Consider the following 72,089-nt stretch of genomic DNA (forward strand, 5'->3'; position numbering starts at 1 on the left):
TGGTTAACTTACATTTGAAATTTCAGTTTGTTTTATCGGGACAGAGTTTGTTTGTGGTGGATCATCATTGGCTGATATCTCCTCATCCGCAGATACTTTTACAGCTGTGTACACATTTGAACCTCCCACCACATTCTCCTTTGTGACATGAAGGGTGAAATTATAAGTTCTGTTCTCAAACTGGAGCAGTATGGGTGGGAATTTATCACCGTCACCAACCTGGTTTTTAAAATGAGCAGAGTGCTTTATCAAGATTCACCACTATGGTCAATTATATACATATAAAACATAGCGTGAATTGTACCTGTGTTTCATCAGCAAGAATATCGTAAACCGTTTTGCCAATGAAACGTGTCAGCTCGTCATCAGTGAAGAGGATGGGGACGGTACCAGTGTGGTCAGCGCATAAGATACAAAACTCATACCTGCATATCATACATTCAGTATTAAATAAATGTGGTAACATTTAGAGGTATGTCCTGTTGTATTTATGTTCATACCTGCGGTCGGGATAAGGCTTAAATTTACCACACTTCATACATTTGAATCGTTTCTCCACCAGCTGCAGGTCTTGATCACACGGTATACGATAATTACTATACCAACCCATACTCTTGTCAATTTTCTTCACATGTAGTTTGGCAGTGACTCTTTTCTGTTGGCAGAATGGTAAACATATTAGTAGTAATGAAATTGTATTAATCTGGTACACTATTGATCTATAAATTGACCTTTATGTATTCGTCCTTCAGACTAAGGAGCTCTTTGACATTAAATTTCGGAACCTCGTCCTCAGCTTCTTCTATGAAATCAATTTGATAGAAAGTTGATTCCGCAAGACTGCAACATGATCATTCAAATTACACAAAGCCTTATGAATTCATAACAACTGATAATATAAAATTTCTAACCTTGTACGGATTCTTTTCACACAATGGTGATTGTTGTTGAGGTAGAATCGTGTTGCGGGGTAATTAGCTAAACTAACCTCATCTACAAACAGGAATAATATTGTTACTGGTAAAGTAAAAAATGTATAAACACAATGGTGAAAACGTTAGTCTCTAAAGTAATTACCATTCCATTCGCTAATCTTTGCACTTGCTATTATGATTATGACAGGCTCCTCTTTTTTCTGTTCAAATGCTTCGAGAAAAGTATCCCCAAAAGCATTAAAGAAAGTAACATTAAGATAAGACTTTCCATCTGTGACAGTGAACTTGACAATCGACCCATTGATGCCATCTTTTGTGTACTCAATCTTTGTGGGCTTTGCATCAACAACACCTACCACATCTACCAAATAAATAAAAGAAGATTACTTTTTTTTTCCATAATTAATTTAAGTGGATATGTGACACTTTGCATACCAATGTAACTGTCCAAAAACTCACCAATAAGGAAGCGATTGTCCTTTTTCAAAGCGTAAACATCATCCAGACAATACAGATCAAAACTGAGCGGCTGAATTTTCAAACAGGTGTCTACAACTTTAGAGCAAAGAGTATCGGTGTTGAAGTAAATATGTTTCCCACTCCTAACTGCTCTATAGGTTTCATCCCCTTTGTAGAACTTCACAGAGAAATTAGATATTTCATAAAGTGCTCCTTCCTCCAAGTCTTTCTTAAATTTATCAGTTAGGCTAGCAGCGATGAAAGCATGGATCCTATGATTCTACATAACAGTAAAATTTTAACAATTATTTTGGCATTTAAAAAGTACTCACGCAGTTTTTAATGTCTGAAATAGGTTTAAGCTAACTTACTTCATCATCGATAAATACAACATTGAGACCTCTGAATTCTTTGGTTTGCATATTAATTCCTTGCCATATAGCTTGAGCGCGTACAGAAATGGTCCAGTCATATCGTGAATCGTTCAGGGCGGCCAAACTGGAGTGCTCTATGAAAGACATGTCTATCAGTGTGCAGCGTGAATTAAATCCTGAAAAATTGACATCAAAATCGTGTTCAGTTTATGAAAAGGTTATGTAGATCTGTTATATATAAAGCAATAAAGACAGCCGTACCTTGTATGGGAAGCTTGAAGATTTGGTGGTTGAAGCTGAAATGAAGAGTATTAAAGCTCCTGTCAGATCTATGCTATGAAGACCACACAAACTGTTGATAAGGGGACATCTTATCTGCTAGCAACTTTTGGCATTATTTTTTAAAAGAAAGGCTAGTTTCAATGTCTAAACACTACTTTGGAAGCTTATAACACTGCTTTTGACAAAACTGTGCTCTTCTTTTCTTCATTTATATAGTATATAATAACACGGCCACATTAATTGTATTTATTAATTATTGGACTTAAAAATAAGGGCGCCAAAAAAAACACAAATGTTCAAATTTTGGTGTACAAAAGCCTATATTATCTTAGAGTATTTTAAGTTCCTATTTTAGATTTATTACACACCTCTCAAATAGTCATCATGACTTGAATAGAAGTGAATTTTAAGTCCACACGAATCGTGTTCATGCTCATGTCACGGTATTGAATGTCCAGACCCCTTATGGCAAGTAATTTAACCACAAAAAATTACATATGCAGACCATGAACAAAACATCAGTACTGGTAATTTTAGATGACAAAAGGGTACCATTTAAGGTCCATTACTTCATTTACACTCTGAATTCAATATAGGATAATTCAATATAACAGAGTCACAAAAATTAAACAATATAGGATACTTCTTTATAGACTACATTTGCAGTTATATTAGTAGTCAGACCTATTTGAGATTCAACAAAAATCCGAAGGCATTCAGGAGATGTGACGCGGCTGATAGCAACATACAATTGGCCATGGCTGAACACTGGTTTTGGCAGATATAATCCAACTTTCTCTAGGGACTGCCCTTGTGATTTATTGATTGTCATTGCATAGTAGATTTGCAAAGGCATCTGTTTCCTCATGAGCTTGTACGGCAACTTCGAATCTGTTGGAAAAAGTTCCATTCGAGGGATAAAGTGTCTAGTGCCAAGAAAACTCCCGGAGATTACTTCACATTGAACACATTGAGGAAGTAACTTCGTGACCATCATCCGTGTTCCATTGCATAAACCAAGCGTTTGATTAAGATTGCGCATGAGCATAACGACAACACCAACTTTCAGTTTCAGTTCATGGCTAGGCAAACCATGGACATTTAAGGAGTTCAAATATTCGGGAGGAAAACTATTATTAAGCTCAGTCTCTGTACCAGGATAGTCTTCTGCATTATCAACACTATAATATGATTGTGATTCATCGGGAATTCTATCCACAATTAAAGCATTGACATGAGCCACTGTGTTGTTTGTGGGAATTAGAATTGCTCGTTCGCTCAAGTACTTGGGATCATTATAGTGTTCTGCAAAATCAGGAAAGGTGGTATCAATCATATCGGCAATACAGTTCTCATTACCTATATTGCAGAATTCAGATGGGATTTCAATATCATCATCAAACTCTCCATCCGATGCTTTCTGAATCTTCATGTCTCCTATATCAAGAACCCACTGGGCAAACTTTTTCATGCGCTCAACTTCACCTTCGTTGCTTCCTCTATTAATACGCATGTTTTTGACCAAGGTATGGAGACTAGCATTACTCCAAAGTTTTGATCGACTGATTCCGGCAGCAACAACCTCACTGCAGTTAGATCCGGGTATGAACTGTAGAATTTGTCGAAAATCACCACCAAGGACAATGTTAATTCCACCAAAAGGCAAGTGAAAGCGCCTAGGCTCAACAGACTTCATGATATCACGCAGAGAACGATCCGGGTCTCCGAGGTACGGTGCAGCAACTGTGCAATATCTGACTGCTGAGCTATGTTGCATGTAGAACAATCATCCAACATAATAGGAATCTTAAATCTGGTGTGCGCTGTTCTGCCACCTGGCAGCAGAGTTGCAGCAATACCGGACGAAGCAACAGGAAGAACTATCAAGCTCTCGGAGCGCAACTTTGATATCAAGGTCTTCCATAAATAAGTCATCCCACAGCCTCCACTTCCGTAAACAAAAAAAAAACCACCATCAGTCTTCTGTAGTGAATCCATTATTGCGTTGTACACCTGCAATTGTTCTTCATTCATTTCAGAAATTAGAGACTTGTGCTCCTCTGCCATCTGATCAAGATTGTAAGATGTCTCCTCAATGATTAGATTATTCAGATCACAGTCTAAATAATTTCTAGGCGGCTGAGGCATGTCATTGAAATCGTTCAATGACTTCCCAATAGACTTGAGTAGTTTGTGAATTTCTGAAAAGAGAACACAGAGTAATATTACTAAACTAATTGAGGACATTTAAATTTTAAACAACACATATAACGAAAAGATATAATTTGAACATTGGAGCACAAAGATATTACCTGCAAGGGCAAAGTACTCTATTTGTTTCTCATTCAGCACCAAATTGGGATTCCCACTGACTTTTCTTCTAATTAAAACAATATCATCAGTCATGTGCACAGAATGGTCATTCCATAATTTCTTCAAATCAGTGACACGACAATTCACCATGATGTGTACAAAAAGTTCACGGATTTGGGGAGCTAATCCACAACTTGAACATTGCTGCAGGACTTGGTGCCATTCATTATCATCGTCAAGGAGTCCATACTCTTTACAGGCCTCCTGAAATGTTTGACACAGCTTGCCATTTACAGTCCGCAAGTCTTTAAACGAAGTAGGACCTCGGACCTTAGTCAGCAGCAAACGCAGGTACCACAACTCACCGGATGTGTGATTAGTGTAGAATAGTCTCCCAATTTGTACACCTCACTTTCTCACATTCCAAACTGTATCAAGGTCATTCCACACATAATGTCTAGGGATCTCGTCGTATGTTAATTTCCTAGCTTCTGGATCAGTAGCATTCAGTGCAAAAAAAGCTTCCAACTGACTGCTTTTTTTTCTCTCCCTTGCAATCACCTTTGGTAATGGATCACTATCTTTGAATGTGCAAATTCTTTCCCCTGGTAAATGAAATGACAGACGCTGAACAGAGTGTGTACGATAGTGTATGTTAAAACCAAATATGCGATAGGCTGCCTCACATGCACATATATATCTACCATCAAAATATTGGTTAATCTCATCTACAGGAGAGTCTTTACTGGACTCGGCAGTATCCTTTTTTCGGTTCTTTATCTCAACTGTAGCTCGATCATGACCTTTGAGACAGTACTTGAAGATGTATTTGATACTACGTGCATGACAACAGATCTCAACATTTATATCACATTGAAATTTCACCAGTAAGTCGCGGTTATACGGAACAACCCACTTATTGTCCAAATGCTGTTCTTTTCCAGCTGTAGCCTTGGTAAAATCTTTCTTCCGACGTCTATAAATTGGAAATCCAGATTCATCAAATGTTGTGGTGGCGGCATATCTATTTCATCACAATTTTTAAATCATCAATACAATGTGGAACGGAAGAAAATGCACTAATACTTAATATTGATACTCTTCAGTTTCACTAAATACACATATACATTAGTCAAAATGTTGCAGTAACCAAATATGTAACATTGTAGTCCTGTAAAATGATTATGCAGCAAGTAAAGGATTAAATCAATAATATATATGTATGAGCTGCAATCAGGTCTTCATTTAGTTATTGCTATTTCAACAACTATAAAACTGCAACCTCATGATAATATATTAAAAAAACTCTAAACCATATAGTATTATAAACTGGTAACTATAAAGGCATGCAATTAAAGTCTAAATATATTAAACTTGTAACAATAAAACCTATAATTCAAGTATGGAGATAGGAGATTACAAAGGTCCTGAGGCCAATTTATATGTTGTCCCCCCTGACTATAAGTTGTCCTGCTTCTCTTGCAGGTTGCAATTTATCACCAAAATTTTAATCTATCACAATAGTCATGTTCATGTTTTCAATTTGTCTGAATTTCAGACCAAACCCTTACAATATTAATAAGTCTAAAATTAATATCTAGCCATCAAAAGCATCCTACAATATTTTTATGATAATAAATTGGTATTTTAAAATCATGATTACATTGTGAAATGGAAGAAATGCATTAAAATAAAAAACTTTCTTTTTGGAATAGTGTCTTATACACTTGTAGTCTTTCATGCATGGTGATTTTGGATTTTCAGATCTACAGGGACCATGAATCATGAATGACTGGACAGCAGCAAAACCGGCTGGATCTGCAATGGGATCAGGAACCTCTGCACATACAAACTTGTCTACATTTGCTTGAAGGTATTTCTTCGAATCAGAACTTAACCATATTAACATATGGACATGAGGGAGTCCTCGTTTTTGAAACTCAACTACATACATCACTGCATAGATTAAAGAAAATCCCAAAAAATTAAAACAATGACATTGAAAATTAGCACATAACAGAACGGCTGCTTACTTATGTTTAATACGGAAATTACCTCCGATACATTTGCCAAAAAACTCTTTGTTCTTTATCTCATCAACTATTTGGTCGAGTTTTAATTTAAAAACTCGGGCAATAATATCGGGTGAATTCTGAGGAAGACAATGGGGCAGCAACTTCATCATCTCATTTATCTCGTCCCAAAGAGGATTGGTTGTCATTGTCAAGAAAATGTCTGGATGTCCGATGTAGCGACAAACAGCAAGGGCATCCTGAAAATTCTGCTGCATGTACCTTCTCGAACCAACGAAACCAGCTGGAAGTATGATACCTTTCCCAACACGGGATGCATCTGTATTGCCACTACGTAAAGAATCACAGAGCTGTGAATAAAGATCAGACCGCAGAGTGGTCTGATGAGTACGTATATACCATAATCGAGCCTGTTCAATGGTGGATAAGGCATCCACTACATACTGCTGAAATAAACGGCCGCCTAAACGCGGAGTCATGCCTAAGAAAGAGGTGAGGAACTTGCAGTCAAACAATGATATACCTTGGTTCACAAATCAACTAAATGTATACAATGGAAAACTAAAAACTACAAACTGTAAAATGAAGATGTAAAAGGGTAATATACCTTGGTTCATGCGCACCTGAAGCTTGTACGCCTAGTACTCCTTCTGCGTAATTAGAACCCTTTTCCTTTTTTTCTTATTTTCTCCTGTACCATATGCCAAATGTATGTGAAAACCATCATCACCGTGGGGAAATAAAAGGGGATATTGAAGCGCCATAATCTTTGGATGAATGTCACTTATCCTTTCCAGACCATCTTTTTTGCAATGAATAACAATGTCCCGATACTGAGAATTATCATCTTGGTCACCGGCCATGATTCCAGCAACATCATCTGCAGGCATTACATGGTTCTCCCTCCCACTTTCAGCTCTAGATATTTTCAGCTTGATTTCAAGATCGGAAACTTTATCCTGCTCAAATCTATCACGATGTGATCTAAATTCCTTTACCAACTCATTGGTTTCATCAAGCATTTTCATTAATCCATCAACAATGGCAGCATTAACTTCACGACCATCCCTCACATTAATCCATTTCATTCTATTGGAGACTTCATTGCTGGTGTCGTAAATATATAACTGGCAAAACTTGGGGTCATCACCATCATTAGGAATAAGGGAACCAAAGAGATGATGGTTCTGTCCGTTCAATCTGTATATGTAGGGAGCTCCACCACAATTTATCGAGTGGTCCACCCTACGACCAGTCGAAGTGAAAGAGAACAATGCGTTATATATTCGTATACCATCTTTAAATTTTGGACCAATCTTTTTGTCATTATACAACTGCCACATGTATGAAGGAGTAGGCTTTTCCTTTGGAAGCCGTATTTCACCATTAGCACAACATAATGAAAACAGTGGAATTCCCTTTGTCACATTTTTGTTCGTACGTTCCTCCTTCCACATTATTGCATCACATTTAGTACACTTGACATTAGGTGGACCCAGGCTCGCATAATCAGAGGGAACTACAAAAAAGATATTGAATACACGTACAGAAACATAAAATTACAGAGCAAGCCAAACTGATTATGCAGATTAAGCAGAAAGAAAACTACACACCTTTAGCTTTATTTGCCATTCTTTCTTTGCACCAGGGATCTTCATCATTAAGAAACTCTGCATTCAGGTTGTCATATGGTTCCTTCTGTCATCAATATTTTAAAATAAAGGAACAGAACTGCACAAATGTTTAGGCAAGAACGGGTCTAACCATAATGTTCATACAAATCTGAAGAATGATCCACGTTGACATTCACTCGCGAGAACTCTGTAATTATTTACAACAACGTATCCATTTAATAAAGAAAACATACAATGGAGAACTTATAAAGTTTGTCCATGTACATACCAACATCCTCCAGAAAATGATCATTATGTGTAGTATCCTTTCCCATGTCAAAATTCAACGCTTGAGGAATGCTTTCAAAAGACTTCTTCTTCGTACAATCCTTCTCGACAATGGTTGATGATCCAGGAGGTGAAGAAACTTAAAAGGGAAAATAATACATAATTATATAGAATTCAGAGTTATGGTGATGGACACAAATATGTGGGAAGACATTAACTTACAAACAGAACACAAAGTAGATTTTGGTGTTTTCTCAGCAAAGCTTTCAGAAATTAAGGTCTTCAGTCTAGTATTTCCAACACCTGAAAGTAGAAAGATAAGGAAGCTGGCAAGTACAGGAAACTTTACAGGAGAACATGCATCATAAAATATAATATACTGACAAATATGACAACCTATATTATTAGACGCCGAAGGTGCGATAAACTTCCGCTTGCAACCATCCAAGGTACGTGATTCTTTTAACTGTGGACTATAATAAGTCTCCTTCACCTCAGCCGGTTTACCTTTGTTTGCAGTATACAAAGCTTGCCGCTGTATCGATTTATTTTTTCCCAATGTCTCATTTAATGGATTTAATGGATGACCTATTGCAAATATTATGTTTGTCAAGTCTAAATATATTTAACTTTATTTCAGATAAACAATAAAACAGAGATATATATTATAATACCATTCAAAACTGACAAAGGTTTACGCTTAAGAAAAGCTTTAGGTCCCTTTTCGAAAATGGCGCGTCAAAAACATCTTCCTTCCGAGACATCGCTTGATTTTGATGCTGAGGAGGACTAATATTCTCTTTCTCCGACAAAACAGCTTCATGACAAACATATAAAACTCAACAGCGGAAGTAAAAAAAAATTATAAATGCCATGTATGATTGTAAAAAAAACAAATACATACATGTGGAGCTGAGAGAAGGTCGATTTGCGACTTCTGAACATCCATAAGGCTTCATCATCGAAGTTCCGTAATTAACTGTCAAAAAAAACTATTGTAGCATTTATCCAAAGTGTGAATGTGAATGTGAATGCAGAAGACGGAGAAAAGAGTAAAATGACTCACAAACATCAAATAAAACAGGAGTTTTGTTTATTGAAGAAATGAGCTCCGCAGGAGCTTTCCTTTTCTTCAAATGCAGGTCTGTTACTTCATCTAAAAGGCAGAAAATTAATAAGAAAAACTACAGACATTGATAAATCCATACAAATAGACATTAACACTCACAAACATTATGACATTGGGGTACTATTACCTCCAGCGGGAGAGGGAGAAATGTTATGGGAGTTTTGTCGTATCTTCATCATCGATAAATCATAATTAACTAAATTTACACATAAAAAAACAGTGAAACAAAGTAAGAGTGTGGACAACATATACAAAATAAAGGTAAATAAAAACTCAATACATTAAAAGCAGACAGAATAAATAACTCCACCTACCAACATGAACAACAATAAAACGAATTAAAATACTTTAAAATAAATGAAACAAATCTATTACAGGAATATTAATTATAAACACAAAAACTTACAGACATTGAAGAGTGTAGACCCGGGGTTCTTAAATTTGTCTAAAAAACGGTTGTCGAAACCCATACGTGGTCCTTCCAGATAAGCATCTCTCACCTAAATGAATGAAAATGAATGTATGTCAATAAATATGTCCACACGTGTATGAATGAATGAATGGCAGTTAATATGTCCACCCCTGAATTTATTATGAACTGTTGCTGAATCAGTTAAAGCAAAAGAAGGCAAGCAATTAACCTGGTTATTCTCCATCAAAATCGCGAAAACGGGAAGAACAGAGTTGCTCAGTGGAAAGCCGATGCGTGACGGATTAGAAAATCACGGAGCAAAGCTGCGCTTCACCGATATGGAGGAGTTAATTTTAATTAACCTAATCCCAATGTCGAGCAGGAGTTTTGAAGAGATGACTTTGGTCTGAACTGGTTTGAATTAGGAGATTTTGGGGGATTAGGAGGAAGTAAGTAAGTGGTGAGGAAGAAGCCACGTGGCCAGTGGCCGTATAAACGTAATAACAGAAAATGTAGAGGGACAAAGTAGACTTTTCGTAGGGAAAAAGGCAGTAGGATTTATAAAGTAGAGAGAAAAAAAGGCAACAGGATTTATAAAGTAGAGAGATATAAATACTGAGAAATTAAACATTTCCATCAACGTTTTCATAACTCAAACAAAATTTATTTTACTAAATATATATCACCAATATGGAAATATTAATTAGTACTTTTCTTTTCCCCTCGCAGGGATGCTCCCGGAAGGACTTTGAGTCTGGTCTTCAACAACAATACCTAGAACGCAATACATATAGTCATATACTATAGGACCATGGGCTTATCTTATAAAAAGCGTTTACGGCTTAAAATAAAAAAGTGGATTAGAAGTAAGAGAATCTCCGACAGTGTTATATATAATCGTTGGCTAAATGGGACATGTAAGGCATTATGTAAAATTTGTTGAACCTGTAAGACATTTTGCTTCAGTAGTATTGACTATATTGGTTGGCTATAATTTAAAAATAGTATGTTATTAATATTTTAGATTGTAAAATAGAATATATCAGTTCAATATGGTAATAAATGATGTGCAATCTTCCTACAGATTTCTTACAGACCTGTAGAGGTTCGACAAATTTAGCCAACCATAAGTTGTTGGCTAAAATTATAAACAACAGCTTCGTATGGTTGGAGTATGAGTTTTTCGAGTTGTTGGCTAAATTTTTTTATTTATAGCAGGCCAACTCACCTTTTAGTTAAGGGCTTTCAATGGTTGGAGATGCTCTAAGAATTAGAAGCAGCTTCTTTAAAAAAGAAGTGTTTTTTTTATTTCCCAAACACCACCTACGTGAAATTACCTCACTAAAGTTGTCATCCTATTTTGTTATTTTCTGGTAGGTAGCCATCGCCTTTAAAAAATTTATTTAAAATCATGTGAATTTTTATATAGGGTGCTACTCCCGTACAAACCTCTCTTAGAATAAAAATTAGAAATCAGAACAAAAAATTTGAAAATCACATCGATATATATATCAAATATGGTATTTCAGAAAAAGTTAACGGATTGACGGGAAAAATCGAATTAAAAATAGAGGAATTATGTGGATCATGTGTAGGAGGGTACATGTTTATTGTGTGTGGTGAATTCTGGGGGGCCATTAGATTGGATTGATCTAATGGCTTGAATTTGTTTGTAGTTTGTATTTTACTTTTGATTTGTATTTGATCACTAGCTGTTGGTCCTCGGATGAATTGCGGGGGGGGGGGGGTGAGTGAATGCAATATTGATAATTTTAAATCTCAATTCAACAACTAATACAAGATTTAAGTTTATCAATAGATGATTGATGCAAGCAATGAACAACACTGTTAGGTCCTCGAACGATTGTAGAGGGAGGTGAATACAATCGTCACTAAAAAATAATCGCGGCGGAATAATCTGATTGGATATAAACTTGATAATCAGATTTTAATTAATTAATTAATATAACAATGTGTAAGTCGTTATATAATTAATATGGTTCGTTTTAATATCCACTAGTTCGTAGAATAAATTTGACATGAAGTATTCTAACTTAGCGGAATAAAACAACCGAATGATCAAAGCACAGTAAACTGTGGATTTAACGAATAGCAAGTTTAGCACAACTTGAAAGCTTTACAACACTTTGAACAAGAACAAATGAATGATGGAGAGCCATATTTATAGGCAAAACCCTTGAACTAGTAAAACAATGGTGGCAAAGACCATCCCTAGCTTGCTAAGACAATCTGGCACTTTGTCTTGCTGTTTTAGGCCTTGTAAGACAATAAAATAGATTGTCTACAACTAATAAGACAATCAAATTGTAAGTCTAAATGTAAAGACAACCCTATCTGTTAAATAGGGATGATAACTCAACAATAGAACAGGACAAGTAAATAACACTACGCCTGCACCCGAATCAGAAGATACGAAGACAAAGGTTGAAGAAGCCATCTACAGTCTTGAAGGAATAAGTTCACTGGAAGAAGTTCATTAATATGTTCATGCCTCAATGAAGAATAAATATTGGAGTATTCAAGATTGTGGAAGCAAGGAAGATGTTGTCTAAGTACTCGGAAGATTTCAGTGCAACCCCTCAAGCAAGATATTTCTATATATCTCGGTTGGTTATTTACAATCAACAATTGAAGCATAAACTAACCCGCAATCGACTGATCAACATTTGCTGACAAAGACGGTACAATGTGTGACTTCAGTGTTAGTCGCTTGCGAACCAGACCAGTGCACTAAGCGTCAGCACGTACGGAGTTTGCAAAGTATTTATCAATCGAAAGAATTGGAGTTTGCAAAGTATTTATCAATCGAAAGAATTGATCCAGTCATAATGCTAAAGCTTACTACTCAACTGCCATATGTCAAGCTTCCACAGAAAGCCATATCTGGAAGTGACCTATTTTATATGTGTGCACTTATATATTTCTATATGTACAGATATAATTATATATGTATATATGTATATTTAATTAAATATAATATATATAATATATATGTATATATGTTTTTAAACATATGTATGTGTATATTTATATGTATATATATTTAAATAAATATATATGTATATAGTATATGTATTTATATTTTACATTAACATTTATATATTTAAGTGTGTATATATATTATATTATGTGCATAAATATATCTATATTTAGAGAGAGTTATATATATATATATATATATATATATATATATATATATATATCTTTATATATATATATATATATATATATATATATATATATATTTATTTATATTTACACATAGTTATATGTATATTATATATATTTAAATATATGAGAATATATTTAAATATATGTGTATATATATATTACTCTATGTTTATATAAATATTATATATATGTATATATATTTATATATACTTTTCTTTATATATTTATATGTTTATATTTATATTTATATAAATAACTATATATATATATATATATCTCTATATATATTTATATATATTTGTATTTACATATAATTATATATTATATATATTTGAATATATGAGAATATATTTAAATATATATACATATATATTATTATATGTTCATATAAATAATATATATATGTGTATATATTTATATATACTTTTATTTATTGTATAAACACAACATAATATATTATATTATATATTATATGCATGCATATTGGGATAATGTCATGTGTCTACTACAACCTAGGGTTTGCATGTGCATGTGATGTCATGTGTCCTAGGATTTCACTTTGAGCACAAGGAATACACTGTGAGGCGCAAGTTCCTCCTTCCATTGAAAGTTTCTAAGTCATATTCTCCCATGGAAAAAGAAGAAGGCGCAAGTTCGTGTTTGCTTAAACAAAAACTAAGTCTGGTGCCTGCTACTTCTACGTGGGGCAAGTTTGGAGAGAGAACAGGGAAAGTTGGTACACTCTAGGCGCAACTTCATCTCATATGGGCGCAAGCTTTATCACTTGGATTATTTTCTAAGTGTAAATCTTCTCCCTCCCTGTGGCGCGAACTTAGCAAGCGCAAGTTGGTTAACATGTTAACCAGGAGAGAGAAGAGTGAGTACAGGAGGCTTCTTTCTAGCGCCAACTCATATCAGGCGGAGCTCATGATACACTTAGGTATATATATACATATATAACTAAGTGGCGCCATTTCCTTTAACTGAGGCGCCACTTGGATATACTTGTATATATTTTCTAAGTCAAATTCACTCTCCTTGGCATGCATGAAGCTGCAGGCGCAAATTCGCATACTGGCGCAAACTCATGTCATGGGCGCCACTTCAAAGTGGAACAAACTCAGTGGCGCCAATTCATGAATTTAACTAGGGTTAGTTAATGAGAAGTCTATAAATACTTGAGATGTGGGTTCATAATTTTAAAAAAAACACTCTCCACCACCTTTATGGTGGAATGGCTTTGTGCCTTGCACCCTACTACACACACAAATAAATCATAGCTTAGTCTTGTAATATATATATATATATATATATATATATATATATATATATATATTTATTTATTTATTTATTTATTTATTTATTTAGAAGCTAGGGTTTGTTAGTGTACGTAGTAGCCATTGTAGCCAACCTTCGGGTTTGGATTTATAGCACCCTTCGAGGTATTTATCAATATACAGATATGCCTTGGAAACTATTGTGTGTTGGTTTAATATTTTCATATCCTCAGAAACCGACCCTATAAATATCCGGAACACGAAACCCATTACAGGATTGCAATTTATTTATCCGCAAGATTCGAAAGAATTTTAAATTGTAGTGAGTATCGTATTCAACCCCCCATTCGACGATACTTTGGACCTAACACAAATCCGTGGACAAGACAATCCGAGGGAAGGTAAGACAATTGAGAAATGCGGTAAGACAATCTAAGAGATTGTCTTGCTGTGTTTCAATCGGCAAGACAATTAGAAAGATTGTCTTGCAAGCTACCAAGGCAAGACAATTGCCACAAGCGGTAAGACAATCTAAGAGATTGTCTTGCCGTGTGGTAGAAGGGGGAAAGTGCGGTAAGACAATCCTTTGGATTGTCTTACCTTGCTTAAATCAACAAGACAATCCTTTGGATTGTCTTACCTTGTTGATTTTAACAAGACAAACCCTTGGATTGTCTTTCCTTGTGGTTCTTCAACTAGACAATTCTTGAGATTGTCTTTCCTTGTTGATCTTCAACTAGACAATCCTTTAGATTGTCTTTCCTTGTTGTTTTTCAAGTAGACAATCCAATTTCCCTTTAATTAATTAACCAATTAATATTCACTTAATTATTTTAAATGCATAAATTCATAAATTAAATTAATTCGAGATAGAATTAATTTAATAAATAAATTACACATCCAATTAATTATTTTGAGAAGTGAAATAATTAATTAGATAATCAATTATCCTTTTTCTTCTTCAGCAGAGTCTTCAGTCTTCTTTAAACAAATACGATCTTCGACTTGATTGAACGACCACTTTCTTTTGACTTAGAATATTTAATCTGATGAGCTGATACACAAATGTATTGTCTGGTTCATCTGTAACTAGCTGAATCAAATATTTCTTGTCAATTAAACAATTAGGATGTGGCTTGTTCGTCGATTCTTCATCTTCTGAGTTCTTCTTCATTTGTAGACACAATAATGGAATCTTCTAAATAAATAAAGTATTGAAACTTTATACCTTCTGATCTTCTGGACGTCCCACAAAAGATTATTTGTACACTGAGGCTTGATCATATTAATAAACTTCTTCCAGTGGTTTGCAGCAGCATCCTGAAATTCTTCTAACATAAAATCTTCAATAAATCATTTGACGTTCTTCGTATGGATTCCGGTTAACAGTACTTGCTATTTATTTGCTTTCTTATCAGAGTTGAGTTGATACTTCTTAAATACAAATAGGCTAAACATGTGCCTTTCAAACACAGTAGTTTTAACTTTCCAAATAAATGGTTTATTTATTTCGTTGTTTTGCGACAACCTCAAGAAAAAGTTTCTCGAGCTTTAGTTATTCTCAAGAGATACAGATGACTATTCATGCTCTTGTTCACCTTCTCTCTACAGATGGTGATATTTTTTATATATCTATCAGAGTGAACATATCATAGTCATCACGGGTTACTCAAGTCTACAAGTAGGTTTATTTTTGCGGCTACATGTAGATTGCAGCCCATGCGACTTTCCTAAAATGCTAATCAAACAGATATTACATTGTATGAAAGACAACCTCGGAACATTCTATTTTGAGCTTTGCAAATCGCAGTGGACAGTGACTTGACCTCTTTCAGGCGGCTATCCACGAATTTTGTGTATACTTGAGCTTCTGTTGTAGACTTTAAAAGTGTGCTACAAAAATAGCTTTCTACAGCATCCCTGAACCTTGAACATCTTTATCTGCCACGGAGTTGACTTGATGAAGGATCAAATCCAATCCCATATCTCTGATGACAGTGACATAGAGACACTAGAACTTGGTGTCAAACAATGATTGGGATGATAGTGGCTTCGTGAGTACGCTTCTGAGTGGAACGCCAAGTCCTGCTGTCATGCGAGCGGAAAAGTATAATTGAACTTCTTCCAAGCACACTTGTATTGCATTGACAGTTATGAAAAAGACACTACAAAGACATAATCTGACTGTGACAGTATGTTCAACTTAAAAAAAGTATAAGTACATAAAAATATTAAGTTGACCGCAGTTTATCATCCATAAAACCTAACAATGGTTGGCTGACATTGAAGACATTCAATTGTGACATACAATGTAATATGATTCTTCAAGTAAACATACACAAACCATATGTGCTTTTCATTAACTTTGACACAGAAATCTGCAACTTGTTCTCCGATGTTGTCAAACAGGTCATCAATCAGTTGCCTATTTTACCCTTAGCATCTAGAATGAGCTTCTCAAACAAATTATATTGATGATGCATAACACTCTCATTTTAGCGTACCATGATAAGAGTAGCTTGCTCCAAATGAAATTCTTCACCATCTATATAGGCATGAAATACAGCTGCCTGTTCAATAAGCTTTCCTTTTCCTTTGTCTTTAGCAATTTCTTCTTCTCTTTGCCTGAATCTCCTTTCCAAAGTAGAGCTTCCAAATGCAGGCTCCCTAATAGTGAGTGGAGGTAGAACAGTTCTGCTTAATGGTTCACCCCTTCTCAATTTTTCCGCAAGAGATGCCGAAACCCTCACCTACTCTCCATCTAAAATTATCTCAACTATACCAGGCTCCCCCTAACTACTAGAACCATCCTTCCTTAGCTCCTCCTCAGTTGCTTCACCTTGCTCCCCCTAAGCAGATGCTCCTTGTTCCCCCTTACTAGTTGCACTAGCACTAGCTCCCCCTAACTCCTTCTCACTTGCTCCACCTTGTGGTTCCCTTATAGTTGGATATTCATTACCCTTATCTGATCTATCATTTTCTGATCTATCATTTTTCTCCCCCTTAGGTAAGTTGGCAGCATGAAGAACTGTGGAGAGGATTCAAGTGCAACATGAATCTTGGAGAAACTATTAGCAACAGACTGAGAAAGCCTATCCAATTTGTTACTCATGACAACCCACTTTCTCTTCCAAAGAGGATAATCTGGAGGATGATTGAATATAAGGACACTAGTTCTCAACCTTTTAGGAATGGGAGGAAGAGATTGGGGCCGAGATGCAGTTGGGGTTCTCACACTCTCAATGTGTTTTAAAGTGATCTCATCACTTCTCACAGTTAAGCTCTCAAGGCCTAATTCCTGTAAAATGTTGGCTCCCTTATGTTCACTCTGGACATGATCAAGTCCCTCTCCTTTTGCTAGCACATTTGGATGCCCCTCATTTTGATCCCTGAATCTCTGTTCTTTTATCTCTATATTCTTTTTCACTCCCTCACTCACCCTAGCTGCATGACTATGAGCAGTACTGAAATGCAAAAAAGATGAAGGTCAAGATTTAGCTTTAATCAAAGTAGATGTTGGAACATTTTCATCATCAGAATCATACTCAAGAACTACTTCGGGATGGGGACGTTGCAATGGGGTGATAGTAGGCTTGGTTGATACTATGGTGTCAGTCTAAGTGAAGACAACAGCGTGAACTGTGACAACAGGAGGGCTGGTGACATCAAGTGAAGGCATGACAGCAGGTATTGATCCGATAGCAATGGAGGCCGGGGTACCTGCAGAGTCATTAACACCTATAGAGGCTGTGACAATAACTTTCATAGGAAAAGTTGCAGATAGGAGATTGACCGAGGTAGTGGCTCTTTCAATTTCTAACTGGAATGTACCTTGATCAAACTCAGTGTTTGGAGTGGTGGTGTCCATTACACTTTGAGTAATGGGTTCTTGTGGACCACTTGATGGGGGCTCTTCCATATTAAGAAATGGAAGTTCAACATCTGAGAGGATTGAATTGTCAATCTAGATGTAATTGAAAAAACAAGTGATGTGGGACAAGTATCAGATACAATCTTAGAAATGATTGAGGGCTGAGTCACAGAGGTAACTTGTGGATCATCAAAGGGAATGGGAGATGATACCTCACTGTTCCTAGGGGTGTGTTTTCTTCCCTTGTAACGTCTGCAGCCTTTTGGTTGGATGCGGCATGGCTAATAGTAACTTTGGTCCTCCTAGCTCTCTTCGCCTTAAGCTCAGATGCAGTTACTATAGGTTCTTTGACAGCACATCCTTATTTGTTGCATCTAGTACAGTTACTCCCTCCACATTCTCACTAACCTCTTCATCGTCTTCCATGGGTCTTTTCTTGGAATCTGTTTAGGCCTCTTAAAGGGATTTAGGTCGTCTAGAGGTCCTAAGTGGAATGTATTGGGACGAATGTGGGTTAGCTTGAGTTGGGTCTACTCTAGCTTCATCCTCTATAGAAAATATGTACGGGTCATCCGTTAATGAAGAACCTGTTAGGGTTTATACTGAAATATTCGTTTGAAGTATATAACAATTATTTGAGAATCTTGAATGCATGTTTTCACATTGTCTGTATATTATCTATTGTAGACAATCTAGTATCAAATGGGATAGCAGAAGATTATATTGTCAAACTTCTTATATAATATAATAAAGGTTCACAATCTAAATGGTGTTAGACAAACCATTGGAATGACTGAAGTATTATTTTAAAATAGTTTATCTTGACTATTGAATAATACTTATATACTTTATGTGTATTGAACGGGATCAAAATAGTAGAATAATTGTTTCTTTTATTCTGACAATAAAGAACTAAGATTCTACGATGTTATTATTGCTTAGGTTCTTAATCCGGATATAGTGATTGACACTTGTATTTAATGCACATGCCTTGATTCATATGTTAAGTAATTTATTTTAAATTACGAATTTATGTATTGGGCAATGTTATATGCAGAGTGGGATATTAACTATAAAAGGAAATCGTGTCCCAAAAATATATTTGGGTGATGATGTCCTCTTGAAAGCTTATAAAGATAATTATGCTTTAGTCCTGCAGGCAGATTTGTTCTTGAATAATTATAAGGTTGAGTGGATGATCAAGGATAAAAGATATTGATTAAATTAATTTTTATAAATTAATTTAGTTAATGGACATGCGATATCTTAAACATGGGGAATTTATAAGCAATTAATATGGGAGCCGAATTGAATAATTAATTTATGGAATTAGGAAAGGTAGTGCAAATATTAATTCTTTAGTGGATTGAATTAATATTTAATGACATTGGGCCTGGCCCGGAATGTCATTGGAAGGCGTGACCTAATGGTCCATGATCCCTACTGTAGCCTATATATATTCTCGTTCTCCTAAAGCTGAAAAGACACATAAAAACGAATTCACATCCTAGGTTTGAGAGAGGCAGCCTTTTCTCAAGGAGCCAGCTAGGGTTTTGGGTTTTTGGAGCTTTAAAGAGAGGCACACCTTGGGAGATCGAAGGCCACACTTCGTCCAAAGAGAATCAGGGAATACAGTAGAAGACGTGGATTTGAATCACTTGCGCCGTAGTGATTAAGGTTAATATTCTGTTCGAACTTTTTAATTAGTATCATAAAATGCAGGGTCAAAGTCTGATTGTTCCTACAATAGCATCAGAGCCAGGTTGCGGTTCTGCGTTTTATGATATGTAGTCCATGTCATGATTATATATGCATGTATATAGTGGTTCTGTGATGCAGGTTGTTATCCACTATTATGGCCATGTTTTAATTATGTGTTTTGGATCCCACGTGATTAATCGTGGTTATGCTGTTATGATTGGATTCCACGAGGTTTTATCGTGGCTATGTTGTAAATCACGAGGGTTGATCGTGATAGTTTTGATCTTATAAATAAATTTGTAATTGTTTTAGATTATGATCTGATGTAATAGAATAGGCTGGTTCATCTGTAGAATTTTGTATGTAATTGTTTGATCAACGGGCGCAAGAAACAGAGACTTACCGCTGCTGCGATCTGTTTCCACTGCTATTTAGGGTAACTTTTGCATATGATGTCCGATTTGAGCGCATAATACCTTTTCGGGGACGGCAGAACGAGACGGACAAGCTCCAACTGGTCCATTTGGCGCATTTTTTCAGGGCGTTCTGAGGCTGTTTAGGCCTCCAAACGAGCTCTCGAAGTTTTCCAAGAAGTTTTCGAAGGATGATTTCGAAGCTGTTTTTCCGAGGCCATAATAGTGGATGTGTTTCATTATATTTTACATAATTTCTACCTTTTCTTGATTATTGCTACTATGTGTTTCTTGTCTGTGTTGTTATGCCATGTGATACTAATCCTTCGCATGCTAGAATGACATGGACATAAGGATGTTTTTATTAATGCTTTAATCATGATAGTATGCTACTATGTTATATGTTCTTTGTGTTGCTATAATCATGATAGTATGCATGTGGACTTCAAAGAAATAACATAAGGCGATGCATCTAGATTAAAATCTTCAAAGTAAATTCTAAGTAGGAGAGGGAATTAATATGAGATTAAATCCCATGGTCTCCATCATTGTTTGTATGTAATTAAACATAAAGACGAATATAAATTATATATACGTCACCCACTGTGGCATGTAATTTATGGTGTCTAGAATGTTATAAATATTACTAGAACAAACTTCTTAAATTAATACGAATAAATATGAATTTTCTTTATTTCTGATATGGGGCGATTTGTAAGGCTTATGCGTATTAAGTGAGAACGATGTGACTCCTCCACTGCCTAAAAATCAAGCCATTGATGAATAATGAATTGAAGTATTCTATTCAAAGAATATTGGAAGGTATACATGCCACCCATCGTGGCGTACCAAGTTCCATAGATTTCGGCTAATTTAAGGTTTGATGATGGTATACACTTAGCTATGAAAAATATTATAGACCACCCCAACGTGGTTTATTGTTTAGTATTAGGACCGAAGTAACGTTTAAACAAATTTAGGTGGTATACATGTTACCCATCGTGACGTACCAGAAACTTATCGTGTTTAAACGTTAGTGCATTTAATTTTAATAATTGTTAGAGGTACCAATAGGTCTTAATATTTAATGCACCCTTATTTATGTGTAATGTGATGTTTTATTTTTCATGCATGATTCTCAGGATATAATGGGCTTTAATCCACTGTTCACCATACTTAAGGATAACAAACTTACCGGACCTAACTATATTGAATGGAAACGTAATTTTGACATTGTGTTGACTGCTAAGGAGTACGAGTTTTGCACTTATGAACCCAAGCCTGAGCAGCCTACTGCTGATGCTCCTGATGGGGAGAAGGAGTATTATAAGCGGTGGATAAAGGCTGATGAGATGTCGCGATGTTACATTCTGGCAACAATGTCGGGTGTTTTGCAGCATCAGCATCAGGCTATGGCCACTGCTTCGGATATGCTCTCTAATCTCAAGGAACTTTTTGGAGATCAGAATAGGGCTGCTAGGCAAGTAGCCATGAAGGCTTTAATGAACACTCAGATGGCTGAAGGTACACCTGTAAGGGATCATGTTCTCAAGATGATGTCACATCTGAATGAGATAGAGATCCTTGGTGCTGAGCTTGACAGGGAAACCCAGATTGACATTATCCTTATGAGCTTGCCTAAGAGTTTTGGGCAGTTCCTCTTGAATTACAACATGAACAAGAGGCCGTATAGTTTTGCAGAACTGCTGACAGAACTTCAAGCAGCTGAAGGATTATTTCGGCAGAGTGTTCAAGTGAATGTGGCTGAGAAAGGTTCTTCCTCTAAGCCGAAAGGTAATAAGAAGAAGAAAATGGCTCAGACATAGAAAGCTGTGAAGGTAGTGGGAGTTCATGGTGGTGTGAAAAAGCCTAAGGGAAAGTGCTACCGGTGCAAGCAGTCAGGTCACTGGAAACAGGATTGTCCTCTTCCTAAGAAGACAAACAATACCGGTATGTCTCTTTCTCTAGTTACAGAAACATTTATAGCGGCTATATCTACGAGCACTTGGTGTGAAGATACATGAGCCACTAATCATGTTTGTAACTCTATGCAGGGGTTCCAGCTATCCCGAATGCTTAGAGATGGTGAGATATACGTGTTCATGGGAGATGCTACAAAAGTAGCTGTGACATCCCCAAAATCCGGGAGTCTGGATTTGGTGCCACTAAAACAAAATCATTTAAAAACCTGTATTTGCGGAAGAAGGTAAAACATATATTTGAAAATCTGGAAATTTTAAAAGAGATTTAAATCAAAATCACTTTGACCCCCTAAAAACAGGATCGGTAATAAGCTACAGCACTGAAATCAGAAATCAAAACTTACAATCTTATTACAACTTAAACAACATTATCAGTTAAACCTCGATAAGAAGAGTAATTGATAACCAAATAAATAAATCTATTATAGAACTGAACTGAAATAAATCAATTCTAACCAGAACTCACTATACCATAGATTGCATTTCGCAACCACTCAAAAGAAAATTTCCACAAAATCGTTGCAATTGAAAAATTAAAAACAGTCTATTGCAATGCGGGAAAAAACGTTACAATAGAATCAAATTTTCGTTAAAAAGTTTGAAAGAGCTATAAAAAGAAAGGTCTTTTGCAACATTAGTACCGACTGTTGCAATAGATTAGATTTTTGGGGCCAAAAATACTGGCGGGCCAAGGAAATTAGTAGTGGCGGGATATGAAAATTAGAATTGCCCGGGTTAAAAAAAACACACACAAAAAAGAGAAAGTACACTACACTAGTTACAGAAAAACACACACTAACACTACAAAGGCGATCGAAGAGAGAGGAGCGCAAGAGAAGAAGATCGAGAGGAAGAAAGAGAAGAACAGAGGCGTGTGGGCGTGTGAGAGAGAGAAGTCGAAGGCAAGGCTCTGTCTAATTAGTTACACAACCCCGTGTCCCTGTTTGTCTCTCATAAATTAGGTATATATGTGTTTAATCGGGTGTGTATATATGTTTAATTGATTGTGTATATGTGCGTAATGGTGTATATGCTTGTTGTTAATTAGGGGTTTAAATGGGTTTAGGTCTATGTTCTTGCATGTCCTTATTTTCTTAATTTAGAGGGTTCATATTGTGTTGATATTGTTCTCTGATCTTGTGAATTGTGATGTTCTTGTGCTACGTTTTTGTGATAAAATTGATTTAGGGTTCATATTAATTTACGGTTTAAATGGGTCTACTGTGCTCTTAACAGTGAGGTTATTTTAGAGGGGCTTAGTAATGTTTATAATAGTTTATTAAATTGATGCTTGTTTCTCTTCAAACTTGTGTAGAAATTCAGTGATGAACTAGGCATTACTTCCAAAGTATAGTGAAGAAGGCGTAATTAAAAGATGGAAGAAAGTAAGCGAGAGAGAGAGGTATTATCATCCTTTCCTAATAACTCGAAGTATGTAATGATTTAGATGTGTGTTTACTTGAGTTTGTAGGCATGTTTAATTGAGTTTGTACATGTGTATAATCTATTATTTGTTGTTATTTGAGTTAAATTTTTGATAAATTAAGGTTTATGTTCTTAATTAGGTCGTGGGTTTGTGTAATAAGAGTTGGTAATTTAGGGGTTTTATTTGTTTGTTTATTAATTTAGGGGTTTTGTTTGTTTTTAAATGTAGGCCCTGTTTTACATGTGTGTGCTCTGTTTTACACGTGGGAGCAGATGGACCTATACATTCTGGAGCATTTGACATGAGGTACATGGCCTATTTGCCTAATATGGTTGTAATCTATATATAATCAGGTTCTCAGAGCCATCTTGTTTGCTTTGGATGTTGAAACCTATTACTCTATCCACTCGGGACAACCTCTGTATGTTGTGCTGTTTGTAATGTAGTCAGAGCTGTGCCACCTCTATGTATGTATACAATTTGACACATCTATTAGTCTTCAAATAATTTTAAATCTCTCTTGAATTTCTTTATACTGGGAAATACATGAATGGCAATACATGTAAAAAGAAGGCTATGTAGTAACGATGTTTTCAAACAACAATAATTTATCATTTTCTTCCATTAGTTATCAAGTGCTGTACTCATCAGACCAACATAGTATATGCCACTGGGAAGTAGGTGTCTTAGGATTAAATATTGTAATGTCCAGTTGAGATAGTTATCCCACGAATCCATATGAAGCATGATGAAAGAATTAGAAGAAGTTCTGCAGCTCGTAATGCAGTTTCAATTTCTTGATTAAATATATTTGTTTATTTTTAAGGCAAAGATTTATAGTTTTGCATTTCTTTTGTTCAAAAAAGTTAAGGTTAATAGGAGGCAGTTTAATTAATGAAGTGAAATTTTATTATATATTATTATGAACAAGAGAAATAAGCGTGTATCTCTTAACAATCATGTTTTGTGGGAAAATTATATTATTTGAAGTTTGATCTGTTAGAAATCATGTTTCAACAGCCAACCCTTTTTCGTGTTTTCGGAATAATCAACCCATTTGTTGTCATTTTACGTACATAGATTCTAGTTGTCCAAGAAACTAATGGCAGATTCAAAGGCTCAGGCTTGTGGAAGCTACGTACTTGTACTGTTGATGTGGTAAGCACACAACATCGTTTCACTTTAATGTTACATTAATTCACATAATAGAATAATCTAAAGGCAAATAAAAAATCACACTTGAGATTCCGTGTTTTTTTTATTTTGAGCGTTGAACACTTAAGTTGACCACCTGAGAATATATAGCATTACTCAACACCTGAAGTAGCTGAGTGAAGATAGAATGGAGTTTGTAAGGTTTTTAGTGCTGATGATCACAAGTCTTGTCCTGCTTTTGCACAACTCATGTGCTCTTGTTGTTCATCACCAAGGTAACAACTAGCTTCTACTAACTGCACATTATTCCTTTCTGCCTCGTTGTCTCCTCGATACCCAGAAGACTGACCATCAGAATATTATATCTTTAATCTGTTATTTCAGGAAGGAAACTGAAGGGGAACTCTCCGATGGCTAGCCAAGAAAATTTAGCACCTGCTAAAATGGTATGCCTAATGCATCTATATCCTGATATAGTTATTTGTGATTGCTGCATTCCTTCTCGGTATAATGTATGTCACCATAAATGTCTGCAGGGACTTATTCATCGTGATTCTTAATCTGATGCTGTCGGGGGAAACCAGCAGCAATGGAACTACTAGGTATTAAAACACCTATGCCCTTAGATACATACAAAATATTCTGACGATGAGTTCTGGTACTGTATAATAATTACTATTATTCGGGGTCATAGATTCATAGTATCAGCAGAAAAGTCCTATACACAGCACACACCACATATGACAGAGAAATATATTCTTCTCTTTACATATTTTTTAACAATATTCACTGTCAAAATATAGTATAATGTTGTAATTTTTTGTTTATTGTGCTAGACCTCATTGATCTGGTCAATTTGTTAAGGCTTTTTGGTAGTTTTTGTTTCTAGACATGTTGTATCTCAGATAATTTTCTCTTTTGTGAAGTTAGCTGACAGGGAGAGGATATATGTGAAGCTGCTTTCGACAATCTAATTGAGGATGCTTTGCTAATTTCCACATATGCCCCAAAAGATGGTGCTCTTGGAATAATCGACGACAATGGGCCTGATATCAAAAGTCTTTTGTTATGGATTTTTTGTTGATAAAAAATTTGGTGTAATAATATATTGATGTATTTTATTTAACATTCAAGATTTAGGATTTTTTTTTACTAATGTCAGTAACAATGGTACGCTCTTGACGGTGGTGGTTTAGGTATCGTTAGATTTGTGGTGGGTAACATTCTTAGTTGTTTTTTGGGATTTTCTTGTATTGAACCTTTAATGGTGGAATAATATTTCTATGAAATGGTCATGTCCATTTTTTTTTATTAATACTGTTGCAATATGTCATTATAATGTTGCCATAGAGGTTGCTTTTTCTATTATAAATCACTTAAATAACATTACATTAGGACCAGAATTTGTTGCCATAGATGCTATATGGCAATGTTTAAATCATAATAAAGTGTTGCAAATTTTGTTGCAATAAAAGAACAAACTACAGCAATGATTTAAATAGCATTGCTATAGAGAAAAAATTGTTGCAATATGCGGCTCTGGCAATGAATTGAACTTGTTGCAATACATATGTTAATTCATTGCAAAAAGGGCCATATGGCAACGGGGGCAAACTTAACGGTCGATTTTTTGAAAATTGTTGCAATAGACGCTATTGCAATGATTTTTTATAATATAGCAACTATTTTTAGGGGTTGCTAAATGCAATCTATGGTATAGTGACTACTCTTGTAAACATCTCCCTGGCAATCTCGCCTAGCATCAATCTTACGCGCAGCTTATACAGGTGACATCTCAATCCCTAGCTGAAAGGGTTAGAAATAATAGCAAGAGTGAGCGAAAATGCTCAGCGAGATAATAAGAAAGGAAAGAGCCACAAGATATAATTTCTTTGGAATGAAATCAGAGTATTTGAAATAAAGCAAACTTTTGAAGTAAATCATAACAGTTGTAACTCAAAGATTAGCACAGCAACGACAAAGCAAGAATGAGCAACTAGAAGGCTCAGCAATATATATATATATAAAATGCTTAAATGTAAAGCATTAGTAAGTGCTATCCTTCTGGAAGTAAAGAGATAAGAAACAATAGTATCCAATGGAAAACAAAAGCAATATAAGCTTAAGTAATCAAATCATAAATTTTGATTGGAATCTCCACTGACGGGTGTACTATCACAGCTGATCAGTTCGTGTGATAGCACGGGATCACACTTCGTAGAAGCATGTCCTAATTCACAGGTACCAATATAAGGCAACACATTGGCCTTTGGCAGCAGAGTATTATCATATTTCAATAATACCCAAATAGCCCTTCACTGGACCGCCGTCCCGGCCTCTTACACAAAAATGTTTTTTTTAGGGAGTTGAATCAATCAACTCTCTCATTCAACAAACTCGCCATTTCACATGGTCCGGAGTAATCCCAACAATTGATGGCAACATAACTAGAATAATTAGTTATATGCTTATTATGAACTCGAATTTATACTGTATGGAGTATATCTGGATAGAATAGCTTCTCACTATCTATCTTGAAAGTAATTCGAGGATTTTAGTAGAATGATTACTAGAATGCAGTGAATTCAATCATTGGAATGTAGTGAATTCAATCATTATTTGAGTATCTCTATGGTGTATCTTATAATGGAATACCAAACAATAATTATATTCCAAGCATATGATATTCTATGAATTGAAATACAGAATATAATAGTTGCATTGGCAATAATTAAAAGTTGTGGAATAGAAGCACTTGCTCTTAATAAATAAGAGAAGAATAGAACTACTTGCCTTTGATAGAAACAGGTGACACACAGTCACCTACTCGAGATTCCTAGATTGGCCTCAATCGCTAATTCTGAAATGACTATAATCTATTGGACTATCTTACGGCACAATATTGCCTTATCAAAATATTTCTGACTTGCCTTCCATGCTATTTGCTTGCTTCTGAAAATCGTTGATGCACGCGTCTCGAGAGACTATATATAACAGCAGTATAATATTTCAGTCGAGAGCAATCCATAAGGTTGTCAATTCGCAGAATCGAAATTATATTACTACCTTTCGTCATATAAATATATATTATATACAAATAATATATACACATAACATCAGATAGTTAGAGAAGTAATCACGTCAACACGTAGCATATAATTCACATGCTTTAATATTTATATTAATATTAATATATAATCCAATGATATCTATATATAATCTCATGTCTGATTATATACAAACAACTACCACATCAAGAATATTCCCTGGAAATAATCCAAATCCGAATTACAAGTCCAACTATAATTCAATCATATCTCAAATCAACTCGGAATCTCATCAAACTAATTTAATAATATAATATAATTTTGGACATCATGTATTTTAAAATTGAGCAATTCCCAAATCAATAACACAACAATTATTGTCCAAATAATATGATCATAAATAGATTCCATCCGGAATTAAAATCAATTTTTTGATTTAAATAAATGTCTCCGGAGTTTAAATAGAATCTATAACAATCATCAAAGTTATGACAATAAACACGTATTATCTTAATAATAATAATAATAATACAATTTGCAATTCCAATTATAATCCAACTATTCGAATATAATTCTAGATGCACTCTAAAATATCGCACCTACTCGATATCATCACGTAGCATTATTCATAGCAACATCAAATTCCACTATAATTCACATAATTTGAAACTTATCAACGACCTTCAATCGTAAGGGTCAAAATATAAAATTGGAATTTACATTAATCAATTATTGATTATTAATAATATGAAAATTATTAAACATCATTATTATCATCAAAAGAATTGATAATAATAATAATATTAATAATCATAATAATAATTAATAATTAACAGTTAATCGATATTTTATTCCATTTCTAATTTCCGAAAAGTTTCAAAAGTCCCATCCGAACCTCGGGATGCCGCCATCAACACAACTCTTTTTCTCCCATCTTTCTCTACTCACTCCAATCTCTGCATCTCAGACTACATCCTAGCACTGTATAATAACTTCGGTTAAAGCTCAACTACTGGACCTTGGTGACTGGCCAATTAAACTCCTATATCCTTTCTGTTCTTCTCCTAAAATCAACTAACCAACTCCTCCCACCCTTCTTTGTCCTCAACTTTCTCTAATGTCTCCTGTCTCGTTCTTTCTTCGCCCTCCCTTACAAACCTCTGTGCGAATCTCTATTTTCTACCAACACATCACAACACTCACATCCCACAAGTAGTGTCGAGACTCCAGCCACCAACTGAAGCCCTGCTTCCATTCAAGTCCTAGTCACGACCTTACCAATTCTATCTCCTACAGCCTGCACAACGCGGCCCTGCCTCCGTTCAGTTCTTTCCCCCAAACTGAGCAACTAAACAACAATACATGTATATATGCACACCCCACAAAAACAACAAAACATCAAACCCCACCAGTCTCTCACAATTCCCGACTCCCTCGCATAACTCACCAGCCGAACATCCCTGCAACAATTTCCCAATCACTGCTGCAACCTTCAACAATCACCATACCTTTTCAACATCTCGACACGACGCCTATTATCCTTCTTCAACCCCGGCACCACTACTGAACACAACCACAGTCCTTCTGTTTTCCTTTCCCCTGGCTGCACACTCACGCCGACCCGATAGAGCTACCACTGCAGCACCACCTTCTGGTTCAAATTCGCACCAAAAGTACCCTGAAACAGCCCCTCTCCCTTGCTGTTTCCTTTCAGCCGCCACAAATCAAACCCACCAACTTATACATATACACATATACAAACCCAGCACCATCTCAATCACCCTTGTCAACTCCACCACTCCGGCGATACATTGACTCCGGCCAACCCAATCAATACCCAAAACAAACAGCCCAACCTCCCTCTTGCTATCTGCGAATCCCGACCATCACACCTCCAATCACCTCCAGCTGCCGGCCTCTGTTCCCCTTTCCTTGTCGCCGTCGCGCCGCCTTGTAAACCAACCGATCCCATCGCCACCATAACTCGAACCACAATATACAATAAGTACAAATCACATATACATGAAATTAATCTCTTCCCAGTATGATTAGAAGAGAGAAGAAAAAGATAAAAAGATTTGGAAACCCTAATCCCCAATTTCTGAAAACCCTAGATTGCTTTTCCCCCGATCTGTTTGCACCGCCTCTATTTTGAATAAGCAGGTTGTGTTTTTATCTATTCCTTTTGTACTCTGTTTTTATACCGAGTCCTCTGCTTTCTTTTGTTATAAGTATAAAAACTAAATAATACGCAGGGTCCGTGTAGACATCACGTGTACTAAATCATACTCACACATTTTAATAAAAGCTTTTTAACAATTTGAGATTTTAATATATTCCCAAATTTAATAATAAAATATATATATATATATATATATATATATATATATAATCTTGAATACACAATATTTGTAAAAATAATATTTTAAAATTTTTTCTCTATTTTCACAAATAATACTCAAAATCATCTTTAAACTACAAACAATTAAAATAATCATTGGCAAAATTTAAAATATTTTTGAATCCGACAGAAAATATAAAAATACCAAAATTTGAATATTTTGGTAATTTAAATCGGTTAAAATATTTTGGGCTCAAATAAAACCAAGTTTAGATTTTTAAAAATGAAAGACAATTTTGATTTATAAAAATAATAAATAAATCAAAATTCTATACAACCTACTCGTATAAGAAAGTAAACAATTAAAATTGCTCATTTAACATGTACCACGATTAAATCAAATAATCACATAATTGCAGCAACTCAAAAAATTGTTTTTGAAAGTCCAACAAATTGGAATAAAATATAAGATTCTATTCCTGCTCTTTTATAAAATTAATAGCAACTAATAAATAATATCAAAAATATCCGAGTCGTCACAGACTTCCCCCTTATAAGGATTCCGTCCTCGGAATCCGCGAAGAGAGAACGAGAGCATACATTTTCTTGCAATTCGCATCGTGATTTGCTTTTGTATACGAAATCTTGAAGTGTACTGGCAGTATTAGGTCGTTCAAACTTGACTGGAATGCCCTCAGAATTGATTGACACATAAGAATTATCGAATCTTAAAATATATCAGATATAAGTTATTAAAGCAATTTTCATAGGTATGAGTTTCGAAAGGAAACTGATATGAAATAGAGAAATGCTGAGAGATCAATATGATCTAGAGAACTATGTTGCGTATCCATTGAAGATACTACTATAGGTAATTAGCCTTCTTGTAATGCACAACACACAAGTGATGGTGTCCCATCAGACTTCTATCACACAGACAAATAGTCCTTGTGTCCCTTATGACTAGGGTTGTTCATCTCAGTTAGAGGAGATAAACATGAAAGGAATTTCGGAATCAAATAAATGATCATTGTCCTCTGATGAATTAAAATATGATGCACATCTTGGATCAAAATTGAATAATATCCAAAGGTGTTATTCCAGAGAAAAAGCATAACCAGAAAGGATATTTATACACAACGAGTAAATGGTGATATATTGAAATAGACTCATTCACCATTTTGAGAAGAAATAAGAGAGTAGAAATAAATTTTCACAAACTCGACAGGCTTCCATAACCTAAAAATAGGTATCATATTAGCCTCTGTCACAATTTAAACCCAAAATACGGGCAAACACAAGTATAGCGATTTTACTCAAAAAGAGAGTATACGCTATTTAATAAACATCTTTATAAAAGAGATGTTAAAACAAATTATTGATTGAGAAAATAATCAATATAATCAACGATATGAGGAAGGTATTGCCAAGATCATCACAGATGTCTTCTCAATTGATTCTTCTGATGGATCGTTTCGATTCTAGCGATTCTTCTCGATTTTCTAATATTCTGGCTGATTCATATTCGACTTTAAAGATTTCATCACCATTATCCGCTTCAGTGAAAAAGTCCTATCCACCTTGGCATGGTCATAAGCCATCTTCAACTTTATACAATCAGCATTGTATAGCGTTGACGTTCGAGCCTATTCATAATACTATATCGAGCAGTCTAATGCAAAATCTATCTAAGCTGTCAAATCGAGAACTATACCCCTAGATTCTCACTCTGACCAACAATCTCATACTCATTCTATATCTATCTCTAGAAAATCAATAAATGACCCTCTACCAATACTCAGGAAGTGGTAGAGATGAAAAGAAACATTCTAAACTAGACAGGTTTACCCACGAGTCTAGCTGACATTGGTTACTCAAAAAGTCAACCTCAAGTTCAAAAAGATTGGAAACTAAAGATTCTGTCATGTTTTCCTGAAATCCAAACTCACTAGTTCCAGAACTAGAAACTAGGATATCCCAAATGATTACTTAAAATCAATGTTCCAATATCAATCTAATCGAAAAAGACGATACCCAATAGTCTCGACTTACCTCTATATGAGGTTCCACTAAACACAATCCTATCACAATCTACATTCTGATTTCAATAACTTATAACCTATAGCTCTGATACCAACTGTGACATCCCCAAAATCCGGGAGTCTGGATTTGGTGCCACTAAAACAAAATCATTTAAAAACCTGTATTTACGGAAGAAGGTAAAACAGATATTTGAAAATCTGGAAATTTTAAAAGAGATTTAAATCAAAATCATTTTGACCCCCTAAAAACAGGATCGCTAATAGGCTACAGCACTGAAATCAGAAATCAAAACTTACAATCTTATTACAACTTAAACAACATTATCAGTTAAACCTCGATAAGAAGAGTAATTGATAACCAAATAAATAAATCTATTATACAACTGAACTGAAATAAATCAATTCTAACCAGAACTACTCTTGTAAACATCTCCCTGGCAATCTCGCCTAGCATCAATCTTACGCGCAGCTTATACAGGTGACATCTAAATCCCTAGCTGAAAGGGTTAGAAATAATAGCAAGAGTGAGCGAAAATGCTCAGCGAGATAATAAGAAAGGAAAGAGCCACAAGATATAATTTCTTTGGAATGAAATCTGAGTATTTGAAATAAAGCAAACTTTTGAAGTAAATCATAACAGTTGTAACTCAAAGATTAGCACAGCAACGACAAAGCAAGAATGAGCAACTAGAAGCCTCAGCAATATATATATATATAAAATGCTTAAATGTAAAGCATTAATAAGTGCTATCTTTCTGGAAGTAAAGAGATAAGAAACAATAGTATCCAATGGAAAACAAAAGCAATATCAGCTTAAGTAATCAAATCATAAATTTTGATTGGAATCTCCACTGACGGGTGTATTATCACAGCTGATCAGTTCGTGTGATAGCATGGGATCACACTTCGTAGAAGCATGTCCTAATTCACAGGTACCAATATAAGGCAACACATTGGCCTTTGGCAGGAAAGTATTATCATATTTCAGTAATACCCAAATAGCCCTTCACTGGACCACCGTCCCGGCCTCTTACGCAAAAATGTTTTTTTGGGGAGTTGAATCAATCAACTCTCTCATTCAACAAACTCGCCATTTCACATGGTCCGGAGTAATCCCAACAATTGATGGCAACATAACTAGAATAATTAGTTATATGCTTATTATGAACTCGAATTTATACTGTATGGACTATATCTGGATAGAATAGCTTCTCACTATCTATCTTGAAATTAATTCGAGGATTTTAGTAGAATGATTACTAGAATGTAGTGAATTCAATCATTGGAATGTAGTGAATTCAATCATTATTTGAGTATCTCTATGGTGTATCTTATAATGGAATACCAAACAATAATTATATTCCAAGCATATGATATTCTATGAATTGAAATACAGAATATAATAGTTGCATTGACAATAATTAAAAGTTGTGGAATAGAAGCATTTTCTTTAAATAAATAAGAGAAGAATAGAATTACTTGCCTTTGATAGAAACAGGTGACACACAGTCACCTACTCGAGATTCCTAGATTGGAAATGACTATAATCTATTGGACTATCTTACGGCACAATATTGCCTTATCAAAATATTTCTGACTTGCCTTGCCATGCTATTTGCTTGCTTCTGAAAATCGTTGATGCACGCGTCTCGAGAGACTATATATAACAGCAGTATAATATTTCAGTCGAGAGCAATCCATAAGGTTGTCAATTCGCAGAATCGAAATTATATTACTACCTTTCGTCATATAAATATATATTATATACAAATAATATACACATAACATCAGATAGTTAAAGAAGTAATCACGTCAACACGTAGCATATAATTCACATGCTTTAATATTTATATTAATATTAATATATAATCCAATGATATTTATATATAATCTCATGTCTGATTATATACAAACAACTACCACATCAAGAATATTCCCTGGAAATAATCCAAATCCGAATTACAAGTCCAACTATAATTCAATCATATCTCAAATCAACTCGGAATCTCATCAAACTAATTTAATAATATAATATAATTTTGGACATCATGTATTTTAAAATTGAGCAATTCCCAAATCAATAACACAGCAATTATTGTCCAAATAATATGCTCATAAATAGATTCCATCCGGACTTAAAATCAATTTTTGGATTTAAATAAATGTCTCCGGAGTTTAAATAGAATCTATAACAATCATCAAAGTTATGACAATAAACACGTATTATCTTAATAATAATAATACAATTTGCAATTCCAATTATAATCCAACTATTCGAATATAATTCTAGATGCACTCTAAAATATGGCACCTACTCGATATCATCACGTAGCATTATTCATAGCAACATCAAATTCCACTATAATTCACATAATTTGAAACTTATCAACGACCTTCAATCGTAAGGGTCAAAATATAAAATTGTAATTTACATTAATCAATTATTGATTATTAATAATATGAAAATTATTAAACATCATTATTATCATCAAAAAAATTGATAATAATAATAATATTAATAATCATTATAATAATTAATAATTAACAGTTAATCGATATTTTATTCCATTTCTAATTTCCGAAAAGTTTCAAAAGTGCCATCCGAACCACGGGATGCCGCCATCAACACAACTCTTTTTCTCCCATCTTTCTCTACTCACTCCAATCTCTGCATCTCAGACTCCATCCTAGCACTGTATAATAACTTCGGTTAAAGCTCAACTACTGGACCTTGGTGACTGGCCAATTAAACTCCTGTATCCTTTCTGTTCTTCTCCTAAAATCAACTAACCAACTCCTCCCACCCTTCTTTGTCCTCAACTTTCTCTAATGTCTCCTGTCTCGTTCCTTCTTCGCCCTCCCTTACAAACCTCTGTGCGACTCTCCATTTTCTACCAACACATCACAACACTCACATCCCACAACTAGTGTCGAGACTCCAGCCACCAACTGAAGCCCTGCTTCCATTCAAGTCCTAGTCACGGCCTTACCAATTCTATCTCCTACAGCATGCACAACGCGGCTCTGCCTCCGTTCAATTCTTTCCCCCAAACTGAGCAACTAAACAACAATACATGTATATATGCACACCCCACAAAAACAACAAAACAGCAAACCCCACCAGTCTCTCACAATTCCCGACTCCCTCGCATAACTCACCGGCCGAACATCCCTGCAACAATTTCCCAATCACTGCTGCAACCTTCAACAATCACCATACCTTTTCAACATCTCGACACGACGCCTATTATCCTTCTTCAACCCCGGCACCACTACAGAACACAACCACAGTCCTTCTGTTTTCCTTTCCCCTGGCTGCACACTCACGCCGACCCGATAGAGCTACCACTGCAGCACCACCTTCTGGTTCAAATTCGCACCAAAAGTACCCTGAAACAGCCCCTCTCCCTTGCTGTTTCCTTTCACCCGCCACAAATCAAACCCACCAACTTATACATATACACATATACAAACCCAGCACCATCTCAATCACCCTTGTCAACTCCACCACTCCGGCGATACATTGACTCTGGCCAACCCAATCAATACCCAAAACAAACAGCCCAACCTCCCTCTTGCTATCTGCGAATCCCGACCATCACACCTCCAATCACCTCCAGCTGCCGGCCTCTGTTCCCTTCTCCTTGGCGCCGTCGCGCCGCCTTGTAAACCAACCGATCCCATCGCCACCATAACTCGAACCACAATATACAACAAGTACAAATCACATATACACGAAATTAATCTCTTCCCAGTATGATTAGAAGAGAGAAGAAAAAGATAAAAAGATTTGGAAACCCTAATCCCCAATTTCTGAAAACCCTAGATAGCTTTTCCCCCGATCTGTTTGCACCGCCTCTGTTTTGGATAAGCAGGTTGTGTTTTTATCTATTCCTTTTGTACTCTGTTTTTATACCAACTGAGTCCTCTGCTTTCTTTTGTTATAAGGGGCCCTTATAACAAAAGGGAATGAAACTGGTTGTTTCCCTTTCCCTTTGTTAACTACCCCCAACCAAACGGCCCCTAAGTATAAAAACTAAATCATACGCAGGGTCCGTGTAGACATCACGTGTACTAAATCATACTCACACATTTTAATAAAAGCTTTTTAACAATTTGAGATTTTAATATATTCCCAAATTTAATAATAAAATATATATATATATATATATATATATATATATATATATATATATTTATATATATATATATATAGAATCTTGAATACACAATATTTGTAAAAATAGTATTTTAAAAACTTTTCTCTATTTTCACAAATAATACTCAAAATCATCTTTAAACTACAAACAATTAAAATAATCATTGGCAAAATTTAAAATATTTTTGAATCCGAAAGAAAATATAAAAATACCAAAATTTGAATATTTTGGTAATTTAAATCGGTTAAAATATTTTGGGCTCAAATAAAACCAAGTTTAGATTTTTAAAAATTAAAGACAATTTTGATTTATAAAAATAATAAATAAATCAAAATTCTATACAACCTACTCGGATAAGAAAGTAAACAATTAAAATTGCTCATTTAACATGTACTACGATTAAATCAAATAATCACATATTTGCAGCAACTCAAAAAATTGTTTTTGAAAGTCCAACAAATTGGAATAAAATATAAGATTCTATTCCTGCTCTTTTATAAAATTAATAGCAACTAATAAATAATATCAAAAATATCCGAGTCGTCATAGTAACAGTAGTTGCAGTAGGAGTTATTCATTTATCTTTTGGCTCTGATAGGATTTTGGTTTCGAACAATTGTCTTTATGTACCTTCTTTCAGAAGGAATTTAATTTTGGTTTCTAAACTTGCTTTGGATGGTTATAATGTTTGTTTGGATCGTAATGTTTCTATTATGATGAATAAACGGATTATATGTTTTGGTACATTGCAAGACAATTTGTATATAATTAATCCTAGTCAACCTGCACTGCAACTACAACATAGGGTATTGAACAACACATCTTCTACCTCTACTAAAAGAAAGGAACCTTCTAGTTTGAACCAAACATATCTTTGGCACTTGAGATTAGGTCATATTAACTTGAGGAGGATTCAAAGACTGGTAGTAGACGGGCCTTTAAGCTCATTGGTAGTGGAGCCATTTCCAGTTTGTGAATCCTGCTTGGAAGGTAAAATGACTAATAGGCCTTTCAAGGCAAAGGGAATAGAGCCAAAGAAGTGTTAGAACTGGTTCACTCTGATTTATGTGGACCTATGAATATCCAAGTAAGAGGTGGTTATGAGTATTTCGTCACTTTCATTGACGATTATTCTAGATGAGAGTACGTTTATTTGTTGCGCCGTAAGTCTGAGTGCTTTGATAAGTTCAAAGAGTACAAAGCTAAAACGGAGAAGCGACATAATAAAAGTATCAGGTCACTACGATCTGATCGTGGTGGCGAATACTTGCTTGGGGATTTAGGGAATATTTATCAGAAAATGGGATAGAATCCCAGTTAACTGCACCAGGCACACCCTAGCAGAACGGTGTAGCAGAGAGAAGGAACCGGACTCTTTTAGAGAGTATTAGATCGATGATGAGTTATTCGGATTTACCCAAGTCGTTTTGGGGACATGCCTTAGAGACAACAGCTTATCTTCTGAACTTAGTACCTTCTAAGTCGGTTTCCAAAACCCCCTTAGAATTGTGGACTAGGGACAAACCGAGTCTAAGACACATTCGGATATGGGGTTTTCCAGCACATGTGCTGAACAAGAACGCGACTAAGCTAGAATCTCGTATAGAAGTAAAGCTGTTTGTACGCTACCCCATGGGAACAAAAGGTTATTTATTTTATAGTCCTAAGAATCAGGATGTCACTGTTAGCACCAATGCAAGATTCTTAGAGGAAGACTATATAATGAATCACAAACACATAAGTAATATCGTTTTAGAGGAACTAGTGGGGGGGACGAATAATGAACCTGTAGTACAAGTAGAACAACCACAGCAGACTGTACAACCTTTCACTAATACCGCACCAGTTCCTCGTCGTAGTGGGAGGGTTGTTCGACAGCCTGATAGATTCATGTTTTTGGGAGAGTCTTCGGACTTGGTCTCTGGTGAACATGATGATGATCCCCGGACATACGAAGAGGCAATACAAGACAAAGATGCAAATCTTTGGCAAAAGGCAATGGATTTTGAGATGGAATCAATGTATACTAATCAGGTCTGGTAGCTCGTGGAACCACCCAAAGGTATAAAACCTATTGGATGTAAGTGGGTCTACAAGAAAAAGAGGGGATCAGATAAAAAGGTGAAAGCCTGAAAAGCAAGACTTGTTGCGAAAGGGTATACTCAGAAAGAAGGTATCGATTATGAGGAAACCTTTTCGCCGGTAGTCATGCTTAAGTCAATCCGTATTCTTTTATCTATAGCAGCTCATCTCGATTATGAGATTTGGCAAATGGATGTCAAGACAGCTTTCCTTAATGGAAGTACGTCTTGAAGAAACCATCTATATGCAGCAACCAGAGGGATTCATTAAAGAAGGCCAAGAGCATCTTGTATGTAAGCTTAAGAGGTCTATTTATGGACTTAAACAAGCTTCTAGGTATTGGAACATTCGCTTTGATCAGGCAGTCCAGTCGTATGGATTTGATCAAAGTCCAAGTGAAGCATGCGTGTATAAGAGATGTGAGAGAAATGCAGTGGTTTTTCTAGTGCTATATGTTGATGACATTTTACTCATTGGAAACAATGTTAAGATGTTGTCTTCTATAAGGGCATGGTTGTTCAAACAATTTGAAATGAAGGACTTGGGTGAAGTAACATACATCCTTGGGATCAAACTTATAAGGGATCGCAAGAAAAGGATGTTGGCTTTATCTCAGGAACCCTACATAGATGACGTATTAGCTCATTTTAACATGCAGGACTCCAAGAAAGGTAATTTACCCTTCAAAAATGGAGTTACTCTATCAAAGAGTCAGTGTCCTTCGACACCTAAGGAAGGCAGTTCCTTATGCTTCGGCATGTGGAAGCCTAATGTATGCTATGTTATGCACGAGGCCTAATATCTGCTTTGCCTTGGGCATGATTAGCAGATACCAATCAAACCCAGGACGGGAACATTGGAGTGTCGTAAAAGCAATACTCAAGTACCTGCGAAGGACTAAGGAGTATATGTTAGTTTACAAGTCCTTTTATTTACTGCCTCTGGGATATACCGATTCATATTTCCAGACAGATAAGGATAAGAGAAAGTCCACCTCGGGATATGTTTTTACTTTGGGAGGTGGAGCCGTAATATGGAGCAGTGTGAAGCAGAAATGCATCGCAGACTCAACCATGGAAGCCGAATATGTGGCAGCCTCTGAGGCAGCCAAAGAGGCTATATGGTTCCGAAACTTCCTGCTGGATTTGGATGTGGTTCCTAATTTGCCACAGCAAATCACGATTTATTGTGATAATACTGGTGTTGTGGCAAATACCAAGGAACCACGGGCCCATAAGGCAGTGAAACACATAGAGCGTAAGTATCACCTTATACGACAATTCGTTAAGCGAGGAGATATCATTGTGGCTGATATAGCATCAAAGGATAACCGGGCAGATCCTTTCATGAAGAGCTTACCAGCTAAGGCTTTTCAGGAGCACGTGGAAGCGATAGGAGTCCGATACTTTGTCACATAGTTATATGGTTGGTAGTGGATTGCTTGTATTAAACACTGATATACTCAAAGAATATCTTAAGTATATGTGGGAGATTGTTAGGGTTTATACTGAAATATTCGTTTGAAGTATATAACAATTATTTGAGAATCTTAAATGCATGTTTTCACGTTGCCTGTATATTATATATTGTAGACAATCTAGTATCAAATGGGATAGCAGAAGATTAGATTGTCAAACTCCTTATATAATATAATAAAGGTTCACAGTCTAAATGGTGTTAGACAAACCATTGGAACGACTGAAGTATTATTTGGAAATAGTTTATCTTGACTATTGGATAATACTTATATACTTTGTGTATATTGAACGGGATCAAAATAGTAGAATAATTGTTTCTTTTATTCTGACAATAAAGAACTAAGATTCTATGATGTTATTATTTCTTAGGTTCTTAATCAGGATATAGTGATCGACACTTGTATTTAATGCTGTTAGGTCCTGAATAAGGCGTTGAATTAAGCTAGAAGGGGGGTTGAATAGCTTAATGTCCAATTTAAAAATTATTATTCCCTTTTAAAAATATTTTCCAAGTTTTAAATATTTTTACTGTGTTGTTAAGCAATTATATGTGCGGAAGTAGAATGCAAATATGACGCGGTTGATTTTATCCTGGTTCGCGATAGAGAAACCTGTAATAGATTCTCTCACCCCTAGTCCAGTCCCCGAGCTCCTCTCCGGACTCGAGATTTTTCACTATAAGAAAGATGTACTCCTTATAGCCGGCGGAGAAGCCTTTACAATCTAATACTTACAAATATTTATCTTGGTTCGTAACTACCCGTTACAACCTCACAATAAATGTAAAAACCTCTACGTGACTTATCTTAGAACGTAACTACCCGTTACTTCTTCAAAGTCGGTGTAGAACCTTGATGTAGTCTTTGTACTCCTACGCTTTTGCCGGTCTTGGATCTTAGATCTTAGGTCTTGGATCTTTTCTTTACTTCACGGTGCGAAGACGACTAACTCCCCGTTAGTATGTCTAAGACTTGGGTCTTAGAACAAGAATCACCTCACTTCACTTCACCTTACTGCAAAAGTTAGAATACAATATCTACGAGAAACAAACAGTTTATAAGATATGAGTTTTGAACTAGTATGTTACTGTACTAGTTCAAGATTGACAATAATATTCAAGTTATGAATATTAAAGTCAAGTAAAGTATACTTTCTTTTGATCTATTCTTTTTGATCAAGTATACGATTGATTACTCCAATAAAAATTTAATTTGGGGAGTAATCAAAGAAGTCTTTTCTTTGCAAGCTTAAAAGCTTAGGACTTCACTTGTATTCTTTCCAATCAGTTCTATGATCAAAGAATACTTATTTTATAAAAACTCCTTTCTGAGATATACTTGAAAATCTCGGAGATTGTAAAATATCCTCTCTTTTAACTTCGTACACAATATTTTCGAAGTTGAGGATGTAAGAAAGCTTTCACGAACAAAGTTCGGAATATTCGATATATTTCCCGAGATAAAGTTAAGTTAGTTTGGGATCGAATATGCTTTCTTTAGCTTCTTTAAAGTTTAGCCAAGTTGATAACAACAAGGATAATGTTGCTAAACTTTTTCTTTCGAAGCTTTTGTGAATAAAAGATCTTTTTGGTCGTATATTTTTCTCCCACACAACACTATGGTGATAGATGGGAGGACGATGATTCTTTTATCACAAATTTGACTCTTTTTCAAATAAATCTCTTTAAGAGATAAGTACTGTTGAACCTTTCGTTCAAATCAAACGCCTCTTTTCAAGAGGTCGAGTACAATCACGGATATTTGTTCGTTAATTTCCACTCTATCAAAGAGGTAGATATATCTCTTGTATATCTTGAACAAATCTGGAACTTTTGGTCTCTTTGAGAGAACCTTGTAGAAGAACTTGTAAGATGAAGAGAATTTAAGAACAAAGTTCTAAAACAAAATGGTCGGTTAAGACACAAATAAGAAGCTAAGTAGAAACCACTTACGGGAGATGAACGGAAAAGTTCGTCGGAAAAATTCATGAAAGGCATATGTTAAGCCTATTTGTATTTAAGAGGAATCAACTCAACTCTGATAAGAAAGCAATTAAATAGCAAGTACTGTTATCCGAAATCCGTACGAAGAACGTCAAATGATTTATTGAAGATTTTATGTCAGAAGAATTTCAGGATGCTGCTGCAAACCACTGGAAGAAGTTCATTAATATGATCAAGCCTCAGTGTACAAATAACCTTTTGTAGCACGTCCAGAAGATCAGAAGGTATAAAGTTTCAATATTTTATTTATTCAGAAGATTCCATCATTGTGTCTACAAATGAAGAAGAACTAAGAAGACGAAGAATCGACGAACAAGTAATAAATTGTCTACAGAAGACTGAAGACTCTGAAGAAGAAGAAAAGGGATAATTGATTATCTAATTATTTAATCCACTTCTCAAAATAATTATATATGATGTGTAATTTATTTATTAAATTAATTCTATCTCGAATTAATTTAATTTATGAATTTATGCATTTAATATAATTAAGTGGATGTTAATTGGTTAATTAATTAAAGGAATATAAGCATTTGTCTTGTTGGATCAAAAGGAAAGACAATTAGTATGATTGTCTTAAGAAATAACAAGGTAAGACAATCAAACAGATTGTCTTACCTTTCCATTTCCTTCTTCCAACACACGGTAAGACAATCCCACAGATTGTCTTACCGTGCCATGCATTTGTCTTACCGTGTGGTTGGCAAGACAATCATTCTGATTGTCTTACCGTGTGGCTACCATGACAATCAGGATGATTGTCTTACCGTTTGGAGTGTAAGACAATCCTACAGATTGTCTTACCGTGCCCTGATTGTCTTACCGTGTCCCTGAGATTGTCTTACCGCTTCTGATTGTCTTACTAAGCTATAGACAATGCTTATGATTGTCTTACCTTATGTTTTTCAGCAAGACAAAGTGCCAAATTGTCATAGCAACCACTAGATTGTCTTTGCCACCTTTGTCTTGCCTAGTTCTTGAGATTTGCCTATAAATATGGTTCATTCTCATTCATTTGTAAGTGTTCAAAGTGCTTATAAGCTTTCAAGTTGTGCTAAACTTGCTATTCGTTAAAACCACAGTTTACTGTGCTTTGATCATTCGGTTGTTTTGTTCCACTGAGTTAGAATACTTTCTGTCAAATTTATTCTACGAACTAGTGGACATTAAAACGAACCATATTAATTATATAACGACTTAAAACATTGTTATATTAATTAATCTTAATCTGATTAACAAGTTACATTCCAATCAGATTTTATTCGAATATTTTTTATTCGAATTAATTTTATTCCAAAAATTAATTTTGATTAAAAATATTTTTCTTTCAAAAATCCAAATCTCATCCAAACACTATTCACTTTAAATCCTTAAAAATGAGTACCCAAAAGATCAGTAGTATTAAAATCCCACCGTTCAGCCAAGAACACTTTGGCCTATGGAAAAGGCACATGTTCCTATTCCTCCGAACAGCAAACAGAAAATACATCGGGATTTTGGACAAAGGTGTTACTACTCCGATGAATGTCATATTAGCACACGAAGAGGATGGTGTGTTAATACCTCATCAGGTCATTCCGAAAGAACTTTCTGAGTACACAGATGAAGAGAGTGAACAGATGAACTTAGATGACGCTCAGAGGAAGTTAGGGAAAACAAGAAAGAGATACTGATGGCTCAGTATGAACAATTTGGTTCCAATCCCGGAGAAGGGATTTCAGAAGTGTTTATCAGGCTTAATAATTTGATAAATAATTTAAATCTGAATGGGAAATTCTATGACAAGAAAGAGGTCAACATGAAGTTTCTTTTAACACTTCCCGAACATCTGGAACACAGAATCACTGCCATCAGGGAAAGCAGAGATCTGAATGAGATTTCTCTGGAAAGACTCTACGGAGTTTTGAAAACTTATGAACTGGAGCAAGTTCAGAGTAAACAGAGATATGGCTGGGGTAAAACACAGAACCATTCGAGAGCTCTAGTTGTTGAGTCACCTGTACCGGAAGAAAAGAAGGATGTTGTTGTTCCTTCTAAGACCACTCAGGAATTTGTTGTACCTGAGATGGGTCAGACTGCTTCTTCCAGTGGTGACGAAGAGTTCTATACAATGGAAGAGCTTGAACAGTTAGAAGATCAATCTCTATCACTGTTTGCCAAGAAGTTTGGAAACATGAGATTCAGGAAGAACCCCTCCTACAAGTACAAACCTACTGTCAATAGGTTTCAAAAAGGAGGTTACTCATCTTCTACAAGCAAAGGAGGATACAAGACTGGGATGGTGGATAGAATCAAATTCAAATGCTTCAACTGTGGTGAACCTGGACACTTTGCAACTGAATGCAAATAGCCCAAGGTTCAAGGAAAGAGAAAAGATTCGTACGATGAGCTGAAGCAGAAGTATGATGCATTGGTTAGAAAGCATCAGGGTACTTCTGGAGGTCAAAGCTTCAAGAGCAAATCATATCTAGCAGAAGGGAAAAGCTGGGATGATACAGATAGTGATGAAGAAGAGCAAATTGGGAATGTTGCTCTCATGGCTAATGCTGGATCATCTTCACCTCCTCCTGCTGGAAGCTTTCAGGTAGATCCTACATGCCCTAAACTTTTTATGCAATTAGGACTTGAAAGAGATGATGCTATTAAAAAGATGAAAGCTGCCAATCTTATAATTGATACATTAGTCTTAGAAATTCATGCTTATAAGATGAATGAGATGAAAGTATTAAAACCTAAAATAGAACAATTGACTATGGATTTAGGATTACAATGTGCTAAAGTCAAAGTTCTAGAGAAAGGTGAGATTGCTTTAAGACTTCAGCTAGACGAAGAGAAAGTGAAATGTAAAGCCTTTAAGGATGCCTCCATGATAGTCAAAGAACTTAATGATAAACAAGAGATCAAGAGAACTGTTGGAATAGGTTTTGACTATAACAAATCTGTAGGTAAGGCTAGTAACATTACTCCTTTTAAGAAGAGTGCTGAGGAGAGAGGGATTCCTTTTGTTTTGAAAGATTCCTCTAAACCTTTGTTTAAAACCTCAGAAGTTGAACCTCTTTTAGAGACTCTTGTTGTCATTAAATATGAACTCAAACAGGAAGACCTTAAATTGAAAGAGAGTAATGAGAAGAGAGATGAGATCCTGACATCACTGAAACCAATCAAAGTGAAAGGCAATGTTAGGTTGCCTAAAGCTGGTTTAGGTGTCAACTCTGAGAGAACTAAGTTCAACAAGCCTAATAATTTTGTGAACAGTAAGAACAGAAACAATAGATGCCATTCTACTGAAAACTTTAAATCTGATAACAAGGTTAGAGTGGAATCTATTGATGTTCCTACTACTATGACTGATACTCCTGTTGTTCCTGCTTTTGATGCATGTCATAAATCTTGTAGTGTTGATAATTGTATGACTTGTGCTTTCAATTTGATGTCTGCTTATTTTAAAAATTTGCATGCTAAAAATGAAAACAAATCACCTAGACAACACACAAACTACAAGCATGCTAGATCAAAGACTGCTAGTCATACTCGTGTTAGGAAGGAGACTTATGTTCCAAAGCCTAAAGCTAAGGTTTATAAGGCTGTTGTTAAGGAAGTAAGTTCAGTCAAGTCTGAACCAAGTATCAGTCCAAGAGGCTCTGTTGTATTACCTGATAGAAATCAATTCTTTAAGTCTGCTGGACCCAATCAAGTGTGGGTCCCAAAGAATGTTTAATCAAGTTGTCTTGTGCAGGGTGCCAGTGGAGTTGTTCGAGTTACTTGGGTGCTTGACAGTGGAGCGTCAATGCACATGACTGGCAATAGATCCCTGCTGGAAGACATAAGAGAAGGAGCTGGCCCAACAGTAAGTTTTGCTGATAATAGAAAAGGTCGTACTGTGGGATATGGCAAGTACAAAATTGGAAAGATCATCATAGAAGAAATTGCTATAGTGGAAGGACTTCAACATAATCTCCTGAGTGTTAGTCAGTTTTGTGACAAGGGATATTATGTTCATTTTGAAAAGGAGATATATATCATTAAACATATCAAGAATAAGCGTCCTTCACTATGTGGCATAAGGAAAGGCAATATATTCGTAGCTGATTTATCTTCAGGACCAGGAAACGAAGTTCACTGTTTCTACGCCAAAGCGTCTGCTGAAGATAGTTGGTTATGGCATAAGAAGCTCTCACACCTCAACTTCAAAACCATGAACTCTCTAGTCAAGAGAGATCTAGTGAGAGGTTTGCCTTCCCTGGAATTCTCAACTGATGATCTCTGTGAAGCTTGTCAGAAAGGAAAAGCGAAGAGAGCATCTCACAAAGGCAAGACCATCAATACCATTACAGATCCACTTCATTTACTGCATATGGATTTGTTTGGCCCCGTAAATGTTGCATCAATTGATGGAGGAAGATATGCCTTGGTTATTGTGGATGACTTCTCGAAATTTACTTGGGTTTACTTCCTTACTTCTAAGGATGAAACTCCGTTGACAGTGATTGATCATATAAAGTTAGTTGAATTGGATAAAGGTGTGCCAGTGAAAGCAGTAAGGTCAGATAATGGCACGGAATTCAAGAATCAAACTCTAATCAACTTTTACTCTGAAAAGGGAATTAGAAGGCAGTATTCAGCACCAAGGACTCCTCAGCAGAATGGAGTAGTCGAAAGAAAGAATCGTACATTGATTGAGGCTACAAGGACAATGATTGCTGAAGCAAAGCTTCCTCTGTACTTTTGGGCTGAAGCCGTGTCTGCTGCCTGCTATACCCAGAATAGAACTTTGATCAATAAGGATCATATGAAAACTCCATTTCAGCTGTATAACAACAAGAAACCATATGTCAAACATCTTCATGTCTTTGGAGCCAAATGTTATGTTCTCAAAGATGGAGAAGAGAACTTGAACAAGTTTGAACCAAAGGCATCTGAAGCAATTTTTGTTGGTTATACTAATAATGCTTATAGAGTTTTTGTAATTGATACTCTGTCAGTGAAAGTTAGTGTCAATGTTACATTTGATGACACTAAACTTCCAAGTATACAATCTGCTGATCCATCTGAATCTCTGAAGTTTGACAACTATCCAGATTCTGATTCAGATGATGATGTGCCACCTGAGGTTGCAACAGGTGATGACAACAATGATGATAATGATCCAGGCAATGGTGGAGGAAATGGCAATAATGCTGGAGATTCCACTGATGCTAGTGGTGGATCATCAAGTCAACCTGGCAACAACTCAGGGGGAGCTGGTGGATCAACTAGTCATACACTTCAGCTTACTGACAATACAGCTGAATCATCTAGGACACAACTTCCAAGGGAAAGGATTTGGAGCAGAGATCATCCCTTTGATCTTATAATTGGTGATCCTGATGTTGGTGTAAGGACTAGAAGTGATACGACAAATGAATGTCTATTCTCTGGTTTTCTATCACAATTAGAACCAAAGAAAATAGATGAAGCACTTGCTGATCCTGATTGGGTTCTTGCCATGCAAGAAGAACTCAATCAATTTGAGAGACAAGAAGTCTGGGCCCTGGTTCCAAGGCCAAAAGGAAAGTCTACAATTGGAGCTAGATGGGTCTTCCGTAACAAGTTAGATGGTGATGGCATTGTTGTGAGAAACAAAGCCAGACTGGTCGCAAAAGGTTATTCACAAGAAGAAGGAATTGATTACGATGAAACCTATGCTCCAGTTGCTCGTCTTGAAGCCATCAGAATATTCCTTGCATTTGCCGCACATTCCAACTTCAAAGTTTATCAGATGGATGTGAAGAGTGCATTTCTGAATGGAAAGCTAGAAGAAGAAGTATATCTGGAACAGCCCCCTGGCTTTGAAAATCCAGAATTTGCTGATTTTGTTTACTTCTTATTCAAAGCTGTCTATGGGCTCAAGCAGTCACCAAGGACATGGTATGGCACTCTCTCTGAGTTTTTAATTGAAAACAATTTCACTAGAGGTGTCATAGACAAAACTCTCTTTTACAAATTGCATGATAATAATATAATATTTGTTCAAATATATGTTGATGATATTATATTTGGTTCTACTAATGATAACTTGTGCAAGAGGTTTGCTAAGTTAATGCAGAGCAATTATGAAATGAGTATGATGGGTGAGCTGTCCTACTTTCTTGGTCTTCAAGTAAGCCAAAAGGAAGATGGCATCTTCATTTGCCAACCAAAGTATGTCAGAGATCTTCTGCGAAAGTACAATCTAGAAGACTCTTCTCCGGCAAAGACACCCATGGCCACTGCCACAAAGCTTGACCAGGATAAATCTGGTAAGAAAGTTGATATCTCAAGCTATCGAGGTATGATTGGCTCTTTACTCTATCTCACTGCTAGTAGACCAGATATTATGTTTGCAACATGTTTGTGTGCTAGGTTCCAAGCTGATCCTAAAGAATCACATCTTATAGCCGTCAAAAGAATCTTTAGATATCTTAAGGGTACACCTGGTTTAGGTATTTGGTACCCTAAGAATACTGGTTTTGACTTAACCGGCTATACAGATTCTGATTATGCAGGATGCAGGATTGATAGGAAAAGTACGTCTGGAAGCTGTCAATTTCTTGGACGTCGGTTGGTTTCCTGGTACAGCAAGAAGCAGCATTCAGTGTCTACTTCTACTGCTGAAGCTGAGTATATAGCTGCTGGAAGCTGCAGTGCTCAGATACTGTGGATCAGAAACCAATTGAATGATTATGGTATTTCTATCGACAAAATTCCAATATTTTGTGACAATACAAGTGCCATAGCCATTTCCAACAATCCGGTTCAACATTCCAGAACCAAGCACATAAATATCAGGTATCATTTTATTCGAGAACATGTCATGAATGGTACAGTGGTGTTACATTTTGTGCCCACGGCTGATCAAATCGCTGACATCTTCACTAAACCACTTGATGAATCCACTTTCTCTAAGTTGGTTTGTGAGCTAGGGATGTTAAATATGACATGATTCTCTTTATAAATATTTTTTTTTATGCTTTATATATTTTTTTTATAATTTTATGAGTTTTATGTGTATTTATAGGTATTTTATTAGATTTTATATGATTGTCTGTATATTATTTGATAATTATGTGTGTAGCATGTTCATATGTTTGCCTGTAATTTTCTAAATGCCTGATTACTCCCCTGTATTATTCTCTAAGCATTTAGATAATTATTTGTATTTATTTTGTATTTTTCAAAATTAATTAAGCATAAATATTTGAATTTAAGTTAATTCATTTTCATGAATTAAAGTTAAGTTCATAAGTATTTATATTTAATTAAAGTTGAATTTTACAAAATATTTGTGTATTATATAATATTGTTTTTAAATTAGATTTTTGATTTAATGTGTAAAACATTTTATCTTTTAAAATAAATCAAAAACCATAATTTTATACTATTTTATGTGTTTTTCTGTTGAAAAACTCGGCAAGACAATCTAAATAATTGTCTTACCGAGCTCTTGTCAAGTTTTTTTTTTCTTTTTTTTCTTTATTTTTCATGCGGCAAGACAATTTCTATCATTGTCTTACCGCTTTTCTTATTTTCTGTATTAATACACGGCAAGACAATTTCGACAATTGTCTTACCGTGTTAGCTTCTTGCATACGCCTCTTTCTACACGGCAAGACAATCCGCTCGATTGTCTTACCGTGTCCTTCAGCCTCTGTTTAAACTTCTCGGCAAGACAATCACTTAGATTGTCTTACCGAGATTTAAACCCTATAAGACAATCCAGCCGTTTGTCTTATCTCTTTTTCACTTCATCTTCTTCAAACAGCCGATACATACACACCCATATACACGCATTGCATCTCTGTTTTTCAAGTTTTCGACTTAAACTTGCTGGTTCTTTTGCGTTTTTCAAGTTTTGTAGTTAAAAAACTTGCTGATTTGGATTTTAAGCCTTACACTACCGAAACGCTGCCGGATTTTTGCCGGATTTAACCTCGATTTCGCCGGATTTTCGACTGTATTCTGGACCTAATCGAACTGTGTTGTGTACTTTGTGGGTTTGGATTGAGTTGTTAAGCAAGTATTCACAGAGTTCGTGTCTATTTCGAAGTGAAACTCTCGATTTTGATTTTTGGGTATTTTCGAAAATTAGGGTTCTTGAGTTTGCATTTGGGATTTTCGAATTTTGTGAAGCTTTTGGAGATTTTTTGGACTGTTTGGAACCCTTACTTGGATTAAGTTTGAATTTTACAACCGTTAAAAATTAATTAAATTTTAATTCGAAATTATTTACTATTTCGAATTATTAATTAATTAATTAATTAATCGTTAAATTAATTATTACGTGAAATTTGCGAGATATTTGAGAATTATCATTTTATTTGAAAACTTCTCGCTTAATTCACCTTTTAATTAACAAAATGGTTGGTAAATTCAAATTTATGGAGACTAACTACAACGGATTTCAAGACCCTGAAGCAGTTGCTGCCCGGTTCAGACCCTGGGTCAAATTTCTGAATGAACAATGTCTGGCGAGTACTGCAATCACTGCCTCAGCAGAATTACAAATCCAACCGTTGTATGACTTCTACTCCACGGCTCTAAATACTACTCTTCTGGACAATCATAGAGTTACGGGATATATAAGGGTAGGTGACGTGAATGGACGCCGGACGATCACCATCTCTGCTGATGATGTGAATCGTGTTTTGGGTTTCCCCCGTGCTAATTTTGTTAATCCTCCTGAAGAACCTGAGTTGATGCAGTTCTTTGAGACTATTCAATATCAAGGGGAAATTCACTTGTCAAAGATGACGAAGGGAAAACTGAAGCCAGAATGGGAGATCTTCTTCGACACGCTTGCTAAGGTGTTCTCTCCCACTGACAGGAGAAATTTTCACAACATATCCAACATACTGCAAGTATTTGGAGTATGTATTGCTTTTAATCGTCAGATTGATTTTGGTACAACTATTCTGAAGGAGATTCTGAGGAAGATGGGACCACTTGGAAGTCGGAACGTGGAAACAAATGATAAAGTTGAATGCTTTTATCCACGATTCCTGATGTTGTTGTTAAATTATAAGATGACTGAAGCTGACAAGAACTTCTACTTCAATGCTGAGAGACTCAATGTCAAACAGACCAATCTCAAGTTGATCAACAAACTGGCCAAAGGCAATAAGTACAACGGGGTTCCACTTATTGTTACCCCTTTCATGTCGGAAAGCTTTAATGCTCAACGTGTTCCCTACCAAGTGCAAGTTGCTCAACCACAACAACATCAACAACAACAACAGCAAGATCAGTAACAACAATCACCAGATCAATCCCCTGACCAATCACCAGTTCAATCACCTATCCCCCAACGACAGTTTCCATCATATGAAGATGAGCCTCTACCATTTGACTTCTTCGAAGCTCAACCATCTTCATCTGCACCCACTCAACCTACCACTCAACCACAATACTCTCCACAAACACAATCAACCTCACAACCACTGCCATCAGATTCAGCTATCAATCCTGATCTTCAGGAATTTAGAGATAACTTACAAGTAGCTCAGGTACTTACTGACTTCTCATCTAGCTTTAATGTTGATATATCTGATTATGGTTGTAACTTTGACTTGTTTTGCCAGCCTGCCAGCAATGAACCTGACAACACACAGGTTCATAACCCTGCTGATGATTCAATTCTACAAACTGTCTCTTCTCCAAACACTTCAACCAACACTACTTCTAAACCTGTTAAGAAGGTTGCCAGAAAGAGGAGTTTGAGTAGTTTAATGGATCAACCCGCAGCTCTGTCTTCTCAAAAGAAACAAAGAGTAGAAGCCTCGGAGACAACTGCAGCCACATCCTCGCCTTCCCAAAAGGGCTTGGACACTGATATGGCAATACAGTCTCTGGATTCATTCTCTCAACAGAATGAAGCCATTGAAGTTGACCGTCCAGCCACGGTATCCTGTACAGAGTCTAGCACTGCTCTAGCACTCACGCTAGTGCAAAATCAAGCCAATACACAGGTTACTACACTTTCTGAGAGCACAGTTTTTCAAAATCAAGTTACTATGCATGAAAACTTTGCTGATCACCCTTTCTTTCATGATCAGGAACTGCTTGGCAATGTGCAAGTAGATTTGCCGTCACTGGCTTCCGGAGGACAATTTGTTCCTCCACTACCTTTGAACCCATTTCAGGGAACATTGGTAGTATACACAGGTACAGCTGGAAGTGTGAATGAAACGAGTGACGTGAGGCAAACACCGAGCGATACACATGCACGTGAGGCTAGTGAAACAGCTTTGAGTGTACGTGAGGTGAGTGCACACACTAACCCAGCTCTGTTCGAGGAACAAATTGCTAAGTTACAAGCTGAACTTGCCCGGATGATTGCGCATAATGAGAAATTGAAAGGTGCACAACTGGTCACCTTAGAAAAGAAATTAGAGGATGAGCCATCCAGTTCTTACAGGGATGAGCTCAAATCTGATATCCATTGTTTGACTGTCAAGATGAGATCCAATCATGAGCTCTACATGTCTAAATTTGATGAAATCGACAGCAAACTGGATCAACTTCTCAAGAACTCCAAGTCTGATGCTCCAACCTCCGGAGAGGATCCCTCAACTAAGGGGGAGAATAGAGACAAGGGAGGAGAAGACAAAGGAAACAGCTCCAACCAGAGTAACAAAGGGAACACAAACACCAACACTTCTGATTCTGCACCTGGCAGAGAATCTGAAAAGTCTAAAGGCAAGCAACCCATGCATCAACAGGAAGACAATTATGATGCCTTTCCTAAGGAAATGGATGATGATGATGTGTTTGATGCCACTTACTGCCAGAATCAAGAAGATGGTGTATTTGATGAAGCTTATCTGTTCCAGACAGAAGAGGAAGCTGTAGATCTTGAACATGAAGAGTTGGTGAAAAAGTTCAAGATGGAAAATGAAGCTAGGAAGCGAAAGCTCAGGGACTTTCAGAAGCTCCTAGAAGACAAGCTGATTACTGAAAAAGAAATCAAGAAGGAAAAGCAGAAAATCTATGATGCTGCCTGTGTGCAAAAGAATCTTGATATTAAGCATAAAGTTGGTAAGAGTTGGGACATTGCACGGAGAATCATCAATGGACCTCAAAGGGAACCCTTCGACGACAAGAAATTCATGTCTTTGATCTATGATCTAAGGGAGGTAAACCCTGATAAGGATTTATTTATGCATGCCCTATCTCTTGAACTGTGGTACATTACAGTTGCTGTTAGGAACTTGCTAGATGAACGGGAGCTTATCATTTACACCAGGAGGAACGGAACATTCAGACTCTGAGTTGAATTCCTAAAGTCATTTACTGTGTCTGAGCTCTGGGTGCTTCGTAACAAAGTCAAAAGAAGCTCTAATTTGAATGAACTCCTTCGAGACAAGCTGATGGAACATGCTGAATTCAATAGTCCTCAGATTGTCAAGAAACCTTATTGTCTGAAGTTCATCAATGACGACATCATATGCACTGTGTATCTAAATGATGAAGCCTTCCCCAAATATCCTGTGAACCAACTGATTCGTGCATCTACTCTCCTACGAACCAAGGGATTTGCTTCTAAAGAAAAGGCTGATGCTGATAGTGTTATCTCTGACTACTGTCTTCGGAATGGTATTTCTAAATACACAAGGAAGATGAAGCAAGTCACGAAGACTCAGCCTGCTGACTTTAAGGAGGACCCAGTGGATCTGGAAGTAATGCACCTACTGGCTCTGGCTAATGAAAGTAAGAAACCTGGTGAAGCCACTACTGCTGCTCAGCCATCCATGGAAGAACCTTCAACTCCTATTCTTCACAGTTCTGATACTGAAGAAGGAGAAGTTGATCTGTAGATTAATGTAGGGTATTGTAATATATGTTCTAAATGAACACCCCTTTTGTAATCTACTTATTATGTTTGAATCTGGTAAATGTTTAATGAATACCAGAAACTTTTGCTATTTATCTTTCAATGTTTAATCCTTTGTCTTATCAGTTAGTTGAGTTATCCTCTCGATAATTTGCATGTTATGTTAACAAACAAATAGGGGGAGATTGAAAGGCATATGTTAAGCCTATTTGTATTTAAGAGGAATCAACTCAATTCTGATAAGAAAGCAATTAAATAGCAAGTACTGTTATCCGGAATCCGTACGAAGAACGTCAAATGATTTATTGAAGATTTTATGTCAGAAGAATTTCAGGATGCTGCTGCAAACCACTGGAAGAAGTTCATTAATATGATGAAGCCTCAGTGTACAAATAATCTTTTGTAGCACGTCCAGAAGATCAGAAGGTATAAAGTTTCAACACTTTATTTATTCAGAAGAAGAACTAAGAAGACGAAGAATCGACGAACAAGTCACAGCTTAATTGTTTAAATGACAAGGAATATTTAATTGAGCTAGTTACAGATGAACCAGACAGTACATTTGTGTATCAGCTCCTCAGATTAAATATTCTACGTCAAAAGAAAGTGGCCTCACTCAAGTCGAAGATCTTAATTGTCTACAGAAGACTGAAGACTCTGAAGAAGAAGAAAAGGGATAATTGATTATCTAATTATTTAATCGACTTCTCAAAATAATTATATATGATGTGTAATTTATTTATTAAATTAATTCTATCTCGAATTAATTTAATTTATGAATTTATGCATTTAATATAATTAAGTGGATGTTAATTGGTTAATTAATTAAAGGAATATAAGCATTTGTCTTGTTGGATCAAAAGGAAAGACAATTACTATGATTGTCTTAAGAAATAACAAGGTAAGACAATCAAACAGATTGTCTTACCGTGCCATTTCCTTCTTCCAACACACGGTAAGACAATCCCACAGATTGTCTTACCGTGCCATGCATTTGTCTTACCGTGTGGTTGGCAAGACAATCATTCTGATTGTCTTACCGTGTGGCTACCATGACAATTCAGGATGATTGTCTTACCGTTTAGAGTGTAAGACAATCCTACAGATTGTCTTACCGTGCCCTGATTGTCTTACCGTGTCCCTGATATTGTCTTACCGCTTCTGATTGTCTTACTAAGCTATAGACAATGCTTATGATTGTCTTACCTTATGTTTTTCAGCAAGACAAAGTGCCAAATTGTCATAGCAACCACTAGATTGTCTTTGCCACCTTTGTCTTGCCTAGTTCTTGAGATTTGCCTATAAATCTCATTCATTTGTAAGTGTTCAAAGTGCTTATAAGCTTTCAAGTTGTGCTAAACTTGCTATTCGTTAAAACCACAGTTTACTGTGCTTTGATCATTCGGTTGTTTTGTTCCACTGAGTTAGAATACTTTCTGTCAAATTTATTCTACGAACTAGTGGACATTAAAACGAACCATATTAATTATATAACGACTTAAAACATTGTTATATTAATTAATCTTAATCTGATTAACAAGTTACATTCCAATCAGATTTATTCCGCCACGATTATTTTTAAGTGACGATTGTATTCAACCCCCCCCCCCCTTCTACAATCGTTCCAGGACCTAACAATCCACCGAAGGTTCGGCCGGATTTTAGCACTATGAACTTACTTGGGCAGCCCTTCAAAAGGCTTGGAAGTGGTTGTGGTTGAGCTCGGTTAGTGTAAGAAAGCTTGTAGATCAAAACCTTGAATATATGAATATATATTTGAGAGAAGGTTTTGGTGGAGAAGTATTTTAGAGAGAGAGTATAAACTTGAATTTCTTGATAACTTCTCAAAATCTCAGCACTTTCTTGGCTCTTAGCTTAGGAGTATTTGGTGTGTAGGAGGTGTGTATTTATAGAGAGAAATGGGTGGAGTGAATGATTGAGATGAAAGGAAAATGAAGAGTGGAGAATGAAAAGGTGTGGATTGTGGTTTTGTTGTGTTAGTTGTCCACTTGTAGAATAAGACAAACAACTTTATGGGAGAATTCTCAGCTGAGTTGTGTCACTAAAAGACAAACACGCTTCCCGAGAATTTGATTAATAACGTAACTTTGTATCGTTATTAAATGCGACGATTTTTCGAAACCTCCAATAAATTACACCAAAAATATGATAAATCATAGAATAATGGAAAATGGTGATCTGGAAATTTTGGTCAATTTTAGTCAAGGTTGACTTGGTCAAACGTCCAGTCAAAGATCCCAGTCAGCCCCTAAAAATGTCGTCCGGACCAAACTTCTCAGAAAATTACAAAACTTTTACTATGCACCAAAAACATTATTCAAATGATCCATCTCAAATTTCAAGTCATTCTAGCAAGTAGAAGTATTTTATTTGGATTTAAAACGATAAAAACCAGTCTCCAAGTTTGAATAAAATACGATTAGCCATTTGCGAGTTTGAACGGAACTTTGGCTAATATTTTGACTTGAGTAAACACTTTGAAATATATTTCCTTGAATATAAAATATTTTTCATTTTGAAGGAAATTTTTTGAGAGTTTAAAATAATTTATTCCATAGATTGATAAATTGAATAATTGGGAATAAATTACTTTAAAATAAAAGACTTGCATAATAAATTTTTGTCTTTTCAAATAAATGTCAGAAGAGTGTTCTAAAGAATATAATGGATGTATATTCCTTCTTCAAGCTTCTTTTGCATTTTGCTTTAGCAATTGTAAAACAAGAAAATATCATACCTCGATATTTCGCGTCCGATGAATTGCGGTGTAAAAACTTTGAGTATTATAAATAAGGAGTATCATTTATATTTATGTAATATAAATATAATTTAGGAAATTCTTTTTGAGCTAGTTTGACCATTTGACTTTTGACGGAATCAATTAAATAATGATGTCCTATTGGAGAGGATTCTAAGTGTATTTAAATTTTATGTGAGTTATATATACAAATACCAAAATAATCATTTATCGAAGATGTCCTTTCAATCTTCCCCTTTTTTGTATTTGCCAAACAAACATAAATTTTAAATTTTCTAAGTGTGTGCTTCCCCTACGTGTATGCATGATTTGTCAAAAATTATTTTTGCATATTATGTAAAAGGTTAGAAACAGTTATGAAATAAAATCCTCTTAAAATTGCTTCCTGCAAAAATAAATTAATTAGTCAGTATTTGCTCAAAGAAGAATCAACTATGCTCTAAAGTTTAAAATTTGAAAATTTTTGAAAAATTGGTCCAATATTCCAATTTTCTTCTTCCCCTTTTGTTTGGTAGAGTACCAAAAAGCATTAATAAAACGATTTTGTTTGAGGAGCAAAAGATAGATTAAGCATGATAAGGTATGAGAATCTGGAACTCACGTTTTTCAAATATGAGGAAGATAAAGGCATATTTCAAATTTTTGTGTATAAAATATTTGATCTTTTTGCAAATGAAATTGATCTAGTCGAACCAGCGGCATCACATATGAGTTTATAGGCAGTATACACATAGCAGATTAATATGAAGATACATAAAAGCATTTATTCGAATTCAGCATTTTAACTCAAAAGCAATTAGTGTAACATAAACTTCCGAGTAAATTTTCATACAGGAAAACGTCATATGTAATTTTGTAAAGAAACATTTGCCTTAAAAATTTGATGAATTTGCTGTAAAGATTTTGATAGGAGAGCAAGACATATATATCAGCTAAGTCATTTATAATAGCAATGAGTAAACACAATGTGATAGTCCCCTGCCACAACTATCTTTACAAACTTATCACCCAAAGCTGAGTATGCAAACTAGTTTGCTCTAGTACATGGCATAAGTCTAATACATAATAGTTTTGCATAAGATGAGTATTCGAATTTTGCTAAAAACATAATAGTTTTTATCAACTATACATCATATTCTAGCACCTGTAAAAAAAACTCATAACAGGACACTAATAACTTGGAAACTGAAACTCCTGGATTGGATAGAATAACAAATTATTGAGATTCTAAACAGGATAAGATAACTACCTGAAGATTTTTAATATAAGAAATTCTACCTTGCTTGACCAATGTTTATCCAATAGGCTTCTCATTGGCAAGTCTTATCTCCTTTAGTTTCATGTTAAGCAATCACTGGCTAGCAAAGCATGACTGTGTGTGTGTGTCTGAGACAATAGAAAGCTAAACCACAAAAGTTAGATAAACAAATGTAGGATATATATTACAAAGGCAAAAGAGTTCAACACAATCAGTTTGGTTAACTGATTGACATGAACTAGGTTCCTACACCTGTTTTAAATACAAGCCAGGAAGTGCAAGCACTTCAAAATTCAGCAGCAAAGCAAGATATAAAGTCATTACAGTCATCCAACAAGTAGCTAATCAAGTTAATAGAACATACACTTCCAGGAATTTAAATAATTCAAGGAACAAAAGAGAAATCACCAAGAACCATCCAGAACAGCAGCAACAGATTACTGCAAAGCTTCCTCCATAGCACCCATGAAACTACAAGTACCCAAATCAATAAAGCCTTCTGAATTCTGACCCCCAATAACAACCCCAACAGCCTCAATCTCATGAAACATATCAATATCATCAATTAAATTGCCTTCACCAGTCATCTGAACTTGATACATGTTGCCTATGTCAATATCCATCAGCCTAGCCCCTCCCAAGGTTGCAGCTATTCCCTCTAAATATATAACCCTATTTATGATAGCCATGTTTTCATCCTTAATCCTTTTCATCTCAAGTTTTTGTTCCTCAAACATTTTCATAAAAGATCCATTATCTGCTAAAAACACATCTTCTTCATGTATACTAGCAGTGAACTTAGAGTGAGTAGCTACTTGAGTTTCACACTTATCTAAAGGAATCTGAGTCCTAACATGTGTGACAGAAATGTAAGAGTTGTTCTTAGTCTCAAGTGAAGTAGGCAGTGGTAAGTGAAATAAACCAAACACAGAAGTAAGCATCTGACCATAAGGCATATAGTCAACTAAGTGAGCATTTATCATGTTAAGGAGAATAACATAAGAAATGCTAAAGTCAATCCTATTTGTCACAAATAGAAACATGAACTTCAAGTCAAAGAAGTCAAAGTGCTTATCCTGATTAGGCTTAGTTAACACATTTGATCTAAGAATCAAAGCAATCAGTTGGTACACAGGAGTGAAATGCTTGTAATGAATACCACAGTTAGAGTCACATATCCCAAAGGGCACATCAGAATCAGTAAAGAACCCCACATACAGCTGAAACTCTTCTTTGCAGAACACAAAATGAGAATATATGTCAACACAAGGTAGAGAAATGAATCTATGAGGCAAATGCAGTGCTTTGTTGAGTGTTTTGTGATCTACCAAGATTGGTTTCCCTCCCACAATAGTTGTCAAATGCATGATACCATCTAGACCCTAATAGGTTTCATGTTACAGTAGTATTCACCCATTAAATGAAGAAAATACCTATCTTCTACCCCATAAATCATGTTCCTCCACTCAGCATCAATCACTAGCTTTTCCACCTCTCCTTTCACTTCAACAATTGTTCCAGGTTGAAGGTTTTTGTTCATTTCAAGGAGCTTTTTGGAATGAGTAAGGTTGGCTAGTCTAGGTGGTGGTGCAGTGATCTTGATGGTGTTTGAGGGTTTTTGAAGGTTGGCTCTTCTTTGGTAAGTGATGATAGAGGGTTTTGTGTTTGGGATTTTTCTGTATCTTGGGCCTTGGTAAAAGGGTATGGCATTGTGTGCATTTCCTAAGGTAGGCTTTTTGTGAAATTTTTGTTTGAATGAGTGAGATTTGGCTGAGTATTGGTGAAAGTGTGAGTTGGTGGAGTGTTTGAATTGGTTTCTTTCCATGGTTTCAAGAAGGTAAGGATGGTCACTGGTGTTTTTGGAGTAGTTGGCTGGTAATGGAACAAATTCCATGAAAGGAGAGAAGGCAGTGTGCAAGTGCAAGAGCAAAGTGAGGTGTGTGTGCAAACTGATGAACACAGGTGCATGTATATATATACACATAAGGCATATAAACACAGAAGTGCAGTGTCATGCATTGGGAACATACAGCAAAAAGAATATATTTAACATACTCTATAAGATTTAAAAAATATAGGTAAGACAGAAGTGTGCACTGCAGTACAGTAAACAGCCACCTAAAACTCCACATTTCAAGAATGAATAGTGACATAAGTACAACAAGTACATATGCAGTCCTAGAATGTAGCCTCTACAGAATTTAATGCTCTAGTGTACACAGGACACATATCTTTTCCAGCATTAATGGAGTGCAGTCAAGAATGGAATAAAAGAATGTATTCAATTTTCTTTAAAGTTAACTTTTAGTCCAAATGATTGATTTGACAGAAATCAGTCAGACAACAACTCACAATCATCCAGCTAAAATGCATCCAAAATCACCATACCATACTTTCTTTTATACTGACTAAGGCACACAATCTAACAAACTTTACATAAAAAATATATCACTACAGTCATGCATCATACTTGATTTTCAGTTGAATTAATCAAATTAGTAAAGTTCAGGATTATGACTTAATTACTTAAATGAGCCTAAATACATTTCTAAGTGGCCATTAATCTTGGCAGTGATCCAGATACTGGGTTGCTCAGGGCATCCCTGCCAGGTCTTTCCAAGAGGGCTGTGTGTGTAGTGATTTTAAATTACATGTCATAAGATGCAGCAAAACTTGAGGATCAATTAAAATTAATTAAATCACTACATAAGTACACAACTGTATGATCATGAATTAATCATAATAGAAAGTCAGCACAGAGCAATCAGTCATGAACCATTGTCACACATACCAAGTAACCAGACAATTTTGTTTTCAAGAGACATATATTGACAGAGTATAGGAGTTGTAAGTTGATTATATGTAAATCCAGCTTATATAAGGGCAATCATAGTCACAGTCACTATATCATATTATTACAGAGTATTAATTTATCAATGATAAGTTTAATACAGGGCACTTCAAATTAACATATAAGGTTCACAATTTAGGAAAACAGAGTCCAGTATCATGTAAACAGGACCATATATCAAGCAATGAACTCATCAGATTACAAGGAGTTTATGTACCAATGAGAACCAATTATCAACTGTGTTAAGGTGTTATAATAAGTGAAGACATACACTCAGATATGTTAACATATGGCAAGTCACTCATTTCAAGACACCTACAATAACAAAGTAGATTATCTATAGGACTACACTATTATCAAGAAATCAAGCCAAAGATATATAGTCAGTTAAGCACAGAACCAAGCACTCAAGAATATATTTTATTACCAGATATCTCAGAAAATGGCATCACATCTTAATTGGTCAAGTAATGCTCACATACATCTTATTTTCCATGACTTTTCTTGTAAGAGATGTACATGTAGTCATAAAAATATTATCAATGTTCCAAGACTAATTTAGTGAATATGGGGGCATATCTAAGCAAATTTCAAAAACCAGGGGATTAACCAACAATATCATGGAAAATCCATGTAGTACAGAACTATCAATTATGCATCAAATACCATGAAATCTCATTTTATTATTACTGAAATTAAGCAGAGCAGATTATAGGCACCAACGCAATTCATGACATTAAAAAATATATATAGTTAGCTAGGACTGAATTTAAGAGTTACAACACTCAATATGTCAATTAATTTCAGCACAATCAATATCATAAAAGATCAAGATTATTGATGATGGCATATACACAGTTGAAATCATCAAATAGTCTCACTCAGCAATTCATCATACACATATAATACAGAGATAGTCACAACAGTTAAGAGTTTGAGTTAATTTTACTTACCTCAGCTCATGGAGTATATACACACGAGCTCTGAGCATGATGACACCGCGAATGACCCCTAGTCTTAACAATATCAGCATCCAGGTAGCGAGTGCCTTTATGTGCCTCATCGAGTTCGTGCTTGAATTGAGGTTGAGATCTTCGTGAGAGGGCATTAGAGAGTTTTGTGCTTATTTATGATTCCAGAGCCCTTGCCAACATCAATTGGACACATCGCATCCTTCTCCTGCATAAATTCTTAAATTCGAAAGTTAGGGTTTTAGCTAACTTAATCAATTGCTCATATATAAGCATAGATATAGACAATACAGGGCTAAAGCACACAAAATATGTCGGTTTTGAACCTAAACCCAGGAACTATACATAGATTAGGGTTTCATCGAATCAAAACCCTTTAAATGTAACCAATCCAGCTTTGAACTATTGCAATTTTAGCAAGAGAAAAGCAATCAATAAGCACGACTTCTCCAATCGAACCATGAATTTCTTTTGAATTAGAACATCGATCGATGAAGATCGATTAAGGCTCGAGATAGAGGAATGAGAAAGAGACGAGAGAGGAACAGATCAGTGCGGCTGAGACTGAAAAAAAATGTATATATATTTTCTTAAATTAACGGCCAGGATTATATGTATAAAGCAATTGACGGCCTAGATTAATAGAAAATAAGCAACGAAATTGAGTCTCTTTTGCTGAATCGGTAGAATAATACACACATTAGTATAATGATATAATCAATTAAATGAACTAGTATATGCGTATATTAAAATATTAATAAAAATAGCAACTAAGATATATATTATCCAAAATAATTAATAATATTCATATATTTAGGAAAATATCTTAGAGTACATTAATGTTTATTTAGGAAAATTAAAATGCATACTTCAAGTATCTTAAGAATATTAAAATATTCGCTCGAATAAATGATTTTATTGACATCTTCGAATATTCTAAATAGTCTCATAAAAATTAGATTGACAAATTTCTTTATCAATAAATCTGAATTTTTAGAGTCTACCAAGATATCCGGTCAATGAAATATTTACTCGTAAGATGACTATAAAGCATGTAAATTAATTTTACCAAAAATAATATATAATATATAAATAAAGATATATATAGTGTGACCTCCGCACTAAATTATTTAGTGTACTCCGGCATTCCTAGATCCAGTCGAAGCTTAGCATATCTTTCGGAATGTAGTGGCTTTGTGAAGATGTCAGCAACATTATTTTCTGTGTCAATGTGAGTCATCTTAATGTCTCCTTTGTTGACATGATCTCGCAGAAAATGATGCCTCACATCAATATGTTTTGACCTCGAGTGCAGCACAGGATTTTTGCTTAAATCAATAGCACTCGTATTATCACATAAGATCGAGACCACATCGAACTTTTTATTATAGTCAGCCAGAGTTTGCTTCATCCATAGAATCTGAGCACAACACTTTGCGGCTGCTATATACTCAGCTTCCGTGGTGGATATAGATACAGAGTTTTGTTTCTTTGAAAACCATGAAACAAGACATCCACCGAGAAACTGGCACGTACCACTAGTGCTTTTTCTGTCGACTAAATGCCCGGCATAGTCAGAGTCAGAAAAACACACCATGTCAAATGATAGTCCTTTCGGATACCATAGACCAAGATCAGTGGTACCTTTCAAATACCTTAATATCCGTTTGACGGCGGATAAATGAGATTCCTTTGGTGCCACTTGGAATCGTGCGCACTTACAAAAACTGTATTGAATATCGGGCCTACTTGCAGTATGTACAGTAGACTTCCAATCATTCCTCGATATTTCTTTGTGTCTACAGGAATCCCCTTTGGATCTTCTGTTAATTTGTCAGAAGTAGACATAGGAGTAGAGATGGGTCTTGCGTCATCCATTTCGAATTTCTTTAACATCTCTTTGCAATACTTTGATTGTGAGATGTGAATACCTTCATTAGATTGCCTTATTTGCAACCCTAAGAAGAAGTTTAATTCTCCCATCATACTCATCTCGAATTCTTTGCTCATACTATCTGAGAATTGTTTGCACATATCATCATTTGTAGAGCCAAAGATGATATCATCCACGTAGATTTGGACGAGTAGAATATCATCCTTTTCTTGTCTAGTGAACAAGGTTTTATCAGCAGTTCCCATTTTGAAGTTGTTATCCAACAAGAACTTACTTAACCTTTCATACCAAGCTCTTGGAGCTTGCTTTAATCCATATAGAGCTTTGTGCAATTTATACACATATTCAGGATGTGTTGCATCTTCTAAACCGGGAGGTTGTTTCACATATACTTCTTCTTCAAGTATCCCGTTTAAGAATGCAGATTTCACATCCATTTGGAATACTTTGAAGTCCTTATGACATGCAAAAGCTAATAACATACGAATAGATTCAATCCGAGCTACAGGTGCATAAGTTTCATCAAAGTCAATACCTTCCATTTGAGTGTATCCTTGAGCAACTAACATTGCTTTGTTTCGAACCACCGTTCCATTTTCATCAAGTTTGTTGCGAAATACCCATTTTGCTCCAATAATGGAAGTATTTTCTGGCATTGGAACGAGTTCCCAAACTTTGCTACGAGTGAATTGGAGTAGCTCATCTTGCATAGCAGAAATCCAATCCTCGTCTAGTAAAGCATCTTTAGCAGTTTTGGGCTCAATTTGAGATAGAAAGATGAGATGATTAACCACGTTTTGAACCTGTGAACGCGTTTGAACTCCTTTGCTTAAATCACCCAACACATTATCCAAGGGATGACTTCTAACAAGAGGAATTTTTTTTGGTAGATCATCTTCAACATTAGCCAGTTCCAATGGATTATTTGGCGTTCTTGTACCAAAATCCATATTCTCAAATTGACGAATAACGTCTTCCACATTATCTTGTCCAGCATCATCTTTATCAACAAGATCAATGTATTTGGAGGATGGCTTTGACTCGTCAAAGGAGACATTCATTGACTCTTCCACCATAAGAGTTTTGAGATTAAATACTCGATAAGATTTACTATTCTTTGAGTACCCAAGAAAAATACCTTCACTTGACTTTGGATCGAACTTTGTGAGATAGTCTTTGGTATTTAGAATGTAGCACTTGCTTCCAAATACTCTGAAGTAACTTAACTTCGGAGTTTTGCCAAAATAAAGCTCGTAAGGAGTTTGCAGCTTTATTGGTCGAAGCAATACTCGATTTAGAATATGGCAAGCAGTTGACATTGCTTCAGCCCAAAAATACTTAGGCCTACGATATTTATTTAGCATCGTATTTGCCATTTCTTGCAACGTTCGATTCTTCCTTTCGACAACTCCATTTGATTGAGGAGTATAAGGAGCAGAGAAGTTGTGTGTGATCCCATGTTCATCACAGGAGCTTGTGAAGCTAGAATTAGATCCATGTGTAGAAGCTCGAGAGGCCTTGATGTAGATATCATGGACTTTGCTTTGTGACTGGCTCGAATTTGCTTTCCAATCTCACAAGCATCACGAATGTGATCTTTTTGATAGTTTAACTTTGGTATTCCTCGAACATGATCTTTTGAAGAAAGATTCTTTATCAGCTTCATGTTTGCATGCCCTAATCTTCGATGCCATAGCCATGGATCATCATTAGTAGTGATTAGGCACACATTCTTGACTTTACCCATGTCACAAGTATAGACATTCTTGTTACGAGGGCAAGTGAGAATTAACTTTCCATCCTTGTTCAGAATAGAACAGTGAGTAGGATAGAAGATTACTTTGTAGCCATTGTCACACAGTTGACTGATTGAAAGAAGATTGTACTTCAATCCGGTAACTAGCTGAACATTTGAGATTTTGACACGTTCATTTCCAATATCCCCAATTCCAATTGTTGTGAGGAATTGATACAACACCCCCAGAACCGTGTAGCACAATTATAGAGATATCTATTACTACTAAGAAAATCACGGCTAACTCTTAGGGGCTACCGTTAACATAAACTAAAGAAAAACAAATGTGTTTAAAGGCTGAGCTTGCAAAGAACCAAACAACGAGGCCGGAATTATGGAATTCCGTCCTGCAATTGCCCGGAAATATATGTCACAAAGGTTACACGTGCCTCTCTTTAGAGTGTAGAACTCGTGAATAATGATCTCAGCCCCTTTGCAAGGTGCCTACATACCTTATATTTATAGGGATCAAGCCCATGTAGTTCTCGATTTAGGACTCTGAAGAGATAAGCTCTTATCCCCACTGGTTTAGGATAAAACAACTTCCTCTTGTAGTTATCTAGCGGCATCCCACTCCAAGTAGGTCACTTGAAGCCTTCATCTTTAATATATATCCGAATTTCTTGAATTATCTTCACCGATTGTAATTATCTCTACCATGCACGTATTTATCTCTTAATTAGCAGATAAATGATAGCTAATATACTCCCAATATACCTCCAATTTGTCCTCCTAGAAACAAGGAAGAAGAGTCCTGCTTGGAGTCTGCCTGCCGTTCTGCCCAGGAGGCGGAAGCCCTGCCAGCGGCATCCCCTAACTACAGCCTCGTAACTGCAAGCCAGGATGCACTTAGCGGTAACCCCTAGCAACGGTAACCCCTAAAGCGCCATCAGGTGCAACACCATTCTGACGGTAGCCTCCATTACACTTCCCATGCAAGTCCATATACCTCTTTGTATGCCTCCAATGATTCACCCAGCCATGGTGAAGCCCATTATCCTTAGCCAGATGACTCCAATAAGCCCAAATAATGCCCAAATAATATGATGGGTTATAAAATAAGTTCAGGGAGATTTTATGGCACAACAACTACCCGCTGGGTCCTTGAAGTATTAAATACGAGAGGAACCTAAGAACGGTAACCCTCAATCAACCAGCTGCAAGCCCTTAAATTATGTCAAAGGTTAATCGTAAATTATTTCTAAGCTTACGTGGGCATAGCCCGGTGTAAGAAACAAGAAATAATTTAGATATACTTCCCACTCATAATTATAAAACTAATTATATTAATTCACCGTAACCACCACAAGCCTTGAATATTTTTCCCCAAAATAATTAAAATTTTCCTCCAAAAATCTGCTCGAGCTTCCGCAATTTTTACTCCACCTTTTCAGTTTCCCGCGTGTGTCACGTCAGCTTGTGATAAGGCTGATCCCAAAGATTTCGGGGTTTAATTTAAATTCAAATTGATTTGAATTGTAACAAAAAATCCCCTAAATAGGTGGTGCAGTCGTAGAGCCCTAGCATGCCTCTACCTCTTCAGCCACCCACCTAGGCCTCGGGAACCCCTGGCTCATCAAAGCCATCTCCACGCCAAGCCAGTCACGGCACGCCACCTGACGTAGCAGTTCCCCAGTTCCCACTGCTATATATACACCTACATACAACCTTGTTCCACTTTTCTTTTATCTCTTAGACACTTTACTCCACACTCTTTCTTCCGACCAAAGCACTTCCAGGCGCAACTTGCTCTTTCTCCCCGGCGTTTTCTTCTCCGACTCTCACCGACTCCCAACCAAAGGTATGCCCTCTTACTTTCGTCTTCGTTTTTCTTATCGCATTTTCACCATGTCTGCAACTAAATGTTTATATGATCCATGCTCGATTTTCATCTTTTCTTTTTGACTGTTCACCTCGTCATGCGTGTACACACCCACATTCGCCCTGCTTGATGTCATTATATTCGATTAAACTGCTAATTTGCTCTGCCGATTTGTATAATCGAATGCACACATTAATCTTTTGAATGTGCACACACCACCGGCTCCAATCGACTTCAATTAGGCCCTTTTTGCTTTCCGACTGGGTTATCGCCCTCGGCGTTGTTGCGTTGCTTTGAAGCCATGATCGTAGCCATAGATTGTAAACCCTAGGTTCCCAATCGCCTCCAGGGGGAAACCCCTCTTTTACAATCGAACCCTTTTTCATGCCCCTTATCTGCTTTGAATGTGCTGTTATGTGATTTACTTGCTATTCCTGTTGGGCTTGTAGCCTAGGACAATCATTGGATGTTGGTTGTTGTGGTTGAGGTTAGGGTTAGGATTAGGCTTCCCGCTCCGGGTCCCTTGTTAGGCTTCCCGGAGAAGATGAACCGTCATTTGTGGCCTGTGCCACTTCCTGTGAGGGATGTAGTCCCCTCACACCTTAGGGCTCTAGCCGAAGCCTTTCCATTCCTTACTTCGCACCTATAGGGCTCCACCTTTGCAGCCCGGCTTTCCACAAACCCTTTTTCTCCTTTTCTTTCCTTTTCCTTTTCATCTTCTTCGAGTTGTTTCTCATTTCTGAGATCCTTATTGACTCCTCCCTTTCCTCTTGTAGATGTCTCAAGGATCTATGTCTCCTCATTCGTCCCAATCTGCCACCAGCAAGGCTCCCGATGTCGTGGTTGACACGGGATCCTCCTTTAGCCGGGACCTTCAACCTGCCTGGCCCAGCTTAGGAGTTAGCTCCAGAACCCGTTCCAAGCGCAGCTTGGTGGTGAAGGAGCTCAATTGGACCACCTCCGAGTCCAGCCAGGCGGACGGGACCCCGGGCCTTCCGCTGAACCTTGCTGTTGAAGCCTCGAAGGGAACCCTGAGGAGGCTGAACGGGAGGCCGAGGCTTTCGTGGAGGTGATCGAGCCTCCAGCTGTAGTCCTGGCCTGCGAGCATATGGACTCCATCATGACTCCTGCTCGGCTGCAGTCCCTCTTGGAGTCCTGCAACCCTGGCTGCACCCTGGGGATTCCGAAGCCAGGAGAGAGGTGTCACCGCTTCGACACCCTCAAGCCGGGCACGGGCTACCCCAAAGCCGTGCTTTCCGCCCTGTTCATCAGGCTGGGCTTGTCTCTCCCCCTCCATCCTTTCATTCTGGAGGTCTTGGACTTCTATGAGGTCTCCCCCATGCAGTTTACCCCCAACTCCTACCGCATGGCGGTCTGCCTCTACATCCTCTACGACATCCACCATGGGGTGAGGATGTCTGCTTTGGAGTTGGGTCGGTTCTTCCAACTGAAACCGACTGGGAGGACCCCTGGGTTCTTCTATCTTACTGCCTGGAACACTCATCACAAGAAGGGCATCAAGGGCAACCGTCAGTCGATGTCAGATTGGCAGAAGCTCTTCCTTTACTGCTACGACTGCCCGGTCTACAGGAAGGACTTCAATCTCTCCCCCAGTAAGCCAGTTTTCCCCTAATCCATTGTCTGGTTTAGCCTTTTAGGGTTCCCGTTTAGTTTCCTTATGTTTGCGTTTGTTGTAGACATGCCAGTGCAGACTCCCTTCGCGGGAGTCCCTTGAGAGGGCCAAGCATGTGCTGGGGCTTTCCACCAAATTGGGTGATGGCTCCAGCCTGCTAACTCCAGAGAACCTGGAGAGGCTCGGTTTCTCCACCACGGTGGTTGATGCATCCCCCGTTGATGGGGGGGTGAAGATGTGGAGGCGACGGGAAGCCCAGGTTTCCTCTTAGCTTGCACCCTCGACGTTGTTTTCCTTATATGATATTTGCCTTGTAGATTTACTGTCATATATGTCATGCATGCCTTATATCCTATATGCCATCTGCTATGCTTGCATCCTTCCATATTTCTGTATATAATTGAATAGTATCTGACTGCTTTCTCTTTGTTTCCTCCTACAGATATGGCTGCAAACATTCCCTGTTTCGTCAAGCGCTCCACCAAGTACGAGGACCTCTTCGGAGAGGCCTCCGGTTCGCAGGCCCCCCTTCCTGCCAAGCCACTCTCCCAGCTTCGTGCTCCTTCTCTCGACCAGAAGAAGACCTCTTCTGGGAGCCGCAAGAGGGAGCCCTCCAAAGCCGGGGAGGCAGGGTTTCAGCTGAAGGCCGCTCCACCAAGATGTCCAGGGTGGCCCTGGCCCGTAGCTCTCCTGCATCATCCTCCTCTCAGAAGACTCAGTTCTTCCAACGGATGCTCTCCGATCAGATCCCCGAAGCCACCATCCGGGAGTGGGACAGGCTTTCCATTGCCGAGGCTACCCGTGACAAGGTGGTAGCCAATGCTAAGAGCCTGTTCCTCGATCTGAAGATGGGGGAACACGTTGTTGAAACGGCCCGGGTCAATGAAACCATGTGGGAAGAGCTGAAGCAGGCCAAGGCTGATCTGGCCTCCATGACTAAGGAGAGGGATGCCTTTTAGAAGGCTAACCTCAAATTCAAGGAGGCGGAGACCAGGGCCCTGCAGCTGAAGGAGAAGGAGGATATGGTGAGGAGGGGGCTCGAGGAGGAGGTTGACGGCTTGCGTAGGCAGGTTAAGGAGCTGGAGTTGCAGGTGAGGGGTCTCCAAGATGCGGCAGCCGCTGTCAGAGCGGGGAGGAAAGACCGGGAGGCCAGCATTTTCGAAGCTGGAGTCGCCGCAGGCATCAAGGACTGCGTTAAATCGGCCTACAGGTTCTTCCCCGAGAACGTCTGGGCAAAATTGGGACCTGATGCTGCGGTAGCCCTGGAGGAGGCGAAGGCCAAGGATGAGGCCGGCCTAGACAAGGCCCTGGCTGTTTCCCAGGGTCTCTCCGGAGATGGCGGCGATAAGAGGGTTGCGGCTGAAGACGAGCCAAAAGCCCGCAGAGCTGATTTCTGCGGGTCTTGTGGTGACGCCCACGGAAAGGGTTCCGGCCGTAGCCCCAGCGGTAGTCCAGACCTCGCAGGATCCCCCAGCTGTTGACGAGAAGGACTCCTCCTCCCCTGCTGCTCCTTAATCTCCTTTCCCTCTATTTTAATCAATCTTTTAATTACAAATGTTTTTGCTTGGCGCTTGTCGTCATGAATTGAATAATTTTGGATGAGGGTGCTCCCCCGAATGCTCCGCAAGATATTTTGTTTCGATACGGACCTCCCCCTGTTGGTGCGGGGAGGAATTTTCCCTCATTATTTATGCCAACTGCTTTAATTTCCTTCACTCCTTGTCTTGTATGATTTTTTTTTGATGTTGTACTTGTCGTCTAATCTCTCCATGCAGGTAGAAAGAACGAATGCAGGGGGTAACCCTTGTGTTAAAAGTGTTCGTATTGTCCAATTTCTGGGGTTGCAACCCTTGAGACTGTGTTCTTCGGGGTCGTTTCCTTCTTTGCGAATGTATATGTATGTGTTTGTGTTAACTCCCCGATAGCGTATAAAAGCACTTAGTCTTTCCTTGCAATAATCCATTCAAGCAAAGTTGAATCTGATCTCACATGTAAGATTAGCGTCGAGATTTAAGATGTAAGCCCCAAGTGTGAGAATCTAGGGACACCGTTGGGCATGAGCCTTAAAGTGACCCCTAGGTGTGAGCCTTTAGAGTAATCTCCAAGTATAAGCTTCGAGATAACTTTTCAAAGTAAGCCTTGCAATAATTCCACCAAGTAAGCTTTGAAATAACTCCACCAAGTAAGCTTTGATATAACTCCACCAAGTAAGCCTTGAGAGCCTGGCTAGGCTTTAAACTCGAAAGCCTTGATAGGCCTTCAGCCTTGAAAGCTTTGATAAGCTTTAAACCTTGAAGGGCTACTGTAAGCCCAAAACCATGAAAGCTTGAAAAGCTTTAGCCTTGAAAGCTTTGATAAGCTTTAAACCTTGAAGGGCTACTGTAAGCCCAAAACCATGAAAGCTTGAAAAGCTTTAGCCTTGAAAGCTTTGATAAGCTTTAAACCTTGAAGGGCTACTGTAAGCCCAAAACCATGAAAGCTTGAAAAGCTTTAGCCTTGAAAGCTTTGATAAGCTTTAAACCTTGAAGGGCTACTATAAGCCCAAAACCATGAAAGCTTGAAAAGCTTTAGCCTTGAAAGCTTTGATAAGCTTTAAACCTTGAAGGGCTACTGTAAGCCCAAAACCATGAAAGCTTGAAAAGCTTTAGCCTTGAAAGCTTTGATAAGCTTTAAACCTTGGAGGGCTACTATAAGCCCAAAACCATGAAAGCTTGAAAAGCTTTAGCCTTGAAAGCTTTGATAAGCTTTAAACCTTGAAGGGCTACTGTAAGCCCAAAACCATGAAAGCTTGAAAAACTTTAGCCTTGAAAGCTTTGATAAGCCTTCCTTCTAGTTAGTGCCGCCAAGTTGTTGAGTTTTAGTGTTTTCGATTTCCAATTTTAAATTTAAGCTAAGCGATGTTAATGATATGCCTACTACCCCCCGAGTTCTTTAGCATAATTTTAATTATGGTGGAGAACTAGATGCAATTGAAACCCTAAATACATTTTAAAGCATACATGAAGTATCCAATTAACAATCATGGTAAGCAAGCAAGCATATACAACATTTTTGTAACGGAAAACTGCGAAATTTTATTGAATCACATGGTAAAAAGTAGACATAGCATAATTTTGGGGGGTGTAAAGACACCACCCCCCGAGCATCCTAGCAAATAAAGCAAATAGTAGCCTAATATTTCCTAAAAGCATAACGATTACAACTAATAAACCACCTTTATTGTCCTGACCC

The 72,089-nt window shown here is 36.7% G+C and overlaps 2 protein-coding genes and 1 long non-coding RNA gene across 3 annotated transcripts; 1 reads left to right on the plus strand and 2 right to left on the minus strand.

Annotated features, from left to right (window-relative positions):
* Positions 1–1,756: 1,756 nt before the first annotated feature.
* On the minus strand, positions 1,757–3,746 carry LOC108203256 (uncharacterized). Its single transcript, XM_017372028.2, has 2 exons — positions 2,735–3,746; positions 1,757–1,944 (listed from the first exon to the last, which is right to left on the minus strand). The coding sequence occupies exons 1-2, from the start codon at positions 3,744–3,746 to the stop codon at positions 1,757–1,759; spliced, it is 1,200 nt and encodes a 399-aa protein (XP_017227517.2).
* Positions 3,743–5,650, minus strand: LOC108203255 (uncharacterized). The gene is made up of 4 exons (XM_064086743.1): positions 5,646–5,650; positions 4,784–5,387; positions 4,363–4,627; positions 3,743–4,251 (listed from the first exon to the last, which is right to left on the minus strand). Exons 1-4 carry the CDS (start codon positions 5,648–5,650, stop codon positions 3,743–3,745), a joined length of 1,383 nt encoding a protein of 460 aa, XP_063942813.1.
* A 19,148-nt stretch (positions 5,651–24,798) lies between these two features.
* On the plus strand, positions 24,799–26,120 carry LOC135150118 (uncharacterized). Its single transcript, XR_010288423.1, has 4 exons — positions 24,799–25,130; positions 25,240–25,301; positions 25,392–25,457; positions 25,782–26,120. It is a non-coding gene; the product is annotated as an uncharacterized LOC135150118 (long non-coding RNA).
* Positions 26,121–72,089: the final 45,969 nt, after the last annotated feature.

Source organism: Daucus carota, chromosome 2 (assembly GCF_001625215.2).
Source record: "Daucus carota subsp. sativus chromosome 2, DH1 v3.0, whole genome shotgun sequence".
NCBI classification, from domain to species: domain Eukaryota; kingdom Viridiplantae; phylum Streptophyta; class Magnoliopsida; order Apiales; family Apiaceae; genus Daucus; species Daucus carota.

Coding starts and splice junctions, on each gene's coding strand:
- LOC108203256 (XM_017372028.2), bottom strand. CDS start 3,746: ATGAAGTCTGTTGAGCCTAGGCGCTTTCACTTGCCTTTTGGTGGAATT. Junction 1,945..2,734: donor TTTTGTTGAATCTCAAATAG/GTCTGACTACTA, acceptor TCAATTTTTCAG/GATTTAATTCACGCTGCACA.
- LOC108203255 (XM_064086743.1), bottom strand. Junction 4,628..4,783: donor ACCTTGATACAGTTTGGAAT/GTGAGAAAGTGA, acceptor CAAACATTTCAG/GAGGCCTGTAAAGAGTATGG. Junction 4,252..4,362: donor AGAGTACTTTGCCCTTGCAG/GTAATATCTTTG, acceptor TTCTCTTTTCAG/AAATTCACAAACTACTCAAG.